The 60948-nt window shown below is 33.5% G+C and overlaps 4 protein-coding genes across 4 annotated transcripts; all 4 read left to right on the top strand.

Annotated features, from left to right (window-relative positions):
• Nucleotides 1-3694: 3694 nt before the first annotated feature.
• Nucleotides 3695-26567, top strand: LOC128230670 (acetylcholine receptor subunit beta-like). Its single transcript, XM_052943115.1, has 9 exons — nucleotides 3695-3727; nucleotides 5833-5990; nucleotides 6250-6294; nucleotides 6577-6686; nucleotides 7624-7789; nucleotides 8377-8387; nucleotides 8522-8772; nucleotides 25879-26032; nucleotides 26285-26567. Exons 1-9 carry the CDS (start codon nucleotides 3697-3699, stop codon nucleotides 26565-26567), a joined length of 1209 nt encoding a protein of 402 aa, XP_052799075.1. The 5' UTR covers nucleotides 3695-3696.
• A 7153-nt stretch (nucleotides 26568-33720) lies between these two features.
• LOC128230195 (acetylcholine receptor subunit beta-like) lies at nucleotides 33721-41973 on the top strand. Its single transcript, XM_052942259.1, has 9 exons — nucleotides 33721-34002; nucleotides 34721-34878; nucleotides 36251-36295; nucleotides 36585-36694; nucleotides 37124-37289; nucleotides 37626-37753; nucleotides 38078-38328; nucleotides 38585-38738; nucleotides 39105-41973. The coding sequence occupies exons 1-9, from the start codon at nucleotides 33972-33974 to the stop codon at nucleotides 39361-39363; spliced, it is 1302 nt and encodes a 433-aa protein (XP_052798219.1). The 5' UTR covers nucleotides 33721-33971; the 3' UTR covers nucleotides 39364-41973.
• Nucleotides 41974-44051: 2078 nt separating this feature from the next.
• On the top strand, nucleotides 44052-53125 carry LOC128232765 (neuronal acetylcholine receptor subunit beta-3-like). Its single transcript, XM_052946495.1, has 9 exons — nucleotides 44052-44448; nucleotides 45576-45727; nucleotides 47539-47583; nucleotides 48456-48565; nucleotides 49701-49863; nucleotides 50766-50893; nucleotides 51212-51462; nucleotides 51663-51816; nucleotides 52192-53125. The coding sequence occupies exons 1-9, from the start codon at nucleotides 44418-44420 to the stop codon at nucleotides 52460-52462; spliced, it is 1305 nt and encodes a 434-aa protein (XP_052802455.1). The 5' UTR covers nucleotides 44052-44417; the 3' UTR covers nucleotides 52463-53125.
• Nucleotides 53126-56509: 3384 nt separating this feature from the next.
• LOC128230671 (acetylcholine receptor subunit gamma-like) lies at nucleotides 56510-58137 on the top strand. Its single transcript, XM_052943116.1, has 4 exons — nucleotides 56510-56616; nucleotides 57152-57317; nucleotides 57698-57838; nucleotides 58123-58137. Exons 1-4 carry the CDS (start codon nucleotides 56555-56557, stop codon nucleotides 58135-58137), a joined length of 384 nt encoding a protein of 127 aa, XP_052799076.1. The 5' UTR covers nucleotides 56510-56554.
• The last annotated feature ends 2811 nt before the right edge of the window (nucleotides 58138-60948 follow it).

Here is a 60948-nt window from a genome sequence, read left to right on the forward strand (position 1 = left end):
CGTGATTTTAAACCAGAAAACGTGCGACATGTTTGCAGGACACCGGTGAATTAAGACATGAAAACAATAATAAAGTATTTTAATATATTGAAATGTAATATAAATGTCACTTACCTAAGGCACTTAAAACAATGAAATCGACGGAAGAAAGAGTTTGTTATCTGTACTAAATTTATAAACTGATGGCAAATTTACTACTAAGGGGGATAACTTGGATAACTTGGATTTTTAAATCAGTACATTTTGATGATTCAAGTTCAAGAGCTCGTTGCAAGAACTAACTGAGTCAGCATGTTTCTGTAGCTTTTTGCATATATATGATGTTCATTAACTGATTTGCACGAATTATTCACAGTATAAAATGCATCAACAAGGTTGACGATCTATTAATGACTATTTAAATGCACTTGTTTATAAGCAGTGAAGAATGGTCAATGCATGTTGAAAAACAGTCCATCAGCTCATTAAATGATTATCGACAGGATCAAAAAAGGTTGAACATTTTTAAAACAGAGCCAGATTCTTTAATTTATTTAAATTTATTTAATCGCTATCGATATATCTTGCATTAATCCCTTTGTTGGAACATTTCAATCGTGTTGTTATTACATTTAAATTGAGAAGAATGGTAGTTATACTGAATTTTAACTTTAAGGCCTTATAATCAGAACCTTCTTTTTAAAAACTACGTATGTTTTACAAGCAAAGTTTTTGAACTATACAAGCTATTAAAGCCAGTTAAAAGAATAATTAGCAAATTTATTTTATTGAACCGTAGTTTGAGAACAAATTCACATATTTCACTCAAGTTCAAGAAATGTTCAAGTTCTTGAATCCAGGTAAGGAAAAAAACAAGGTCTTAAATCCAGATCAGGAAATATTTAAGTGCTTGAATCCAGGTAAGGAAATATTTAATTTCTTGAATCCAGGTCAGGAAATATTCAGGTTTTTGAATCAAGATCAGGAAATATTCAAGTTCTTGAATCAAGGTCAGGAACTATACAAGTCCTTGAATCCAGATCAGGAAATATTCAAGCTCTTGAATCCAGATCAGCTCTTGAATCCATGCGGGAAATATACAAGTGCTCAAATCCAGGTTAGGAAATATTCAAGTGCTTGAATCCATGTCGGGAAATATTCAAGTGCTTGAATCCAGGTTAGGAAATATTCAAGTGCTTATATCCAGGTAAGGAAATATTCAAGTGCTTGAATCCAGGTCAGGAAATATACAAGTGCTTGAATCCAGGTTAGGAAATATTCAAGTGCTTGAATCCTGGTCAGGAAAAAATTGAAGTGCTTGAATCCAGGTAAGGAAATATTCAAGATCTTGAATCTAGGTAAGGAAATATTCAAATGCTGCGAATCCAGGTCAGGAAATATTCAAGTGCTTGAATCCAGGTCAGGAAATATTCAAGTGCTTGAATCCAGATAAGGAAATATTCTTAAAATTCAAGACCTGAGAGTATAGATCTAGAACAGTCCAAAAAGAGTTCTAGAACAGATGGTAAGTTCCCGAACTTTACTCGTAAGGGAACCTTATTGTGTATACAACTTTTTTTGAAATGAGATGGTCCATCAAAATAGATTACAATGTAAAGCGATTGACATGGTTGATAAACTCCATACAATAGTTTTGCGCAGGCTTTGTTTTAATACAAATTTACAAAATGTGGTAAAATTACTGGTTGCAGATACTTTTCTTGAAATGTTTCGTAATGTTTCTTCTAATCTATACAAATATTACATTTTCGGTAACGTTCTAGTGACGAAAACATCACGTTGCAACCAATTAGTAAATTCTATTATAATTGCCATTCGCCGCGTCCTTTTTTGTTGAACAAGTTAATCGAATTGGACGCCATTCAGCGATGTCCGATAGATACAAACAATTATTGTTTTATAATGATGAAAAAAAACAATAGTTCGGTAATTACAAAAGGGTTCGATGAGTACTAATATCATTGTAATACAATATCTCTTAATACCCTCTGGATTACAGACAAACATAAATAATTTGCAATGTCCATAATTGACATCGAAATAATGGTGAAACCAAGAAGCACTTTCCCATCAAACTATTTCATTAACTTGGACAAACAATACGCGGGGAAGCTCTCATTGACATTCTACATTAGTTCGTTATTTTATTGACAAGTGATGGCAATATCTATACAGCCCAATGGACCTTTTTTCGCTTAAATGAAAGAAATGTCGAGCAGTTAATGTTGGCCATTGTCAATACTCCAGATGCTATCTGAAAGAACTGGTAAAATATATATATATATATATATAAATTGTTCGTCGTTTTGTTGTTGTTGACAAGTAAACAAACACTAGTTTTTTTGTAAATTGAAAACACATCGATATCTATAATCCACCTGCTTTTTTTGTCCTATTCAACATTTGTAGGGTCACAATGGAAAATCGACGTCTTCTACGTCTTAACGATACCGTATGACTGCTGTATACCGCTAGAAGTAGGAACGGTTTGTTTTGGTTTGCAGACTATAAACTATATGTGACTCATATAAGAATATGATTGTGAATTTGTGGCAATGTACATCTAAATGAAACATATAAGACCGTGATTTTGGATATATAGCACTGTAAATCTAAATGACTTATTTAAGACCGTGAGTGTTAATTGACACTAAGCTCTTCGCGTTTTGGACTACCTATTTAACACACTCACTTCGAGAACTCATTTTCGACCAGATAAGTGAGGTTTAGTGATAAAAGTTGACCAGACACAAACATTGTTCAAAACAATGAAACTGAAAAAACCTGCTTAATATTACATTTTAGAAAACTGTTGTATATGGATCACAAAAATATACGATTTTTACTTCTTTTTCTTTGATTTTCGTTACAATATAAAACTGTGACTTGAAATCAAATGTTACACATATTTTTATGAAATTTTGTTCCGTATTTTACAGACCCATACGATCACTATATATAACAGTCACTGTTATCCGAGTGCTCCAAACCACTCACTGTTCGGTACACTAAATTGTCTTTAACGAACAAATTACTTTGGTATTAAAGTAAACAATACGTAAATCAGCTTAAAAGCAGACCATTTTTATATAATTTGTAGTTGATAAAATTCAATTTATTTTCTACAATGAATACAACGCACACTAAATATTTATATTAACGGGACCAAGTTTATGGGTTGTCATTCATTCACTGAGTTTGTGATTACTTTTATCTCTGCACAATTAATTTTGACAAAACTACCAATCGTCTTGAGTAAATTACCCCTGCTATTGAACATATAAATGTGGGAGTACTATAAAACGGTTGATGTAATTATCTATTAATACGTTTTTATTATCACCGATATGATTCATGCAGGATTTTATTAATTGCATGACTGACTATTCTGAAATATGACATTGAAAAGTAGAGCACAATGAACATTTTTACGAAAAAAACAACAAACCCCCCCATAAAAACCCTTTAGGATGCACTTGTCTGATAAATGAATTCGATCAAAAACGGGTTTATTTTGCTTGTAAGACAACAAGACAGAAGTCAGAATGTGCTTTAAAACAGACAAAATTATTCATTGACAGACATATCGTACAGAATTGTTCTGGTGTATGGCAGTCCACACTGTACTGGTGTTTTGATAACCGGGAAAAACGGCATTCCCTGAATGGATGCTATCGCATGAGTGTGTCTTTAAACATGGGCAAACCACGGATAAACGTCTGTATAGGTATGTGTCATATTATCAATTGTAATAAAAACAAACATAATTCATTATCTAAGTAATACGTTTGATTGCATTTTGTGAGTTACTCGTAATAAAACATTCATATAATAATTATTATAAAGATAATGCCTCATAAGAAAACAAAATCGTTATTAAATTGATATGTGTGCCAGAGGTTATAATTAATAATTATATTTGGCCTCAAGTTTTAAATTTCTAATTAAGACACGAAGTCAAAGAGCTTCCAAAATACAAAAGCGCAAAAATTTCAAAGTTTCATGTTTTGAAATATTTGGTCCCTAAGATTTGAAAAAAAAATAAAAAAAATCCCTTTCCATTCAAATCACAAATATATTGAAATAAAATGACTTAAATTATCTTTCTGGTTACAAATCGAAATATCCTTTTTGAATTTTAAAAGCAAACACAACACACAGATTCTTGACTGGATAGTGTCAAATCATATCTGATCATTGCGTTTTAATGGAAATGTTTTTTAATTAAATAACATTTAAATGTTACGCTCCTTTAATACTATTTGATAAGGTATCGAAACACCCATGCATTATACTAGCAAAATATTGAACACGTATATTTTATGCTTTCTAAATATATAAAGCCTTGTATTATGCTTGTAAATATTAAAAAATATATGTCTTATGCTAGCTAAATATTGTGCACGTATATTTTATGCTTTCTAAATATTGGACGCCTATGTATTATGCTTGTTTATAAGAAAACACTTATGTTTTACGCTTGTTAGATATTGAACTTTAAAATACATAAACATTAAACTTTACTGTTTGATAAAAAAATTGGGTCCTTCGAACACACTATTCCATTTTAACGATTCCTGAACATGCGTTCAAGAGAAAACTTACATATAAATTTACAATAGAGTCTTTATTGAAAATGTGTCTTTGATATACCATAGGACTTTAACAAATGGATGTGACACAATATATTCAAAATGTTTATATATACATAGAAGAATAGGGACGAAAGAAACGTTCAATTTTATTTGCAGAGAAAATGCTTGACAAAGCTATAATTACTTTTAACTGAATAAACTCTATACAAAAATCATGCTTTTAAATGATATACTCTACCTTAAATAAAGAAGACTTTGAACGAATCACTTTATTCTGCTATTGACTGACTAAAAATTCACAATTTTCTTCAGATTGTTTGTTTATACGTTGAAAATAAATAAAACACAGTCTTCACGGTGCTATCACAATCACATCATCACAGATCACATAAGGTACACATTTTATCAAAGTATGTAAACAAAACACACAAACACATAATTGAGCCAAGCAGGTTTTATTATAAAATTAAGCTAATTAGTTAAAGACTGAATTACACATCGTATATGGTAAAAATAAAAAGTATGTATAGGATGTCAACTATTTAGATTTATTATACATTCATAAATGAGAGATAGAAAACGATATGTATTGCCTGGTTGGTTTTTAAAGTCAGTACAATTGAGATAAATGTATATAAAATCAATTTCATGACAGATATTCTTCTTATAAAAGGTAACAATGGTTTCCTTTCAGTATTGAAGTTGGTTCATTTGAATTTAAAGTAAAGTTCATCACCTATATCGTTGAGGTTACATAGGCTAAATTTTCTATTTTGTCGGTCGAAACCAATCAATCTATATTATATATTTTTACGGGCGTACGGTTATTACAGAATATAAAATTTATAATAGAATGAACGTATATATCAGCTGGAGTACAATCAATATCTTGAAACGTATATTCTGTTTGTTAATTATGAAGTTGCAACAGTAAGCAGATTAGTTAACATTGCTACACCACGTCGGTAAAAAGACAATTGATTGAATCATGTTGGAGAGACATCTACATCAATGCAACGATGTTATTCACTATGCACATGGAAGTGATAAATATATAATGAAAATTATCGCTGTTTTGCCCCAAAGGCTCAGTCTGTTTTCTGCAATTGTTTGTAAATTTATTATTCAAATTTTAACACATGAGGGACACTGGACAGTGTCGGTAACGATATTTATGGAATGTCAACAAATGTTAATCGAAAACATACAAGAGTAACAAAAATGTTTTACATTCAAGTCTACCTACTGCTGCTCTGTCCTTTGGTCGTTGGCTATACGACAACCCATGCCGGAACCCTCGCCACGGCACTCAAGGCCGCCTCCAACGTTAATGCCCGTCCAACCGGAAGTACGACTGTCTATACGCAGCTCGGCATAATGAGCATCGATAACATGGTAAGTGTTACTACTACTACTACTACTACTACTACTACTACTACTACTACTACTACTACTACTACTACTACTACTACTACTACTAACTCTGCAATTAAGCAATTAAGCATTGAAAATGATGCTGTTGCAGTGGTCTTATGGTAATGGCGAACCGGGTTCGATTCCAGGTTGCTGCAGTCTACAATTTGTGTGCAAATTGTTCTAAGGACAAACAAAACAATCAGCAAAATCATTTAACATTGCTTTCATTTTCTTCCAGGATATTGTTACTCAGGAGTTCACAATGATTGGCTTTTTGTTAATGGTAAGACTGAATATTGTTAAAGTCATTAATTGATACTAAGATATAATAAGATTTAAATAAATACCTAAATAAGGAAATGGAAAATTACACTCGCTCTGACCGCTCTTCACTGTCTTAAAAAGAAAATGCGCCACATATTCACTTTTGTATGAAAATAGCATAATGTTCTTGAAAGCATCAATGAAATGCCGCTTTTATGATAACAACATGACTTATTTGAAAAGCCAATGAACCGACCGTTATACAAATGGTGTTGATACTATAACAACATAATGTTTCAAGAGTTGGGAAGACAGTCGGCTAATTTGGAACGCGAGCGATTACGGGGAAATCAAAGACGTCCATCTAAAAACATCTGAAATATGGGCTCCGCTTGTACTGCTAAATAACGGGTAAGACAAAGCTCATAAATTGCCATTTTTGTACCCAAACTTGAAAGTTAGGTTATCGTTGTAAATCTCCACTTACCTATTTAAAAAAATTCAAAAAATAAATAAATAAAAATAGAACTACTAAGGCTTCTAACAGCCGATAATTGTTGATCCTGAAAAAATAATCGTAGGTCTGTTTGAGTTTGAGGGATTCATGTCCAAAATTACAAAGTTGAATGGTACGTACTTCTTTCGTTGGAAATGTTTGAGCAAAAAGCAATATTTACAATATGTATCATAGCCTGAGTTAAAAAGATCTCAATTTTATATCAGGATTTATAATAAAATTCAAAACACATAAACAGTATGGATGATCCAGTACAAAAACAGATAAATGAAACAGTTTATTTATGGCCGTTGTCATCCTAACGAATAAATGCATGCATAAATTCCAAACTACAAAATGTACCTCCTGTTCACTACTCAATAGGATAATACTAAATGATGGTGAGAATTTGTCAAATGACGTTCACGATGTCCAACAGTGTATGTATAATTTGGTTCCGAAATATCGTTTGTAGAAATGGATAAATGTCTCATAAATCTTTGCCGATAAGACGATAAAAGAAACCGTTCTCAGGTCACGCGTCACTTGGTTGATATAGTGATGACAAAAAAGAATAACCAGGTCATTGTGATATGCATATATAATGTTGATCTCCTAAAAGAAACTGAATTTTTTCATACTTGTTTATTGAACAATGAATGGTGTTAAGCAACATTCCCTTCTCTCATAGCTTACCAATACTGCAGCATGCATTTGAATGATAATAAATTATTATGATTAGTTTATTTATTATGAGTGATCAGACAGAAGATTCAATCCGGATAATTATACACAAGTGCAAAACCATGTATTTTGCCCTTAAGTGGAATCACAAACAATATTTATTTACAGCGGTAGCTCTATAGAGATGATTAACGACAACAGCGACACAGCGAGTGCCACGTCTTACATCTCCAGCAACGGCAAAGTGGCCTGGCTGGCTCCAGTTGTCTTCAATTCGCAGTGCTCCGTTAACATCGCCTACTATCCATTTGACAGACAGTCGTGTTCTATGATTGTATGTAAATGGGACTTGAACTAACGTCATCTTAGTAGATACAATAGTTCAAGCTATACATTTTTTGTGTGACTAAAGACTGCATTTTACTTGTATCAACAATGACTTACATTCCATCAATATTGAGATAGCGCCGCCTTAAACAATAATCATTTTCTCCGCAAACTTGTTGGCCCTAATTCTATCAACCAACCAGCGCCAGGTATGGTATTTTTGTTCAAATTCAACAACGCATATATTAATATATTTTTGATATCTACGTGGATGTATGACGTCGATGAGCTGATGTTGTACACGTATGGATCTGAAATCAACTTTGATATGTACGAAGTGAATGGGGAATGGGAGGTCCTCTCGAGTTCGTCATCAAACACCACCAGGTAGTGTGTTAAAGCGTTCACTAACCTAGTACTCGAGTCATGAGTCGAGTTTCGTTCAGTCCCTTCGAAAAGAATATATATCCATCAATCAATCCATCCATATCTTTGAGATACAACAAAATCATTCCAAAACCGGTATCCGTTTTGAGTGAAATCACCTCCATCTCTCATCCCTACCAACATACCTTCCTGCATTCCTCTTTTTAGATCACCTTAATGTAATTAGAAGTCTAGATATATTATTATATTGTTAACGATGTTATGTTGAGTCTTTACATCGAAAACTTATCCGGAAGTTCTACAAACTCAATCTGCGAAAAATTTATTAACATAATGATTGCATATTTTACAGAACATTGTTAGGTCACGTGATGTCGGCCGTTCAGTTCGACATTACTCTTGAGAGAAAATATCAATTCTACCTCCTCAACTTGATCTTTCCTATCACCCTGCTTGCCCTCCTTGGTCCGTTTGTGTTCCTGTTACCAGTGAACAGTGGAGAAAAGAATGGGTTCACCCTGACCGTTCTGTTGTCCATGTCAGTGACAATGGCCTACATTTCCGATCATATTCCATCCAGTGCTCTCAACGTTTGTATCCTCAGTGAGTAAAAATTGTAAATGGTTTCACAACAATTTTGCAGTTTTGAAAAAAAAAACATTTGTCTTTTACCCATATCGTTCCAAAAACCAATACACATCTGCAAAGACGAGCAGTCTTACTTGTTTTCAAACTATGTAATTATATTATTCCACATCACTGATTCTATGTTTGCATAGTCTATAATCAATTAAATGAAATGTTATACTCCATCGGAAACGTCTCTCCGTTGTTATGTTGATGGTTTTCTTTTATTATTTATTCAAGGCGTATATGTGTTGACAGCGTTCATCATTAACGTAATAGAGACCCTGTTGACAGTGATAACGTGTCGAATCCACGACCACAATAGTAAAGGACTTTCGCCATCCGCTCGCTCCCAGACCATTATGCAACTGCTTGCCAAATTGACGCTATACATGTATGTAAGGCCATAATATGTATCATATGAGAGTTAAATATACTTTACTAACCAAAAGCGTTCTTGTTTAATAGCATATTGTACATGTATATTTATTTAATTGTCCATTTACTTCATAATCACTCTATGGACCTGATGAAAAATAGCAAAGAGGATATAATTAAATACAGCTCACCTGCACTGGCTATAAAAGCAAGTATAACAATTTCAAAACAAAACATTTGACAAAAATACAAAACTACTTATTCAATTCAGCAAAATAAAGCGTTCACAGTTTGATGTGGTGGCTGCGCTCTAATGACAAGTTTCTGTGTACCTGCAAATATCAAATGTGACCTATTGCTTATTTACATTTTTATATGTTTATTAGACGTGCAGATGATGAAAAGGGCGAAAAGAAAAACAAGAAATCAGAGGAGAAGCTAGACATCATTAGTGTAACAGACAAAGCAATGGGCAAACATCAAAAAGGAGAACGCACAGATTCACCAACAGCATGGGCAAGTGAACAAGGATTAGTGTGTAATTTTACATACGGAGAATATGCTTTTCTTCTGGATAGATTTAATTTTGTGTTCTTTCTAATTCTGACAATAATAATGACACTCGTGTTTATGACAATTCTTGCATCTGGCGCATGAATGGTGACGTCTTAAACGAAAAAGACAACATATGATAAAATTCCCAGAAAAAAAAGAAAATTGTCAAAAACTTGCATAAAAATGTATAGCTTTGTGTACATTGTATTGAATATTATTTACTGATGTATCACATGGCTTTCGAAACATGCGTCTTTCGCAGTTTAATTCGAAATTTACGGAGGTAGTTTACCTAAACTCCTAAAGTGTAAGAAAAGCGACATTTGGCTTCCCGAAAAAAAAACAGATATTGCAAGGAAGCTGATAACTACTGCGAAGACTGTGTAGACACAGAGCCCGATCAACATTGATCGATGGCAACTTTGAAAGAGGTTAACTCTTCTGAAAACGACAGTGAGTTGCGCAAACTCTTATTTATAGTTGGGTGTGTGGAACGATCACATGACTTGCACTTGCAAGGTGTTTGGAAAAAAAAACGCAATTCCGAGGTTATTCAAACTGCGAAACCATTATCGATATTTTTAAACGGGGAAATTCAGCTGATAGAACCACGTCATTAATGTGTTTTGTTAAATGATGTATTATTGGCCTCATACTAGCTCGCATTGATAAATTTAGGTTTGTTTTAAGGAAATACTGTAGCTGACGATTTGGGGACAATCTCGTGTCTAGCCCCTTAACAAAGTATTTTATGCGCATGCTATATATGTGTTTATGAATGTATGTGACATGTCCGTAAATCAAATTTATTCGTGTATACATTATATATTAATTGTAAACGGCAATTTGTTAATACCTAGAAGTTAGTGTGCATGCTATTTATGGATTTTAGATGGCAAACTATTAATACAAAGTAGTTGCGGTGCAAACAACATGAATTACATACACTTAACACGTCCAATCATTAATACACAATAATTCGTGTTTATGATATATGTGCCTGTTCTATGGCATTTTAGTAAAATAACGTTGTCTTATATCGACATTATGTTAGATAAATATATATTAATACATATATTATTCTTTAAATTTCATTCCGATGAATGCAATTGCTCCGAAACTCCTTTGATCTGAATAAAAAGACGTTTGAGAATGGTCAAATGAAGTTTTATTGCAGTAGAGATTATGCTATTCGATAAAAACAAGTGACTACATTGATATTGTCGCTTTTCAAACAGCTGAAATTTAACTGCGTTTAAGTATCATATTATTTTGTTTAAAGTTGTAGTAGGAGTATCGCGTAGATTTGTTTTTAAATAATGACAGTAAAATAATTGAATACTTGAATATTGAATACTTGAATATTGAATATTTAATTGGATTGAATATATTAACTGTTTCAGAAGTGCGCTCCTCTGTGTGAGAAAACTTTTGGTCAGTGCACAGAAACTCATGAAGTCATCCTGCCCTAACCTAATGTTTCCATACACCGATGCGCCGCAATCATAAAACATTCAATGCTTTACTGAAACCAATAAAGGAAAGAACGTGACATTTGAAAATTATGTAAATGAACGACATATAATAGTCTGTATTATTGTCAAGGGAAAGTAGGAGGAATAACATCTACTGTCAATGTTTTATTAATGTTCTTTCTAGAACAAGATCTAATGTTGTTTTTTCTGTAGTTTATACCAAGCTGTTAAAACAAGACTGAACAAGAGATAATGGACCAAAAGTATAATTTGTAAAAAATCGATGTCGTACAAATAAATCACGTTCCCTGTGGAATTAAACTTCGGTGTTTATTGAATGTTGTTTGTTATTCTACTAATAATTCCACCCCGATGTATTGTTTACTTGAACATTGTCCTATAGCCTTTTGATAAGTATAATTAGAAAATAATTATGAATGCATGGATAGTTTGGCATATATCAAAAGGCAACAAATGTAAAATACATTAATCTTATTGAGTTATTTGCAGTACAGAAATGAAATATTCAGTCAAGATAAAAGTATTTATTACATTGAAAGTTCTATAAGCATTGTAAACACATTGTTGTCGTAGAATGGTCGATCCTATTTTGTACATTTATTTAAAAACCAAGGTACTAAATAAGATTTTTTTGTCTTTACCGTTTTGTGGTTTTCTTTAAGTGTTGCCCTTGATTCATCCATCCTAAAGATTATTGTGTACATAACTTTAAAACGATAAAAAGGAAACATTTCGAAACTGCAACCGATTGAGTTCAACAATCAAAATAACATTAGGATTAAGTTGATTAAACAAGAATATTATGTATATTTGTTTTGTAACGTTTTATGCCTGGCCTGTTGGGCCTTGCTCCATGTGCTTTCAAATTAACACGCACATGTTTTGGCACCAACATGATTTTTCCTGTTAAGAAAACACATATATTATAATAGATATACTTTTTATTCCGAAATAGCAGAAAAAAAAGAAAAGAAAAAACAATAAAAAACTGGTTATTGTGGGAGGCGAATCAACGGTTGAACAGTCACGCAAAAAGTAGAAAATCGATTTCTTATTCTCTCGCTCACAGAAACTCATGCTATATATTTAAATCTTTATTGAAATAATTGGTAGCACCACGTGATAATGTCATTCAACAAATAACGTCACAGCCTTTCGTGACTTGCGTTAGTAACTAATTTCAAAATTGTGGACTTCAAAGACAATATTTGAGCCTATATCAACATTTAGTGAAGGTGTCCAGCCATTAGTATCTTAGTTTTAACCCTCCTTATGATTTGCACACTTAATTTCGTAATAAAAAGTGCATTTTACGAACCATGAACGAGTCCCTTTCAACAGGATCTGGTTTAAATAAATGGCTGTAGTTGCTATTGTATTAAACGGTTAGCGCAGTGGTTAGCGCACTCGTTTTTCACCTAGGCGACCATAGTTCGATTCAAGACAAGGGCGCATGTGAGTTTGGTTTGAGGTCACCAAGCCGGACAAGTGGGTTTTCTCCGGGTTCTCCGGTTTCCCCAACCACAAAAAGGAAGATCTCGCGTAAAATCGTGCCAACGAGAGGGATTGATATAATGTTGTTATAACTTGTTTCACAATCGTTGTAAAATAAAAATGTTTAAACTAAACTAAACGGTTAATATAAACGTTGCACACCATTCTTTTTGTAAACTGTGGAGATACCTCGTGCAACAAATGTAGCCCTAAATAGTACCAGGTTTGATGCAATTAGCAATACATTACTTCTGTCAACGTTCTTACAATGTGGTTCAATATGGTTGATCGACAAATTGATAGAAATTCTTTCACGAAGCTTAAAAGGCTAGCATTTTCAAACAGTCTTTTTAGCTTTATAAACGAGCATCAATTTGGAATGTAAAATGATTATTTGCACGGATATCGCGCGTACACGTGTAAAGTGAATAACTTTGGACATTAAAACACAGTGGAAAGTACTAACAGATGTCTCACACCAAAATTTGTGGGCCTAGTTTCCCCCAAACCATTAAGACGAATTATAAACTAAGACCCATTGATAGTGTTGTCTAATATTTATACTGTCTAATCGAATTATATTATGTTTCAGGAGCGTTTAAGATTATTGTTTGAAACCGGTTTTACAAAAGAACAATTATATTAAAAATAACAGATCTGCGACTTACATAGTTAAATATGTTTGTCTTTGTATCAACGCTTAAGGTCACTTTTTATTTATATTTGTATTGTGAATATCATTTATGCTAAACACTTGTCACTAGAACGAACAGCTTACTGAATGACTAACTCTCTGTAAACGTATATTTTGTTTCGTCGCCAACATCACTAATATGCCAAACGAGGTTTAAAAAGAAAAGGTGTTCTGAATTTCCCAACCATTAATTATCAATAAATACTTTTGAACAGTATGAGTTAAGGACAAAAAATGGTTATTTAGGACAGCAATTTTGTCTAAACAAACTCATTCAATACCATAAAAATATTTAAGGAATGAATTGCGGGTTTGATGTCATTATCGGGGTATGAACGCAATTGGCCTGATCAAGGTGTTTGGAGTCCGTTATCGAATGTCATGGGTTATCAGAATTATAGGAGTTTATAATTTGGTTCAAAATAATGTTCTTTTGTGTTTTTTTTATAGATTTCAATTTGTAATGAACTGTCAAGTAGATTTGAAGAGCAGCCATGCTGACCAATTGCCAATTCTTAGCAAATCTAAGCATGAAATAGAATGAGTATATACACTTTTAGCATGAAAAAAACATGTTTCAGCTCGAAATTTCCTGTAAATATATCATGCCACTGTATAAAAAAATACAACTCCCACCCACTTATAGTTAAATTCATTTGTCGTTTCGCTACAAATTGGAATCACACCATGGAGCTCCTGCTTGCAAGACAGGTGAGCTAACCGTATCAGATATATCACATCTTCTCTTCATTTTCGAGTAAGTACCGTGACAAACATACCTTCTGCGCTGAATTTCGTCAGCAAATTTCTAAAAGGGGTAATAAATTTGGACCTCTCGATTGAACATGATTCTCAGTTCCAACCACGCACCGGACACTAACCGAGCAACACGTTTGGCGCCAATATCACAGGCTCTGCAATGCATGCCGCAAGTCTAGAGGTCGGACCCTCGACCTTTTACTTAGAAGTCAGGTGCTCTACCAACTGAGCTAACCGTCCTAGATAACTATTATTTTCTCTGACCTGTGCGAATAAGTAGCGAAACAGAAAAGCTTTTGAAAGCACAAATTCAATCTAAACTCTCACTTTGATTAAACCTTTTAACCGACATGAGTGATTCGCGATTCGGTGTGTTCAAGGATTTTAAAATCAAGGATCCCGACGGACCAGAAAATAAATACAGTCCAAACTCGCTTTGTCGAAGTCTTTGGAAATTCGAATTTCCAAAGACTTCGACATAGCGAGTTTGGACTGTATTTTACTTCGAACATTTGATATAAACGGAATACAAAAAGTCCATAACTAAGTCCAGCACTGGAAAAATTCGACATAGCCAAAACATCGAGATCACAGAGAGAAAAAACGAGCTTTGACTGTGCCAACAAGATCATATTAGGGGTTTAATTGATAGGCTTGTCCTTGTCGTTTGTGACACAGCAATTGCTTGCAGCAGACAGTCAGTCATTGTAAATGCAACAAATTAAAGAAAATTAAAGAAAATTACATTAAGGTTCAATATGTTATGTATGTGGTGTTATACGTGTGTGTCCCTAGTATTTGTTAGAGTGTAGTTATTTCATTAAAGAAAGACGACGTTTCAATGATAACATTCATTTTAAAATAACAAAAAAACATTTTCATTTAAACGTATTATACAATTAAATCCAGATTGTATTATGTTTTTAAAGTTATCTTTACAATATTATGTACTCCTCTTTATTCCATGATGTTAATTATTATATTATGGTTAAATTTCACTTTTCAAAGCCTCTTTATGGGTATAATATGTTCACTGCAATGCTCATTTTGTCATGCATGTATGACATGAGTTTACTGAATAAACTTGATTTAAATCTGAATCTAGTTCATTGCCGTTCATTCTGACGTACCGATCTATGTATATTTATTGTATTGAAACCAATTACTTAAAAAGAAAACATGAAACCTCATTTTAATTGCCATTTACGTTTATTTTTACCGATATGTGTGACATTTATTATTATTAAGTTATTTGATCTTACCGAACGAACTCATTTTAACCAAGTTTTCAAAAGCGCTATAATTTGTAAAAGATTTTAACGAGCATTGTTACTACAATATCAGTGCCTATTATAGATATAATTCAAAGAGCGGGATACGTGAAAATATCTAAGCATTTGTCCAAATAATATGAAATTCAAGTTTCATAAAATTTACCATTAATAAGGCTATGATAATTGATCCGTGGAACAAATATTTTTCTACTACTGATTCAATAGTCACGTCCTTTTCTTATTTCATTTAATGATAAAGATTGATTGAGCAAGCGTCTGAATAACCTCTGTCCAAACAACAATCGTGCTATTAATCAATGGCAACAATTAGCGGTTCTACAATTACGATGAAGCCATTAGTGCACACAACGTCGTTGATACGAAAGGATTAGCCGCGACACAAGATGTATAAGCTGCTTGCAGTTTTCTTAATAGGTATGTCTAAATATCATTTATAATTACCATAAAATGTTTTAAATATTGACTACACATAATTGATTAAGAAATAACACAAGTTTTACAACTGTTTGTATTTAAGATCATATGTTTTATATTGTTTCCTTGATCAAATTAAAAAAAAATATATAAAGAGTGCAGTTTGTGTAATGATTTTATTTTCCTTCATATCAGATGGCATTGCGTAATCTTTATTTTTTATTTCCTTTTTATTGAGAGAAAAGACACATTTCATAAAAAAGCTGTTAAAGAAAAATAATATTTATTCAAGGAATTATCTCCCTTTTTGCGGTTACCGTTTTAAGCCGGATTTGCACCATTTTCCGAATAGTTCAAAACATGTATCATTGTTTTATTTGAATCGGCAGCAGAAATATCGATTGTCAAATTCGCAACAAGCAGTATCCGCGAAAAGAAACTTTGTATTTTTTTCCGTTTTAGTCTCACTCTTCATGGGAGTCGCGGAAACATATGACACAACAAATGCAAGTGCCCTGGAGACATTCTTGAAAACTAACTACCACAAAAACGTACGACCCAGCGAAACAACAGCGGTAGATCTTAGTGCTGGACTGTTACACATCACTTCATTGGTAACATTACTTTCAATAAAGTATTATTTTGATAAACAAATGTAGTGCAATTACTGTTTGCTTTTACATTCTTAGATTTTTTTTTATTCTTCATGCTTTTTGATGAGATATTAAGTTTTATCAGTGAAATAACAACAGTGATATTTTCACTGCAAACTAATGAGTGAATATTTTTAGAACTACTTTTAAAATCCACTGTAGTAACTTCCCCATTATCAAAACTAAACAAGTAACTTTTGAATTAGAATATGTGGCAAAAAAGAATAACAACTCTGATAAAGACAGAAGGTGGGGCTCCGTAAGCGGCGTAGACTGCGCTATGTTTTATTTAAAATGGTGAAGAAATAGTAAAGTTATATCTGTTTAAAGTTTTCATTCGAAGCAAAATATTGCCTTCCGACATAGCATTTACGACGCAATTTATCACGTGGTATACATACACTATTACACTGTTACATATGTGAATTTGTTTATATATAAATCAACATCGTCCCCCTAAGCATGACGAAAATTTGTTGTTGATGCGTGTTTGTTATCACTACACATATTCTTGTGGGGATCGGTACTTTAAATAAAACTAACTGTGCATGGTCATGTATATATACTTATATAAGTTGCATTAAGTTAATAACAACCTAAATGTAAAGCGAGGCTAAACACTGCATTACATCATTGGTTAAGCTTTTACAAGTAGAATGTACAAGAAAAGGACATGTTATACATGGAGAATGACTACTTTACAGCATTTCATAGTATAGCTGGAAAGTATTGTCTTTACGATATGGTCAGTTTGACCGGTTTGACCAATATGTGATTGAGTTTTGTTATGAAGGATAGAGTAATCCAATAGAAAGGATTAGCGGTATAGACCGTGATTTTGGAGAAGAAAATTGATTCAGTTCTAGCATGCACAGTAGTCGAGATACACCTGTTTTTTTTTAATTTACAATTTTGAATATATTGTTGTTGTTTTTAGTTATATTGATAGCATTTCAAGTTTTTAACATAGTGTTCTATGTCTTTGGCGTTTGCCCAGTGCCACTAAACCGGGTTTATGTTTAAACTTTTTGCTACTGAGCTTGTTTCTGTAGCTTTTTGCAAAAAATTTAATAAAAAATATAATTATTTGCGATTAGAAATTAGGTAATATTGAAATAATATTTATAAGAAATGTGTGAGAAGAAATGGGTACAGTTTTTCAGAGCATCTTGACACTCTATTGTTTTGGTGAATTTCTATCTCCGGATTTTACTCTGGCCCATGGTATTTTCGATTTGAATATTGCTTTCAATATATTATCAGTAATTTTACTAAACATGCTTTGTCATATCGTCAAGTAGCATGTTTCATAAGATATTTACTGTTTTGTATGCAACTGGTTAGTTCACCTAAATGATCGTCAACGAGTATTTTGACGATTTTGTTTTACCATGGCAAGGATACATGAGAAATGTCAAAATAATAAAAAAGTATCCCTTATAGCTCATTATTGTAGCTAGCAACTGGCAACTGGTATGCTTGCATATATATATATATATATATATATATATATATATATATATATATATATATATATATATATATATATATATATATATATATATATATATATATATATTTATTTATATGTTATATATTATGATATTTGACAAAAATGCGTGCTAAATAAAACGTCCCTATCATTTGTGCACGCTATCGGCCAAACAGATATATTTGTTGAGTCGTTGGTATAAGTCTACATATTTAAGTCAAGTCAAGTATAAACTGAGTAATGGAAAGACTGAATAAATTTAGTGGTGTGCCTTTTAATGATATCAACGATTACATGAATGAATACATGTTGATTATATTATAAACCTATGTGCATTTGTGAAAGTTTCAATCAATAAGGCGTTTATTACTTTAAAACTATATCCCTTTGCATATGCATGACATGTGCAACAGTGTGATTCAAATAAAAACAATCAAAGGTCGTTCATGGATGAAACAATTTCAAAAAACAACAACAGCAAATGTTAAGCATACTCGTGCATTTCAACGTACATTTTTAATTTATCAAATTACTTCAACTATAAATATTTCTGAAAATTGAATGGCATTTAATAGTCATATGTTTCTATTTTTTAGGGACATTTTATTTCGTTTTGGTCTTTTTCGGAAATGCCCTCAGACAGAGTATTACACCTTTATATATTGGCAATCTAAAATAGAGTCTTTCTTTTTTAAAGACATCGACAATACCAGAACCATCAGTTATATAATATTACTCACTAAATACGTGGTTATAAATGAAGACGATGTCATGTAGTGCTGATGAATCATCGTCAATATTATATCACTACCTTGTTGTTGATTCCGAAGCTCATACTTAAATGCCAAGAGGCAATATTACCACTGTCACTTTATAAAATGCCTTTTCCAATACAATTTAACTTTACCTTGAGATGTTGATGGTTTAATTATTAGTTTGACAGTTGACGATGTCTTTAGTTTTTTGCTTCTTAAACATATTGCTACTACCCTATGGGGTTGATACCCACAACAATTATAATGTCTGTAACTTTGTATTGCATTACCTCTATTATGCATTATTATAATGTACTATGTCATAAACGAATGTCATTACACATAGAACATACTGCAATACTAACAAAATGTATGTATAGCACGTGTTAACAATCAACTTAACTATCGATCTAATGAGTTTGCCATTCTATTTATATTTCTTTACAAATGTCATTAGTATCTGTTTTTTACATATTAACCTGTTCTCTGTTATGGCTAGATTGTGTCGTAGGACTAAGACTTTTTTATAAATTGGTTAAATGGAAACACAAATAGTATCATTAAACGTTCGAGGTTTAGGTAACATAGAGAAACGAAAACAAATATTCGAATGGACTATTAATAATAACTATGATATCATATTGTTGCAAGAAGTACATTGTTCCAAATTATCTAATTCAAAATGGAAACATGATTGGAAGGGACCCTGTTTTTTCAGTGGAAATAGTACAAACAGTAAAGGAGTTTCAATTCTTATAAATCCAAAAGCTAACATAGACATACACACATACACAGAAATTATAGAAGGTAGAATCATAGCCTTAGACATAATTTTAAATGAAAAGGAATACACCATAATAAATGTATATGGACCTAATAACGACGACCCGACCCCTTTTGAAAATTTACAAAAATTTCTGCTAGAGAATGATGAAAAAACCTTTATCATTGGTGGTGATTTCAATACTGTTCTACACTGTACACTAGACAAAAAAAACGGTAAGATGGACACTCACAAAAAATGCAGAAATACTTTAACAAATATTATAGATTCTTGCGAATTAACCGACATATGGCGTTCAACGCATCCCTCAAAAATGCAATATACCTGGCATTCGAGTAGTAAACCTCATATACACTGTCGACTTGATTACTTCTTAATATCAGATAATATGTTAAACTACATAAAGAATAGTTATATAAAACCAGGTTTTAGAACGGACCACTCCGTTGTTATTTTAACGATAGATCATTTAAAAAGTGAAAAAGGCCCAGGGTACTTTAAATTAAATAGCTCTCTTTTATTAGATATAGAATATCAAACAAAAATAAGAAATTGTATCCGTGAAACAATAAACTTAAATAATGAAGCAAATCCAAATACACTATGGGAAATAACAAAAGGTTCAATCAGAAATGAAACAATAAAATATGCATCACATAAGAAATCAATATTACAATCTAAAGAAAAAAAACTAATAAGCGATATAAGTTATATTGAATCAAAACTAGACAAAAGTTCATCTGACAATATCGACATCATCACGCAAGAAATGATACAAAAAAAGAAAGAACTAGACTATATTCGCAGTAATCAAATAAAAGGAAATATTTTAAGGGCAAAAGCTATACACATTGAAAATAATGAGAAAAACACAAAATATTTCGCAAACCTTGAGAAAAAACATGCAGAGAAAAAAACAGTGTATAAATTAAAGGTAAACAATGAAATAGTCACAGGCGTAACAAATACACTAAAAGAAGAAGTCAAATTTTATAAACAACTATATAAAAAAGACACAACCTTAGATGAGAATATCAGAGCCTTATTTCTTAACGATAATAATAACAAACTTTCCGAAACTAACAGCAACTCCTGCGAAGGCTTACTTACAATATATGAATGTGGTAATGCACTAAAAGACATGAAAAATAATAAAAGCCCCGGTTCGGATGGTCTCACAGCAGAATTCTATAAGATTTTTTGGAACGATATTCAGAAAGTTTTAATAGACTCTTTAAATTACTCCTTCAGAAATGGTCATTTAACACCACTTCAAAAACAAGGTATAATCTCTCTTATTCCAAAACGAGATAAAGACTTAGAAAACCTTTCAAACTGGAGACCAATCAGCTTATTAAACACTGATTATAAGATAGCAACGAAGGCAATTTCGAACAGAATAAAAAAAGTTTTACCTGAACTTATTGATAACGAACAAACGGGCTTTATCAAAGGCAGATATATTGGTGAAAACGTTCGTCTAATAGTTGAGGTCATGCAATACCTTGAAGAGAATAATATGCCCGGACTCCTGTTTTTCGCCGACTTTCAAAAAGCCTTTGACAGCGTCGACCACTCTTTTATATTAGACAGTTTGAAAACTTTAAATTTTGGCTCGGATATAATACAATGGACAAAACTCTTCTACAACGATATACAAAGCATAATAACGAACAATGGTCATTTGTCTGAAACATTCCAAATTGAAAAAGGGGTAAGACAAGGATGTCCACTCTCATCGATTTTATTTATTATCTGCTTACAAATACTGTCTAGCAATATAAAACAAGATACTAATATTAGGGGAATCAAAGTTATCAATACGGAAATCAAACAATCGCTTTTTGCTGATGATGCAACTTACTTTATTGATGGTTCTGAGAAATCTTTCGAATCCTTGATCAAATCATTAGAGTCCTTTTCTAAATGCTCTGGCCTAAACCTCAACATTAATAAATGTATAATCCTAAGAGTGGGAACGTTAAAGAATACTACAATTAAATTATGTCAATCTAAATCCTTTATATGGACTTCAGAATATGCGACAGCGTTAGGCATCACATTCTACAATAACAAGCAACAAACAATTGACACAAATATCAACAAAAAGCTAAACGAACTACATAAGACATTAAAACAATGGGAACATCGAAAACTAACTTTGTTGGGTAAAGTAACAGTTGTAAAAACGTATGCGCTACCAAAGATAATATATCCATTTACCGTGCTGGCGAATCCAAGCAAACGCGTTATTGAAAATGTTAAAAGGGCTATCTTCAAATTTATATGGGATGGGAAGCCAGACAAAATAAAAAGACAAATACTGTATCAAAATTACGAATATGGAGGATTAAAACTAACAAACATTGAACATTTTCTTGACTCAATAAAAGCGTTATGGGTTAAACGATACTTGGATGATAATAATAAAAGCCAATGGAAAATCTTCTTTAAAAATAAACTGAAAGCACATGGCAACCAACTAATATTTGAATGTGAAATGGATAAATATTTCATTGATAAAGTGTCAGGACAATGTGCATTTCTGAACAATGTGCTTGAAGCATGGAGCAAAATAAAACAAGTTTACGATCTAAATAAAATAAAAATAGCCAAAACAGTTATATGGAATAACAAAAACGTCCAAAACCTAGGAAACACACTTTTCTACAAACATTGGTATGAAAAGGGTATAAAACTTTTTGAACACGTTTTCGATTATAGAACCAATAATTTTTATGTTTTAAATGAAATTAAATATCTATACGGCATAGTAAACACCGATTTCATAAGATATCAGACCCTCATTAAATCTATTTCTGCAGAAACGAAACAACAGCTGATAAAAGATGGAATTAACCACATAAACGGCACGTCGCTTCGAGAAAAAATGGTAGAATCTAGGCAAAGAAATAATATCCTGTACTTAATATTGAACAAAGCAACAATTTCATCGCCAGCTTCAGAATTAAAATGGAATGAAGCCCTGGAAGAAAACATTGAGTGGAAAAAAATATACTGTAATATATACATATCTACAATAGATACTACGTTACGTAGCTTTTACTACAAATTTCTTCTAAGGACAATACCAACCAACAAACTGCTTTTTAAATTGAAACTTGTCGATTGTAGCTTATGTACATTCTGTAACTCGGGTATTGAATCTATTGAACATTTATACTGGGAATGTTACAAGACACAACAATTATGGAATAAATTAAACAACTTCATAGCTTCAACAACAATTAACATAATTATAGGTAAACGCGAAGCTTTATTGGGAACAGTGACAAAAAACAAATACAACAACATATGCAACTTTCTTATTATTCTTATGAAATTTTATATACATTCAACCAAGTATAATAAAAGAACACTATCCTTTGATGCATACTTGACGTATTTGAGATTAAGGATTAAAATAGAAGAACAAATTGCGTTGAACAATGACAAACTTGAAACCCACAACAAAAAATGGGAAGTACTTAAACATACAATATAATTTAACAATAAAAAGACACAATTAGCCATACAAAGAACTCTTAGACTTAAAAAAACAACAACAACATTAATGGAATCTAATACAGGGGACACCGATCGTATAAACATCATACGATCGGGTGTGTATGAAATGTGTATGTGTGCGTGCGTGTGTGCGCGTGTGGGAACGAGTGTTTGTGCGTGTGCATGTGTGAGAGCATTATTGTTTCTGAATATATGTATTTCCTATCAACATACATAGATATGTTGTATATGTTGAGAATTTAAAACTGTACTGATATATGTATCTATGTGAAAAATAAATGAGAAAAAAAAAATGTTTCTATTTTCAGGATATAGTATCCCAACAGATTGACTTAGCTGGGTACATCTTTTGTGTAAGTATAATTTCATCTATGACAGGTAACTCCCTGGTTTGAAATATTCCTGTGGATGAAGTATTTACATTGTTTTTGTTTCCTGCTTAAATACGATAATATGACTTACTTCGTGCTTAATATGTAGCCGAATAAACAACACATAAGAATCAACCGAGAATGCTTTAAAGACGTTTCCAGATTCAATTATGTAGTATTTATAATTTGCTGAAAATGTTCCAAAAACTTTGTTCTCCTCAAAATGTATCTTCTGTTTACTTCTGTTTTGATAATTTTAATGAGTAAACAACTGAATGATGATTACTTTCTGTTTTTATTTATAACTAGATCACAGTTTGATAAATTGAGGCTTTTGATAAATGTAATAAGAATTTTGGTTTGACAGTCTTGTGTCTCATGATTATATGCAGTGCAGGTATATTGAAATAGGCAAACTAACCACTATTTTAACCAGTCTTGTAAGTATTAACAACTTCATTGCATTTATGTTATAGGTAAGTCCTATTTGCTCTTTTCGGAGGAAGAATGACTCTAATGCAAGATCTCAAAAACGCATTAGTAGACGCCAAAAAACAATCTTCGTTTTAAAAAAAGCCGTTCATGTTTTTATAATCTCGCGAACCTGCTTTGCATGCTTTGTGTGTAAAGTTTAATTTTATTTTTTACCTTTTTTGGTCAACGTCGGCAAAAAGCGTAGGGTTAAAAGAGCACTTGACCATTTGTTATCCATATCGCGTAATACACCGGTTAAAGTTCAGTGATCGGTATCAAAAGAAGCATTATAATAATATGACTAGCAAAGTGTTACCCATTTTAGTCACGGGCAAACCAAGGGCTTCAGATGCATGCAAATTATAGCCTAAATTGCACCCGTGTAGCAGTAAGTAGTTCGAAAAGTTACTTTATAGAAACATACTAACATATTCTTAAATAAAACATAAATTATCAATATTTATAGGATTCCTCATTCCCTAATTGCAGGCGTGGGCTGATGACCGCTTTCAATGGACGGCCTCTGAGTATGGTGGTCTGACAGAGACACATCTGAAAACATCAGATGTATGGGTTCCACCTTTAGTACTGAACAACGCGTGAGTAAACTACTTTGGCCATTCGTCCACAGTGTGATACATGTTTTTTTAAGTTCTTAAGGTTCATTGAATATGATACTCATGAGTATTGCATGATCCTGGTAAAATAAATACCATTTGACCTGTTGGAAGGATGTGCGGACAGTGATTCCTACGATTCAACGTCTGGGTCAAAAGTTTTCCTTCTAGTATGTATGTATGTAAAACAAGTGATGCACTTCCATATATTTCGAGGACTATTGCTAAATGAAAAGGTGCACTTTTATCTTTATTCGAATTGCACCTCTGCATATTCCCTACCGTGAAATAGAGGCGCAGTTTCAAATATAGAGGTTAATTCATGTTTCGTTGAACGCCACTTTAGAATGAGTTCGGTTAGATGTTGTGTCTTTACACATCGGATTAAAATGTTCATGCGGATGAATAGAATTATTAGAAAGAGGCGTTCTACCATATATTGATTTCAAATGCATATATAATCGGCAGAAAAGCATATGTCTTGACACTAAAGGAACAAATCTAATCTGCTAACAGTCTGACATAGTGTATTTTCTGTCAAACTTAGTGCAATCAAACGTCTAAAATAGACATGAATTTTCTATGTATCAGTAAATGCTCTAGGGTTTTCAAAACCCCATTCATATGCTGATATTTAATGTTTAACTGAAGAAATATGCCAAACCCGTGTACCGAGTTTAACTATATTGTTATTCTGCTAGACAAACAATCGACTTGATGCGTTCTTGGTGTACAAGAGTTTTTAGGAGATTAAACGTTACTCTGGTTGCCTGCGATGCAACATATATTTTAGTTTTAATAGAAAGTTCCCGTTCTACTAAACAGACCGCCTAGAAAGGCAAAAAAACACTTTTGTTTGGATTATCCGACCCTAACTTCGAAATAGGAGTCAACCCTACCGTTTTTATAGTTCAATAGCTTAGTGTATGTTTTAATATTTATTTTAAAAATCTTTTAGACAGATATTTACCTTGTCGCCATTCCCCAATGATGATATAAACGTTCTTACAAAAAGACTAATAAACATAAAAAGCCTACCTACCTTCTTGTTTTTGAAATAAACGTAGTTCTATCAAAACCATTTCTTTTGGCCATACTAACATTTGTTAACAGTATCAAGTGGTTGATTAATAATTGTAAATATGATGGTCTTCCCTTAGAAAATACCACATCTTTAAACTTCGTTGCATTAATCGTCCGCTTTCGATAAGTGCAGTAACTTATATTAACATCAAGCGCATTTTGCATTCATATGAATATGGCGGCTTGGAAAGTATCTTTAGCGCCCAATAAGATATTTAGCAATATATATTTTCTGCTCAGGTGTATACCTGTTGATCGTCTTCATCATCTGCTCACTCGAGACGTTGTTAACAGTGTTGTCCTGCCAGATCCACTCATACCACGGCAAGGGATATGTTCCGGGGTCGAGATTGCAGAAACTCATATCAGCCGTGACAAAAATCTCCTGTTATGGGTATGTCTTCAAATTAGAATGAATTTATTATCTTTTGAGACGGTTACGCAGCCACTTATTAGTAATTTTTCAAAGTATTTCTGTCCCTTGTTTGGTATATTAACAGGGTGCTGGTTTTAGGCTACTGGACTTGCCCTGCAGTTGTCATTATTTTATTGCAGCTTTTTACTCATTTCTAAGAGCAAGCATTTTATATTGACAATGTCTTTATTTTTTCTGTTGTACATACTCAGTTACACTTTTTAATTTCAGACGCCCTCAAGTTGACGAAAACGAGGTGATATCAAACACAAAATTGCAAAATGAAATCCTGGCTGAAAGACAATATACAAAAGAAAACCTCATGGATAAGCAGAAGGCGTGGGAGGAGGACAATGGGAAACCTAAAGAAAACGAAGATAGTATCACATATACTTACGATGAATGTGCATTCATCTTCGACAGAGTGAATTTCGTCGTATTTCTCGTAGTGCAGATTATTTTAACAATGGCTTTCTTTATTGCTCTCCAAATAGGAGGCGCAAACCAGTTTTGAAATAGGAGAGTGCTTTTTCAATTGCTTTTACATGTTACCTCAGAGTAAGAGTAGATTACAAAAACGATTCTAAAACGTGATTTGAAATACATAATTGCCCTTTATTTGTCACATTATTTATATCAATTGAAACTACGATAGGTTGACAAACACAAACTATTTAACGAGCATTGTCAGAACTGTAACATGTTATCGACAAAACCGACGTGAGTGCTGACAAACATCATTATTTACATATGCATAATTGACATGAGCATAATTGTGAAACCAATGGAATGTTTAAGATACTATTTCCGGTCAAACTTTTGTGTCGACAAACGGTACTCGGAACGCACTCATTGACATACGATTATTTCTAAAAGTCCATATTGTTGTGTAAATTTGTCGTGTGTTTCTAGATTAATGTTCTGTCTCTGTTAAAATTGGCTCCGTTTTACGCTTAAGCCACAAATAGAAAAACTTGATATTTCCCAATGGTTTTAATGACATGATACTTTTATGTTGAATTTTGAATAGCCAATTCTTTTATTAGATTTTCGATTTTTAGGCAAATACGGAATTAGGCAACATTCCAATATAAGCCATTTACATGTACGTTTGTAAAATTTTTGAATTTGATTAGCTATACATTCTGACATCGTAAAAAATGTATGTTATGTTCCTTCTACGGTTCAATAATAAACCAAACACACATTTTTATAACATATTTTATTTAAAAAAAACCGTTTATTATTGGACAAAATAAAACACCATTTTCACCTATCTTTAAATAGAAATTGGGAATTCCAGGACTCAGAATTCATTGAGTTATGTTGACCTATCTATTTTTAAGGAAAATATACACTTACCCTAGCAACTTTGTTATTTAACATGAACAAACACAGCCTAACTAGCTTTGTTTTCATTATTCATATATTGTTTTACGAAAAATAACATAGCAAATTCAAGTTCATTTCTATACGTTGGTGCACCATGCCTTTACCTTTGATGCAAGCAAAAACGTCATCTTTGATTTGACTTTAAATATTTTGAGGTATAAGGTCACTAGCATTTTCCTTTCTGTATACAAAAATCACCTTTTGACATTGTTTAAATCGATTTAAAGACAGCTGAAACTTTAAAATTAAGCACAACCTTGAATAAATTCTGTGTTAACAAAGTTACATATCACTATGTAAAAACCATTGTCTGGATTATCTGCCCCTACCAGTACACAGGGTATTCGGACTTTTTACTAATGAAGTAAAGTTAACACGGTCATGGACAACCTGAAAATATTGAGGCACATAAAAAATGCAGAGTAGAGGCCTAAATGAGTTATGAAAAATATCAGATGTTAATATATTAGCATATCTAAAATACAGAATTAATATTAGATATACAATCTGTATCAGAGTTCTTAAACAGTGTTTCACCATCGTAAGGTAAAATATGTTTCAAAACACTATTTCAATGTTCATGATAGGCTTTTTGGTAATGATGATTATGAACTTTATAATAGTCATATATTGATACTCCACTTTGAAATAAATACCTAAATTTAAAAAAAGCATTTCTTCCCGCTCCGATCGGTCATCACGCTTTTGAAAAGCATAACATTTTTTTGAAAAACAACTGTGTTATAATACCAATGAATGAATGTATAATAACATGTTGTTTTGTTTCTTTTCACAAAAAGCAAATTCCACCATAGTACAGATTACGTTGCTTCGATTACAACATTATGTTTAAAGAGTTTGGGAGACAGTCGACTAATTTGAAACTCGAGCGATTACGGGGAAATCAAAGGCGTCCATCTAAAAACATCTGAAATATGGGCTCCGCTTGTCCTGCTAAATAATGGGTAAGGCAATTTTGGTACTCAAGCCTTTATACAAGATTATACAAGATTATCAATGTAAATTCACCCGTTACCGATAAAGAAAAAACTGGAAATCAGGAGTCCTGAGATCTGATAACATCTTATCCTGAAAAATAGCTGCTGGTCAGTATGAGTTTTCGGGGTTCATGTAAGGTAAGGGGCTAAACCCCATTTAAAAACTGATTCCAATGCCACTTATGTTCTATTTCTGATTCAATTGTCAGAGCAACAAACCTTTTAAACTGAAAAAAATAAACTAAAAGCTTTTAACCATGGTCTTCCGAAACTTTAACTATAGAACCAAATAAATGATGTTTCAATTCAACAAAATAATGAATGAAACATGACAATTTATCGCATGACGGTTCTTATTCAAGCGAATAAATGTATGCGTAAATTCCTAAAAAAATACTGTTTAAAAAGTGCAAAAAAGCACTGTCGGATAGCTCCTGTAATTTACTCATTTGGGGAATACACAGAATCACCTGTTTACTGTTCATGGAATGTTTACCGTCGTCTGATATTTACGTGTCTTTACAGGACATTATTGGGTCACGCCATGTCTGCCGTGCAGTTCGACACCACGCTTTAAGGATAATATCTCCACACATTATTTTCCCTATCACCCTGCTTGCCCTCATTGGTCCGTTTGTGTTCCTGTTACCGGTCTACAATGGAGAAAATAATCCTGACCGTAATGTTATTCTTGTCAATAACCATGTCCTACATATCCGACCATATTCTTTCAAGTGCGCTCAGCGTCTGCATACTTACAAAGGGTATCTGTTAGGATGATTTCACATACAATTTGTTTGAAACCATTTGAAAATAACTGATTATAAACCATTAAAATAAGTATGTATGGTCATTGTGGTCATCTAATGTAAAACGTGTTCCAAAATTATGTTCTATTCGTACATCGCCCAGTTCAAAAAATCACTACATGGTAACGGTGAAGAAGAAAACAATATGAAAAGTTCAGCACTTTTGAACTTGGCAATGTACGAATTGTAAAACTGCTTTAAACAACAACAACATTTTCACACTAAACTGATTACTATTTTAAGCAATATAAAAGTGTTCACAGCTTTATGTCGAAGCGGCTCTTTAACGACAATTGTCTGTGAACCTATATCATTTACATTCACATTTTTACATTAATTTCAGACGTGCAAATGATGTAAGGAGCCAAACCAAATACAAGATAGCTAGGGAGAAGCAAAACAGCATTGATGTAGCGGACCAGCTAATGGGAAAAAAACAAAATGAGGAAAGCACAGACTACCAAACAGCATGGACAAATGATGAAGTGCTAATGTGTTATTTTACATACGAAGAATGCGCTATTCTTCTGCATATATTTTATTTTGCGTTTTTCCTGATTCTGACTATTACCATGACACTCGTGTTAATGGAAAAGCTTGAAACTTGCCCATGAATGGTGACGCCATAATACAAAGTTACTCAAACCGAAGTTTTGAATGTGTTTATTTGACAAATCATTTAAACAAAGTAATTCGTGTGTTTGTTTCATATGCATTTAAACGACAAATCATAAATGAAAATGTGTTCGTGTGCATGCTACAAATATAACTTTAAATGATGTGAAATATATGGCAAATTACTCATACAAAGTTATTCGACATGTTCAATTTCTATGATATATCAGTGTAATGATGTTGTCAGAAATTGACATCATTTGTGACTAATGTGCCATACAAGGTTCTTATTTGTAGTCGCCATACCAGGTTCTTATTTGTAGTCGCCATACCAGGTATTTATTTGTAGTCGCCATACCAGGTTCTTATTTGTAGTCGCCATACCAGGTATTTATTTGTAGTCGCCATACCAGGTTCTTATTTGTAGTCGCCATACCAGGTTCTTATTTGTAGTCGCCATACCAGGTATTTATTTGTAGTCGCCATACCAGGTTCTTATTTGTAGTCGCCATACCAGGTATTTATTTGTAGTCGCCATACCAGGTATTTATTTGTAGTCGCCATACCAGGTATTTATTTGTAGTCGCCATACCAGGTTCTTATTTGTAGTCGCCATACCAGGTTCTTATTTGTAGTCGCCATACCAGGTATTTATTTGTAGTCGCCATACCAGGTATTTATTTGTAGTCGCCATATCAGGTTCTTATTTGTAGTCGCCATACCAGGTTCTAATTTGTAGTCGCCATACCAGGTTCTTATTTGTAGTCGCCACACCAGGTTCTTATTTGTAGTCGCCATACCAGGTTCTTATTTGTAGTCGCCATACCAGGTTCTTATTTGTAGTCGCCACACCAGGTTCTTATTTGTAGTCGCCATACCAGGCTCTTATTTGTAGTCGCCATACCAGGTTCTTATTTGTAGTCGCCATACCAGGCTCTTATTTGTAGTCGCCATACCAGGCTCTTATTTGTAGTCGCCATACCAGGTATTTATTTGTAGTCGCCATACCAGGTATTTATTTGTAGTCGCCATACCAGGTTCTTATTTGTAGTCGCCATACCAGGTTATTATTTGTAGTCGCCATACCAGGTTCTTATTTGTAGTCGCCATACCAGGTTTTTATTTGTAGTCTCCATACCAGGTTCTTATTTGTAGTCGCCATACCAGGTTCTTATTTGTAGTCGCCATACCAGGTTCTTATTTGTAGTCGCCATACCAGGTATTTATTTGTAGTCGCCATACCAGGTTCTTATTTGTAGTCGCCATACCAGGTATTTATTTGTAGTCGCCATACCAGGTTCTTATTTGTAGTCGCCATACCAGGTTCTTATTTGTAGTCGCCATACCAGGTTCTTATTTGTAGTCGCCATACCAGGTTCTTATTGGTAGTCGCCATACCAGGTTCTTATTTGTAGTCGCCATACCAGGTTCTTATTGGTAGTCGCCATACCAGGTTCTTATTTGTAGTCGCCATACCAGGTTCTTATTTGTAGTCGCCATACCAGGTTCTTATTTGTAGTCGCCATACCAGGTATTTATTTGTAGTCGCCATACCAGGTTCTCATTTGTAGTCGCCATACCAGGTATTCATTTGTAGTCGCCATACCAGGTTCTTATTTGTAGTCGCCATACCAGGTTCTTATTTGTAGTCGCCATACCAGGTTCTTATTTGTAGTCGCCATACCAGGTTCTTATTTGTAGTCGCCATACCAGGTTCTTATTTGTAGTCGCCATACCAGGTTCTTATTTGTAGTCGCCATACCAGGTATTTATTTGTAGTCGCCATACCAGGTTTTTATTTGTAGTCGCCATACCAGGTATTTATTTGTAGTCGCCATACCAGGTATTTATTTGTAGTCGCCATACCAGGTTCTTATTTGTAGTCGCCATACCAGGTTCTTATTTGTAGTCGCCATACCAGGTTCTTATTTGTAGTCGCCATACCAGGTTCTTATTTGTAGTCGCCATACCAGGTTCTTATTTGTAGTCGCCATACCAGGTTTTTATTTGTAGTCAGTGTAGAAAATTACATAATATTTTAGATTTTTAAGCGAAATGGATAAGTATGTTTTATTTGTAATTGACCATTCTCATAAGATGGAGCTTGGTAGTTTTCGGAAAATAAGTTTATGGCTAATATCAATTTGATTTTTGTATAAAAAATCTTGTAGTTTCAACTGATTACTTTTCATTGTTGCAAGCAATTGAACATAAACAATTAAATAAAAATGCAACATGCGTTTTGCTAAATGAAGCCTTTCTCATTTATGTATATGATACATTTTCACTTTCGATATTTAAAAGGAAACATTGGGAGTTTGGTAAGTGGTCACCAAGCAAGAAAAGCGTGTTTTCTCCGGGTACTCCGGTTCCCCCACAACACTAGACCACACTCTTGCGACACATCGTGAGTGACTTAGTATAAAATATCATAGTTTTCTTCACATTCGTTGTAAAATGTATATCGTGTAAACTAAAAACAGTGCATAAACATTGTTTTCCAAACAAGAAATGTTCTCTGAACAACCTTTTTCTATATGGATGAATCAATTATGTAAAAACAATTCTCAAAGAAACGTTTGATGTAATAAATAATTCAATCATAACTTAATATTTCATTTCTATGCTACAAATAAGTCCACTATATTGTTTTATTACATATGTTGGCCTTTGATATCTCACGATTACCTCGTCTATAATCATTTCTAAATATTGTCATAAATAGGCATTAGGGAATTCTATAAACAAAAGTATGGACTGGGGTGAACTATAAGTAAAATAATAAATGGCATACAGATAAGACCAAGTTAATGTACTTAATGGGAACGTGATTCATTAGGCATTGATCTTGGCGAAATCTAGTTTTAAACCATACTTTTTCCAATGATATCTAATAAATAGTAATTATTGTGTGTTGAATCCTTTATCGCCTGTGCCAGGGGTGAACTAAATGACCAAGCCACCTCCCCATGCTCCCACTCCTTTATGTTTATTACACTTGTTGAAATACACTTGATTTTGTACAAAGCAAAGTCGACCTTTCTTTTCGCTTACACGAGCAACCATCTCGGTGTCAAAAACTGTAACTAGAATCGATTTCTCTCAGATGTATTCTTGAAATGCATTTAAAGTACTTATGAAATGAGAAGTCAAGAAGTAGGTGGTAGAAGTCATATACATGTATATAATAAATATTGTCTAGAAATATAAATACATTTTCACCACCTGTTATGGTTAAGGTAATATTATGTAATAATAATACTTTGAAGTTACTAAATAATGCACTCTGTGTGTGTGTGTGTGTGTGTGTGTGTGTGTGCGCGCGCGTGTGCGCGTGTGCGCGCTTGTGTGCGCGCTTGTGTGCGTGTGTGCGTGTGTGCGTGTGTTTGATTTCGTGCATGTGCGCGTGTGCGTGTGTGCGTGTGTGTGCGTGTGATCGTGTGTGGGGTTTTTTGTTAAAAACAAAACAATAAAACAATAGCAACTCTTTGTAGTTAATAAAGCATACTCTGTATGTGTGTATGTGAGTGCGAGCGTGCGTGTGTGCGTGCGTGGCTGCGTTCGTGCGTGTATGTGTATTGTTGTGTTTCTAGTTAAATATATTTTAATTGGAATATTCACAATTATAAATCCAATTATTGTTAGTGACATTTTTGTTTTGTTTTTGGTTCTAATATGCACTTTGTATTCCTTACCGAATAAACTTTTTTAGAGAGTATAGTGTAGGTAAATGAACTTGAAAGCAGAACAGCAGTTTAATCTGTGAATTAAATAACCTTTACTTTTGTCGAATATTGGTCGGCGATCAAATTGCTTTTGTCCCTTTGCAGTTCAATAGCAAGCTCACTTAAGATTGATATTTACCGAAGCAAGTTAATGGGTTGTCATTCTTTCACTGAGTTCGTGATTACCTATATCTCTTGACAATTAAGTTTGACGAAAATACCAAACGTCTTTCTTAAATTACCATTTCTATAAGAGTACTATATTACATTTTATTCAGCTATCTCTGTACCAATTTATGACAACGTTATTATTCCGGTGTTCCGGAAATGGATGTAATCGCATGACAGTGTGTACAACACGTTTGAGATTTTTTTCAGTATGGGAGCACCATGGATAAACGTTTATTTAGGTATGTAATATATTACCAAATGAATTACAGAAAATAACAATTTTGAATATTAAAATAATAATCTCGAATGTGCGGTGTGATTAACTCAAAAGGAATGTTATTATCTCATAAAGTACGATACGATAAACTCATGATAAACCACTATGTTTTAAATGATTAATTTAAAGATAAAGCTTCATAAGAATTCAAAAACGCTATACATCATTGATATAAATGGTATGATTAAGAAGTATGTTTAGCTCTATGTTCCTTCTAGCTAAAACAGAGGACCTTCCACAACTGAAGGTGGGAGGGGAAGGCCAACTATTTAAACTATTTAAACATTTTAAAATTTTATTTTTCATTTAGTTTTAAGTTACAATCTTTAACAAACCAACCGCGCTATACAGTGATCAGTTTTCTAAACGTTCAACTTTTTCTTTACATCGTACGTATATAGCTTGAAAAGAAATTACACAAAGGATCGAATGGAAACTAGTTGAATAATTCGAACTAGACAACTAAAATAACAGGCTTTTTCACAACACAAATGGAAATGCTAAATATATAGCAAACAGAACAAATATTGTTACGCGTAAACTTTTCAGTTTTTAGGGTTACACATATGACACATAATTTAAAGATATATTAAGAGTAAAATCAGTTAAATTATCAACAAATGCCCATCGAAAACATACAACAGAAACGCAAATGGAAACAAGAATGTTTTACATTTAAGTCTACCTACTGCTGCTCTGTCCTTTGGTCGTTTGCTATACGACGACCCATGCCGGAAACCTCGCCACGGCACTCAAGGCCGCCTCCAACACTGATGTCCGTCCATCCGGAAGTACGGAGGTTTATATACAGCTTGGCATCATGAGCGTTGATAGCCTTGTAAGTGTCTTGCTTAGACAGTGTGTGTATACCACGTGATAAACTGCGTCATAAATGCTTCGTCGGAAGGAAATTTTGCTTCGAATGAATACTTTAAACAAAGAAAACTTCACTATTTCTTCACCATTTTAAATGAAACACAGCGCAGTTTTACGCGTCTTACGGAGCCCCGCCGTCGGTATTTCACCAGAGTTTAATTGAGAGTTTAGTTTCTTAAAACACCTATACAAACCTTTTCACAATACGGCCGTCTGACGGAGCACTGTCAAACCATTATTTTGATAACAGGATTGTCGAAGTGTCTGATGAAACTAATCACCTTATTAAACGAAGGCGGGGTTCTTTAGGCGGCATAGACTGCCCCTGTTTTATTTAAAATGGTGTAGTGAAAGAAAAGTTATATTTGTTTTAAGTAGTTATTTTAAGCAAAATGTTGCCTTCCGACGTAGCATATATGACGTTATTTATCACGTGGTATACACTGTTACAGTGTACTGTACAAAAGCAGTAGTCTCTTGCCTAAAGCGAACTATACAAAAGTTATAGTCTCTTGCCTACAGCGAACCATACAAAATTATTGTCTTTTGCTTACAGCGAACTATACAAAACTTATATTCTCTTGCTTACAGCGAACCATACAAAAGTTATAGTCTCTTGCCTAATCCGAACCATACAGTATTTATAGTCTCTTGCCTACAGCGAACCATACAAAAGTTATAGTCTCTTGCCTACAGCGAACCATACAAAAGTTATAGTCTCTTGCCTACAGCGAACCATACAAAAGTTATAGTCTCTTGCCTACAGCGAACCATACAAAAGTTATAGTATCTTGCCTACAGCGAACCATACAAAAGTTATAGTCTCTTGCCTACAGCGAACCATACAAAAGTTATAGTCTCTTGCCTACAGCGAACCATACAAAAGTTATAGTCTCTTGCCTACAGCGAACTATACAAAAGTTATAATCTCTTGCCTACAGCGAACTATACAAAAGTTATAATCTCTTGCCTACAGCGAACCATACAAAAGTTATAGTCTCTTGCCTACAGCGAACTATACAGAAGTTATAATCTCTTGCCTACAGCGAACTATACAAAAGTTATAGTCTCTTGCCTACAGCGAACTATACAAAAGTTATAGTCTCTTGCCTACAGCGAACCATACAAAAGTTATAATCTCTTGCCTACAGCGAACTATACAAAAGTTATAATCTCTTGCCTACAGCGAACTATACAAAACTACTACTACTACTACTACTACTACTACTACTACTACTACTACTACTACTACTACTACTACTACTACTACTACTACTACTGTTTATGAAAAATTGAAGAAAGCAAATCTATTTAAACCTGTCATTTTCTTTCAGGATATTGTTGTTCAGGAATTCACCATGATTGGCTTTTTGTTAATGGTAAGTCATTGTTATGCACAGTAATTTTATTGAACTTTGAAAGAAGCACCATAAGAAGCAAATAACATTCCTATTCGCTCTGTTCGCTTTTTCATATAAACCTTTTCGATATACTACAAAACTCTTTTGATTACAACATTTTAGGGACCATTAAAGAATAAAAAAATCAAAACCGAATGCGCCATGATACTTATGGCGTTTGTTGGATATGTATATTGTTGTTTTTTGAAGAAAAAAAATGCATCGCCAAACAAATGGCGTGTGTGCAATAACAAAATTATTTTTAAAGAGTTGGGAAGACAGTCGACTAACTTGGAGCTCGAGCGATTACGGTGGAATAGAAGGCATCCATCTGAAAAAATCTGAAATTTGGGCTCCGCTTGTTCTGTTAAATAATGGGTAAGGATTTCTCAATCTACGAAATAAATTAAACAGAACAATGTATTTTGTCGCCGTTTTAGACCAACGAACGGATGCATGCGTTGATTCCAAAATTTAAAAACTATCGAAAAATGCCTTACACTACTCAAGTCGATAATACACAGATTCAATTCTTTCTTAATGAAATGTTTACCGTGAATATGGATGGTTTACAACATTTCGATGTCGACACATCATAAAAGCATAGAACAATCCCTTCTTTGCCTCCCCATCCTGCAGTATTCCCTCGGCGCTTACGTATTCAGTTTTGCAAGTTATTTAGCGCTAAAGATCCTTATTTTGACTAAGATACTGTAATTACAAGAAGTTTAACCTGCGTATTTATATGGGAATGCAACACTATGTCCATTGCCTTAAAGTTAATCCATAAACGACATTTATTTACAGCGGTAGCTCTATAGAGATGATTAACGACAACAGCGACACAGCGAGTACCACGGCTTACATTTTCAGCGACGGGAATGTAGCTTGGCTTGCTCCCGTAGTCTTCAGAACCCACTGTTCCGTCAACATCGCCTACTACCCTTTTGACAAACAGTCATGTACTTTGATTGTATGTAACTGAAAACCTCACCTTCCTTTATATTAAGATGACAATAACTACCGCAAATACCTTCTTACGATTTTTGAAACTAGAAAACAAAATGTGTTAAAACTTCCCCGGATTTACTTATTGGGAAATTGTTTTTTGTTCGAATTTAAGTTGTATTATCGTTCTTTATTTTATAATAAAACGTGAAATAAAATCGATTTAAGTCATTATTGAAAAGAAAGAATGATAACCAATACCAAAACTTAACGTTTAGCTTTTCTCTTAAAGTGTGGAGCTTAAGACTTTTTCTAGCAAACTAGTTCGTCCTTTCATTTCGAAAACATTCATATATTTTAGATATCTACGTGGATGTATGGCGTCGATGAGCTGATGTTGTACACGGATGGATCGCAAATCAACTTCGATCTGTACGAAGAAAATGGGGAGTGGGCTGTTCTCTCGAGTTCGTCATCAAACACCACGAGGTAGTGTGAGATTTCATCAATAAGATATGCGAGACATAAAATTTTCGTTTTCTCCCTTCAAAAAATATCCATCCATCCAACCAACCACCCAACCATCATCCATCCATCCGTCCGTCCGTCCGTTCATCTTTCTTAAGCAGCGCAAAATCATCCCAAAAAAACGGTTCTTTTCTTCTATTTCAAAACACTGAATTGTCTCCAGAGATCCTGAAACTATATTGCGGACGAAGTACATGATTTGTTTACATCAAAAACTTATCAGATATATTAGAAATAAATAAGCCATTACGTTCTTGGTTTAATTATTATATATACCTATTACAGGACATTATTGGGTCACGCCATGTCTGCCGTGCAGTTCGACATCACGCTTCAAAGAAAGTATCAATTCTATCTTCTCAACATAATCTTCCCCATCACAATGCTTGCCGTTCTTGGTCCGTTTGTGTTTTTGTTACCCGTGGACAGTGGAGAAAAGAATGGGTTTACCCTGACCGTTATGTTGTCCATGTCAGTGACCATGGCATACATTTCCGATCATATTCCATCCAGTGCTCTCAACGTCTGCGTCCTCAGTAAGTACAGCAGCTGTAAGATTTTACACATGGGATTTCCCAGTCTTTTAAAAAGCATTTGTTTGTTTAGCCGATTTCGATCCAATTACACAAATATTCAATATAGTAATCATCCGCAGTTTCACTTTTTATCGACCTGATCACTTATTCCATATATTCATAATTTATTATTAATTACTTAAAATGACTTAAAGGCTTCAAAGGAAACGTCTCTCCGTGTTTATTTCATATTTTTATCCTTCATCATTCCCTCTAGGCGTCTATGTGCTGACAGTATTCATAATCAACGTATGTGAAACCCTGTTGACCGTGATTACGTGCCGAATCCACAATCATCATGGTAAAGGACTTTCGCCATCCGCTCGCTCCCAAACCATTATGGGACTTCTTGCCAAATTGACACGTTTCAAGTATGTTTGGCCATCATATATTATATTTGGAAGTTAAATACTGTTTTGGCCTAAATCGTTCTTTAAGTATGTCCTATTGTCGAATGCCTAATCAGGACATTTATTTGATGAAGAATAAAATGAAATTAGAAAAGTTAAACACTTAGGCCTATATGCTTCGTAGAATCTTTGTAGCTTATTATAGTAAATGTACCAAATATAAAACTTAACATTTGGAAAAAACAACTTTTTACACCAAACTAATAATGATGTTCAGCAAAATGTTGACAGCTTGGTTCCATGGCTGCTCTCTAATGAAAAGTTTCCGGTGATTTGTTAATATTGATTGTGCTCTAATTTTTATATACAACTTTATGTTAAAATCAGATCTGCAGATCATGAAAGGGGCCAAAAGAAACTCAACAAGCTTAACAGCATTTTTGTAGCTGACAAGCAAAAGGGCCAACATCAACAAGGAGACCAAGCCGATTCCCCAACAGCATGGGCAAGTGAGGAACGACTAGTGCATGATTTTACATACGAAGAATATGCTATTCTACTTGACAGATTTAATTTTATGTTCTTCCTTATTCTGACAGGAATCATGACACTTGTGTTCATGGTAATTCTTGCAGCTGGCGCTTGAAGAGTGACACGACTTCGTTTATTCTCTATATTTGAATTTTATACGACAACAGCCAATTATGAAAACAATAGTTCGTGTGCATGTTATACAAACTAAGAAATAATTATGTTATATGACAAATCATTAATACAAATGATTCGTTAATCACCCTTAAATTTATGCTTTGGAGGGCACAAATACCGAACACTTGAAAAGCGCAAATACATGGTCATACAATTATAATTAATAAGTATGCTATATTAAATAAACACTTAACTGCAAAGTTAATTATTGTTTCCAATGTTTTTTCAAAACATGCAATTCAAATGTAAAGCGTGATTTCTATTTATAAATACCTTGAATGTAGGTCAACATAACTGCAAAACCTAAAGATGCGCGCGCGCCCTCTGACGTCATTCCCCCCATGTACTACAATTTGATCTTCAAGGTAGAAACATTAAATGGCAGTTTTTTTTAGAAAAATACTTAACAAAACAAGTCGAAACTTCGCAAGGGTAGTCAAGGCTAGCCTCTGTATTGATCTTGATCATGGAATAATCGATCACGGTAAATAAACGCGTGTTTTAGCCGGTGTTCGGGATTTGTGCCCTGTATGGAAATGTACCGTCAACCAGTACAGTCAACAAAAAATAATAATCAATGAAAAAAAAATCTTTCTTTTAAAAATAATTAAAAGAACGAAATGGAGTAGTGTATTCTTAGAGGAAATAATATGTTTTACTTTGTAATAGTTTTGCTTCTATCAATTTGATTTTGTTCTGAAATTTGTTGCAGTTCTTCATGCTGAATATCATATATATTTTCACTTTTGATATTATTTTTGATAAACAAACAAAAACAGTTCGTAACCTCTGTTTACCAAACAACCAATATCCTCTTAATATCTTTTTTTCCAAAAGCTACTTAAGGATTATTCAATGATAATAATAAAAAGTGAAACAGTGCCGAGAGAACTTTTGGATGTAATAAACAATTTAATGATGACTAAATGTTTTATTTCTGTACTACAAATAAGTCCATCTTATCTAGTTATTTTACAATTACTAGACTTTTAACTCGCAAAAAGTTAAATGCATGCATCACCAATCATTTTCTACATATCCTCATCAATAGGCTTTAAACAGTCTATAAACATACAACAACATCTAGAGCAAAAGATAGTTGAATAAGAAATGGCAGTTAACACCCAATGTTTGCATTCGGAACTCCTCGGCCATTTTTTCAAAAAACAGCCTCGTATGTATTCCGGTACATCTGTTGAAGGAGTCCGTATTTTTTTGAATAAAAGCATTAATTAAATGTAGTGTTTAAGAGTTGTATTCATTGCTCTCAGTTTAAATTGATTGCCAATGAAGTGTATTATTGCAAACATAATTACGATTCCCAAGAGTTAAGTCATAAATTTTAACTACTAAATAAGATTACTACGCGATCTATTTGCAGCGGACTTAAACGTACCACTTTTTAAGTATGTAAACCGTCCATATACATCCGAGGTTGTTTTTGAAAAAATGGCCGAGGAGCTCCGAATGCCAATGTTTGCACTCAATGGGAACATAATTCATCGCTAGTCGTACAACATCGATTCTTTCTGGGTCTAATATTGAGTAAAAAACATTCCGTCTGACAGTATACTATTTTAACTTAGTTAGCTTTTTGTATGAAACACTAATGTAGTATCCTACTCTGTTTTGTAATACCCCATAATATTTGTACACTTGTTATCTAATAGGCCTTGATCAGTGTGCATTTAACCAGGATCTTAATTAAATTTAAGCTAGCGCTTGTCCCTGTATTTCTCATTACAACTATATTTCTAAGCAGTTTATCAACGCTGTATGCCATTTTGTTTGCTCTTTGCAACTTATGAATCTAGTAGCAAAAAGAACCTCCCACTGGGACTTATGATGTCAATAGCCTCGATCAACGTCGCCCTGAATTACTCTTGTCAATGTTCACATTGCAATGCTTCTGAAAGTTCGTCATGTCTGATCAAAAAGCGATTATCGAAATAAGGTTGATGAAGACTAAATAACAGTTGTATCACTTATTTCGAAAAACTGAACTTTCAACGAACTCACTCACATTTTCCAATCTACTGTTTTATTTATTGGTGTCAATTTTGGAAAATAGCTTCAATCTATTTGTCTTGTAGAGTTAGTAGGTTTCAAAGTCGAAACAAATTCGGAATCATTTAAGTTTAGAAATGAAAACTAATTAAAAGACATAGTGAACTATTTTCCTATTACCAAATGGGTAGCAGTGTTTATTGAAATATCAAAACCAAATTATTGCATTAACTACCATGGCATGAACAGTGACGTACCGTGGGACCGAACAATACAACGGAAACTTCAGAAAAAAAAACGGATTGCGCACATACAACGTCCTGTTTTATATTTTACTTAAAATGAAATTTATAAAATTGATATAAATGTGTTTGTTTTTGTTGGGAACATCGCCCTATCTCAAGCTAGAAATAAGTCAACCGGAAATGCACTTAGGTAAAAAAGAGACAGTTGTTGCACACTACATTTTCTTTGTTTTAGTTGTTTGTGAGTAAAGACAGAAATATATACCTTATATGCAAATAAAAAGAAGATAAACGTAGGTGTGTTTTTCTTATTACCTATCCTTATTAAAGTCATGTATTAAGTACTAGTTTTTAACATTGTTGGTTCAGGTCACTTGAGTAGGGAGAAAGGGGTAATTAAGGACATATTGTTTTACACAATCATTCAATGTTATAACCATATGAATACTATTTACAGTCCGTACACTATTCATGATACCAAATGTTATGGTTAGTGAGTTTCAAAAAAGTTTATAATTTAATACCAATGTATGTACTTTTGTAGGGCAAAATTCCACATTATTGTAATTTTGTTTCTATTGAAATTTGTAATTCACTGCGAAGCTGCTTGGAAATGCAGCCAAGCTTACCAAACGCCAATTCTAAGCATTAAATAGAATAAGTATAGACTGATTAGAGTTTTTTAATTTATTTTAGGTCGAATTTGTGAAAACATCTATGAAAGAATATCAATCAATACAGAAGCCGTTTTAATCTGGTACCTAAACTACATATATATAAACGTTCTAAAGTTACTGAAGTTGTGATAAGAAATTTGTTTGAACGTGCGTTTTGCCAATGATGCTGAACGTGTTGTTTGCGAATGATGCTGGACGTGCGTTTGCCAATGATGCTGGACGTGCGTTTGCCAATGATGCTGGACGTGTTGTTTGCCAATGATGCTTGACGTGCGTTTGCCAATGATGCTGGACGTGTTGTTTGCCAATGATGCTTGACGTGCGTTTGCCAATGATGCTGGACGTATTGTTTGCCAATGATGCTGGACGTGCGTTTGCCAATGATGCTGAACGTGTGGTTTGCCAATGATGCTGGACGTGCGTTTGCCAATGATGCTGAACGTGTGGTTTGCTATTGATGCTGGACGTGCGTTTGCCAATGATGCTGAACGTGTGGTTTGCTATTGATGCTGGACGTGCGTTTGCCAATGATGCTTGACGTGTTGTTTGCCAATGATGCTTGACGTGTTGTTTGCCAATGATGCTGAACGTGCGTTTGCAAATGATGCTGAACGGTTGTTTGCCAATGATGCTGGACGTGCGTTTGCCAATGATGCTTGACGTGTTGTTTGCCAATGATGCTTGACGTGTTGCTTGCCAGTGATGCTGAACGTGTTGTTTGCCAATGATGCTGGACGTGTTGTTTGCGAATGATGCTGGACGTGCGTTTGCCAATGAGACTGGACGTGTTGTTTGCCAATGATGCTGGACGTGTTGTTTGCCAGTGATGCTGAACGTGCATTTGCCAATGATCCTGAACGTGTTGTTTGCCAATGATGCTGGACGTGTTGTTTGCCAATGATGCTTGACGTGTTGTTTGCCAATGATGCTGAACGTGTTGTTTGCCAATGATGCTTGACGTGTTGTTTGCCAGTGATGCTGAACGTGTTGTTTGCCAATGATGCTGGACGTGTTGTTTGCCAATGATGCTGGACGTGTTGTTTGCCAATGATGCTGGACGTGTTGTTTGCCAATGATGCTGAACGTGCGTTTGCCAATGATGCTGGACGTGCGTTTGCCAATGATGCTGGACGTGTTGTTTGCCAATGATGCTTGACGTGCGTTTGCCAATGATGCTGGACGTGTTGTTTGCCAATGATGCTGGACGTGCGTTTGCCAATGATGCTTGACGTGTTGTTTGCCAATGATGCTTGACGTGCGTTTGCCAATGATGCTGGACGTGTTGTTTGCCAATGATGCTGGACCTGCATTCGTATAAAAACAAATGCTTGGAGTCAGCGTTCAGCCATTATCAATAAAACAACTGAAAGACAAATACTTATTTTAATCGTATCGTTTTGTATTCTATGGTCGGCTGAGTGTTCGAAATAATGACGTAATACTTGTGTTAATACTTTAGTACTTTATTTTGATAGTCATTAATTTACTTGTTAACTTGTCTTTAACTGCCTGAAACTTAATTTACAAAGAATGCGTAAAATGTTATCTTTATTCTCATGTCTATTTATTTTACGGACCTGTAAATATATTAGTGATATCAATCTAAAGCAATTGATCATTCGCTTTCAAACGTTTTCAAAAGCAATAGAAATTGTACAAGGTTTTAATGAGCCTTGTAAAATGATTTACCAATACTCGTTTTTAGAATTCAAATAATAGAATGTGTGTCATTTCTTCATCTAAGCTATTGTCCAAATAATATAAAGTGGTAATAGAGTATGAACTCATCAAACAAACGTCTTACAGTTTCTAAACAGTGAGGATTTTTCATCAGTGGAACCCATGCATTTCTAGAAACGTCTATTCATAAACTCACATTCATCTCTTGTTTCATTTAATGATAAAAATTGATTGAACACGCACGGGGATAGCCGACTGTCCAAACAGCATTAATGGAAGTATTAATGACATGCATTAGCCGTTCTATAATTAAGTTTAAATTATTAGCGAACCAGTTCAAATATTAACTGATTCTGTTAGCACTGGATTAATCTAAACACGAGATGGATAATTTGTTGGCAGGCTTCTTATTAGGTATGTTGTATATTAAAATACATTAATAAAATGTATGTGATTTATTGAGCATCTGTCCGTTGAGAACTCGAAATTAATTTGTAGATCCATGGGTGAGGGGCAAGTATGGTGTTAAGTAGCTTCATGCCACCTGTGTTCAAAATCCGGCTAGCTTATATTGCAAAATTTCATGTCCAATATTGATCGCACTTAATAAAATATAGTTTCACTTCATTGCAGTAAAAATTTGTAAAACTCCAGATTACACAAATAATACCCAAAACAAAAATAGTGAGCTAAATCATGTTACAATGGACTTTAAATAGGTCCAAAACCTGGAGCATGTTTTGCTGACACTTTCTTTTAGGCGATAAACCCAACATTCATGATAAAGTTACATATCTCCTTCCACGTTCTCTATCTAAATGACTGTAAGACAATGAGCCTGGTGCCTCTAAACAAACATATTGTGAAACATAAATTGCAGGTGTCAAAATCTTTAAGTTATTTCACTTCTTTTTAAAATTTAAAGTTTGTATTCATGTTAAGAATACTTGGTTAATTAATCATAAGAGTACGTAACTTAAGAGTATAAATATTAATTTTAATGATTGGCAATTCCACAAAGACAGTGACCGAGGTGCTCTCTTACTCCCAAATAAGATTTACCACAATTATTTTTATTTTTATTTTAATATTCCAAAAAGGATAAATAATTGTCCAAAACGAAACGATAACGAGTTTAATTTAAAAGAAATGAGCTTATAACACGGTATTTCTGCCTAATGGGACCAAAGTAGACCCCAGTTAATCTTTTAGCATTCACCAATCATTTAATATTTTTGTGCTTTCTGTTATTAAATACACGGTTACTCTCATGTTATCAGTAGTTAATATTTTCCATAAATGCATTTTTAGTAAGTAGTTAAAGGTTGTTTATCAATCAAAATTGATGTTTGTTATACATGTGTATGTATTGTTTTTGAATAAGAGTGTCACTTTAATCAATAGAATATCGTGGCCATTCAATACAATTATTTTATTTGTTTACTGAAATTGATCAAGACTATATATTATCAAAAATGACATTTATAATAACGCTTTTTTAGGTAACAGATGTCATATGATTTAAACATTTTTATCTCTAGTTTCAGTATTAATAACAGTCTCACAAACGTATGACACATCAAATGCAAGTGCTCTGGAGACATTCTTAAAAAGTAGCTACCACAAAAATGTTCGACCCAGTGAAACAACAAAAGTCGATCTTGGTGCTGGACTGTTCCACATCACTTCGTTGGTAATATTGTGTTCTATAAATCATTATTTTTGAATAGACAGTTGTATAGATCTATGAAATAAAAACAAACGCTTCATTAGGCATTATATTAATTTCTATAACGTCATGCTACCGATACGCTGATACCATTAACGGAACCATTGTTCTGTGTATAAAACATTTTTTTCTGCACGTAACAATGTTACTGATAGTGTCTGTCTGTCCGTGCATAATACATATCTCGACATTATTGTTTTGTCTGCACGTAACAATTGTACTGATAGTGTCAGTATGTCATAGACTCTGTCATGTATACACCGAGACTGATAGTGTCAGTATGTCATAGACTCTGTCATGTATACACCGAGAGACCTGAAAAGTGAACTACGTGCACTTCGAAAATTACTTCTTTTAAAACGAATAATATTCTATTAGAGAATCCATTAAGCTGTATTGAAAAGAAATCCACTGAACATTTTTTCGTTTATCAAAACTAATTTTTGAAGTGCATGCAAATGTTTCTTTTGAATCAAACTTTGTTGATAATGTCAAATTGACTATTACTTTAATTTGGCTAGACAAGATTCTTTAAGCATCATTCATTGCATAATTAATATCCACAGTACTAATACTAGTTACTATTGATATAATTGCAACGAACTTTTACAGTTTCATATAGTGTTTGGAATCGGACGGAAAAATTACTATTGATAATCGGTTTATGAAACCGACCAAATGATCGATTATTAAACGATTTATTTATCTTTTGTCATCATATTTAAGGCATACAGATACAGTATTATGCCCCAGTGTTCCCTTACAATATTGCTTGTTCATTTCATTGTATTAATTACATTATCTATTCAGAGCGTACCTTTCTTAAAGTGTTTACAAGTTACTATTACAGAACATGAAATCACAGGCTCAATTTTTTGTCTACAATTAGTATTGTGTAAAATAAACACAGAGAAAGATATCAATTTGTTTTAAAAATCAGTCAATAACAAGTACAACAAGCAGTTGAATATTCTGTATGTTTAACAATAACGTTTTTTCAAGAATTTTTTTTTTACATGGTAAGGAGTAAACGGAAACATGATTTAAAAATCACTTTTATGCAACAACCAAGAGAAGTTGAGAACCAATCCTTTAGCAGTTTAAGTACAAAGAAAATTTGTAAAAAGGTACTGTAGTGACTTACTGGCTTGATAAAAATATGACTAGATAACTTAACATTGTAACACCTTAACACCTTAACATTTCAACATTAACTGGCATTATCCAGAGAAAGTAATTTAGTCGGTAACGTCCTTTGTTTCTATAATCGATTGTTCAAATTTCACTATCGATTGTCGCCGACATAGGCCTTTTCGATCAATTTTCGATAGTAATCGACATCGGCACAACCCTAGGATCATATTAAGAAAAGAAAAAAATACTTATCTAAATATGTTTTATCTTGAAGTTACTATCACTATTCTTTGGCTAGACTTGATTGTTTAGTACAAGTTATGCAGTGAGGACGTTTTTAGAACAATTATCCACAGTACCGTAAACTTGTTACTTTTTTATATAAATTTATCACTTTAGAAGTTTCGTAAACAAGGTGTATACCAATCTATTTTTTTCTTATTTTGAAGCTGATATAAAATAGAATCATTCCAATACGAACACAACGACTTTTTGTGACACCAAGAGTACCTTCGATTTTTAATTAGAAGCACTTAAAATAAATAAGATAACAATAAAAATATTAAGTTTTTGTTTAAAGATCACTTCAAGTAATAATTCGAATTGAATGGTATTGAAATGCGTATTTCTTCTATTTCCAGGACATAGTATCTCAACAAATGTTCCTAGCTGGTTACATATACTGCGTGAGTATGATAACACCGAAGAACGATCCCTTTAAAAAGTGTTTACACATCAGCCCATGGAAATTTGCCGAACGCTACTGATATACGTGTTGACCAATGTTTAACTGCTACGTCATAAATGTATTTTTAGATTTAAGTCTGAAAAATCTGGCCGACATCGAGAACACATGTTACATGTGTGAATGACATCACATTGGTTCGGGTAGGTTCGGACATAATGAAAATAAATGTATCATCTTTATACATGGTTACAATGGTAATAAGCTACAAACTAAAGGAAAACGGTTCGTGCGCCTGGCAATGGGAACACCTGTACAAACATATATTATGAAAATTATTTAAACTCAATTGCAAATTTTACTAGTTTGTTAAAGTGGTGCTTTTCAAACGCTCTATTATGTTGTCGAATTTAGGATGTATAAAATTCAATTGAACAGATGCCAAAACTATTCACGAATGTAATTGGCGACAGTTTCAAGTTCATCTACTAGATAATGCAGCCCTCTGCTATAATTTATTTACAAAATATACTCGATTGTTTGACTGACAACGATTGATTGTTTGACAACCTTTGACTGTTCAATTGGGCCATGGCAACAGAACTGAGCATATGCAAATTATAAATTAGATAAAGCTTTGCTCTTTAAAACAGTTTACTCATCTTTAAGACGTTTTGCCCATAATTTGTATTTTTCAATGTAATCACATAAAGCCATGTTTGCATCAACAATACAAGTCATTAAAAACGATGAAGGCGACATATGTTTTTTAGATGTGCGGAAAACGCGGAGAAGTGACAAAATATCCCTTAACATATACACTGCCAAAAGGGCACTGTTTCGATTGACCAATTTGTTTCCAATCCATTACAGAGTTGGACTGATGATCGCCTTAAATGGACGGCTTCTGATTATGGTGGCCTGTCGGTGACACAAATGAAGATGTCGGACGTATGGGTTCCACCTTTAGTACTTAACAACGCGTGAGTAAAAACCCTGGTCATGCGCCCATTGTGTGATACTTTGTTTCCTTGTCCTAACTGATCATTGAATAACATACAAGAGAATAGTTTATGATTCTTGGAATTTGTATAGTGAGGAGTAGTTGACGGTATTTCTCTTGTCAATGCATGGTGTCACATGACAGTGCAGATCAAACTTTTTAGGACGTGTTATGACGTACCGTTTGTTTCATTAATAGCCTTTAACTGGAATAAGTTATTATGGATAAATCAGACAAGTACCTCTGAAGATATAAACCTCATCTAATTTAGAGATACACCCCTTTGCTTGAAGGTGCATGTTTAAATAAAGAGAAATACCTTAATAAAATAGTGGCTAAGGTATTTTCATAGTTGTGGGCCTATTGCATAACAACAATTGTCTGTAACGCTTTATATTTGTGCACTTTTAGTTCATGAATATGAACACCTCTATGTTTAAAGGTTTTGAAAAGAAAACAAATCGGTAGATTGTTGTGCCTTCAGATTCAGAGTCGAAATTGTATGTTGCAGAACTCAAAAGAAATAGGTATTTTACAATAAAATGTTTTGGCATTGGTTGTCCGGTTAGCGCAGTGGTTAGCGCTCTCACTCTTACCTAGCCGACCCGGATTCGATTCCCGGTTTGGGCGCATGTGAGTTTGGTATGTGGTTACCAAGCCGGACAAGTGGGTTTTCTCCGGGATCTCCGGTTTCTCCCACAACACAAGACCACACTCTCGCGTAAAATCGTACCAACGTGACTGATTATAATAATGTTGTAATAACTAGTTTCACAATCGTTGTAAGATAAATAAGTTTAAACTAAATGAAAACATTCTTCATTGCTCAGCAATCTGAAAGAATGTGTTTTCAAATTAAGTGTAATACACTTTCAAAACAAAACAATTAATTTACCATGGCCCGTTAGTAAACGCTTTAGAATTTGGACATGTTTATAAAAGCCACATAAAAGAAATATTTCATGATGTTCAATCTGAATCAAATTAATTAACAGAGGCAATCATATAGCAAAACATTTGTGAAAACTAATTAAAACCAACATCAAACTATTAGATATCTATTTATGACCACTGAGTTTATTTAACACAAATTATAACAGCTATTAGAATTACAGAGCTAATGGCATAGAACTCATTAGCGACTATGATGGTATGGCTGGATCCTATGTGACTGTGAGTGCAGGGATAGTCTTGTGGGTAACAGCGGCAAATATTGTGTCCCAGTGTACCGTCGACATCACGTATTACCCCTTTGACCAGCAACGATGCTTCATGATAGTAAGTGGGGGTATTCAACTCAAAATAAGGATCAATTAGTCCGAGTTTTATGCATGTTTATCCCATTTAATGCTTATTTTTGGAAAATATTTTTAAGATATTTCTTTTGCATTACTTAATCAGTCAATATTACCTGTTGTATGATAAACAATAACATTTTACATTGCTTTCCTTGAATATTCTGTCAACGAGCATTTAACAGTATAAACAACATTAAACAGTATTAACAACACCAATCAGTTAGTATTGGCAGCATTAAACAGTATAAACAGCATTAAACAGTATAAACAACATTAAACAGTATTAACAACACCAATCAGTTAGTATTGGCAGCATTAAACAGTATAAACAGCATTAAACAGTATTGACAGCATCAAACAGTTAGTATTAACATCATTTAACAGTATTAACACCATGACACTGTATTAACAGCATTAAATAGTTTTAACAACATTAAACGGTATTTGTAACATTTAACAGTTAGAATTGGCAGCATTAAACAGTATTGACGGCATAAAACAGTATTTACAGCATCAAACAGTTAGTATCAACATCATTTAACAGTATTAACACCATGACACTGTATTAACAACATTAAACAGTTTTTTTTAACAAAAAAGGTATTTGTAACATTAAACAGTTAGTATTGGCAGCATTAAACAGTATTGACCGCATAAAACAGTCAGTATTGACAGCATTAAACAGTAGTAAAGCATTACTCAGTATTAACATCATTAAACAGTATTAACACTTATACACATTGTGTATGACGATGAAGGTGCAATGAAAAATATAATCTACAACATAGCTAATTTGACCTAGAATGATATCAATTCACTTCTTGGCAAAGAAAAATAACCTATTCACTTTCTATTTTCTTATTTTTAATCGTTTTCTTCTAGTTCACGAGTTGGTCCTATTCTGCAGCCGAGGTATCTCTGTTTACGACTTCAACATCTTTGCTACTTGACCTTTACGAAGAAAATGGTGAATGGGACCTAGTTACTGCAGGGCTTGAAAATTACACAAGGTACATACGTTACATACATTGAAACACCCACATGCATTATTTACATGTATTAATGTTCTCACATAAACGTTTTGCATTCATTCTTTATTCGTTATTTTGCCACAAAATGTATAAAGAGGTGAACTGGATATAAATAATTACATAATCTAATTAAGCCACATTAATAAACAAAACAAATCAAACATTAATGTATATGCAAAAACAATTTTAGCCTCATATAATTTGTGTACAAGTAAACTAACCTGTTTGTGCAACTTTAGCAAACCGTACAGGTATTCCCAAAAAAACCTTACACAATTGTTAAACTTTTATTTACAGAACTGTTGGTGAAACCCCTCTTCCGGGTGTAAGGTTTTCGCTACTGTTGCGCCGGAAGTATTCATACTATATGATGAACATGATACTTCCTGTCATTATTCTAGCAGTTGTCGGTGCTTTCGTGTTTGTACTTCCGATTGAAAGTGGAGAGAAGATTGGATTCGCTCTAACCATCTTGCTCTCTATGTCCGTTGTTATGACAACTGTTTCAGACAATATTCCCCCAATCTCGACACAGACATGCCAACTTAGTAAGTCATTGTTAGTTTAAACTGTGTAAATATATGCAGTTATAATGAATCAAGTTATTAGGTCTCTCTTTGGCGCGAGAGTATGTTCTTTTGTTGTGGGGAAAACCGGAGAACCCAGGAAAGCGAGTTGTTGAGTACTTGAAGTTTATTTATCAGTCAGTATAATATGTTTGGCATAATATTCGATATTTCTAATCTAGGTGTATACACTTTGGTCGTCTTCATCATCTGTTCCGTCGAGACGTTGTGTACAGTGTTGTCCTGTCAAGTTCACTCCTATCACGCCAAGGGATACATCCCGGGGTCCAGATTGCAGAAACTCATCTTAACCGTGGCAAAAATCTCCTGTTATGGGTAAGTTAACTAGCTAACTAGTAAATTAGACTTGCTTGAAAATGATATTGTTTTATTAAACAAAATATAACAAACCCTTTGTCTGGTTATTTTTACGTGAATGTTATTTTTATACCATGATATGTATATTGACTTTTTTGTTTTGATAAATGTTCTGCTGTCAATTACAAATATAATTCATTTAATTATCAAGTGTAACTTGTAGTTAATCATTATACGTAGAATACATGTATTCGTGTCTTGTGTATTATTTTCAGAAAAAGATATACAAAGTAGGAACGATATAATAAAATGATTTAAGAAATTCAAATGCAACATGATTAAATTGTATGCTGAGTCCCTTTATTGCTACATTTCACACGTGTCTCCTTTCAGACGCCCTCGAAGTGGCGCAGATGACACAAGATCTAACACAAAATCTCTCTCTGAAAAGAAATATACAAAAGAAGATCTCGGCGAAAAGAAGAAGGCTTGGGAAGGTAACGATGGCAATTATGACGTCAAAGGAGAAAATATTGCATATACTTACGAGGAATGCGCATTCATCTTCGACAGAGTGAACTTCTTCGTATTTCTAATAGTTCAGACAGCTACAACCACGGCATTCTTCATTGCTCTCCAAATGGGAGGTGCAAACCAATTTTGAAAATGCTCTCCAATTGGCGGATTATTCAGTCTTTGTCAGCTAAAATATCGGGTGACCATTGTAGCAGTCTTGTAATGACAAAGATTCAAGTGTTGTTGGGAAACTTTTTTTGAGATTTTCATTCCGAACGCGCTGAGCTTGTTTAACTTTAATATTTGTGAAAATGTACAAACAAATAATTATATACGCCATTTCAAAATGCAGTGAGCTGTGCATGCTAACTAACCAAATTGATGATAGCCATTGTCAGTTGTTGAAGTTAACATTTGTCACTGTTATCGCATCATTCCATTTTGTAACTTTTCATGTTATAGGTTTGATATACATTCTGTTCATTTGAACAATTGAAATAATGGTATGATATGATAAAATCATGTTACTTTTATCTTATAATAAGTTTTGTAGCAAAATGCTGTAATCGAAAATATGTTGTTCATAAATGTACGTATATTTATTATACGTAAAAACAACATATTTATATATAAAACGCCACATATTCGAAATGTAGTTCAATATATTCCAAAGAAGTTGATCTTTAACATGTCTTAGCTTCTGATCAAATTTTAACGGCAGCGTGACATAAATAGTTGGACAAACATACAGACTAGTAAAGCCCCCAGTAGACATGTGTTCCAGTGAACTCGTTTTTAACTGACCATTCCGGTGCGGTATACATTGATTTATCGTATGTTCTGCTTATGGTGCTTGTTTTTGTGTATGTGGTGTTTATACATTTGTCTCATTATTTGTTCTTGTTCTTGTTGTCATTTGGGCATCTTGCCTTGTGCCCCTTTACAGGGTTTATGTTTGAATGTTTGGCTATTCGTCTTGTCCCTGTAGTTTTCATAGTATTATAGTACAAGGTGCAATTAAGCTTCCTTCTCAATTTTATCGTGATTGTTTTGTTCTGTACATTTACAACTATTTTTCAAGTAAAATTACCATTGTAAATTCTCTGACTAAGCTAAAACGTTATATATCTTGAAAAAAATAATGAAAAAAGGTGGTTTCAAGTAAAGTCTTAAATATTCGTATTAAAAAACTTATTTCACATAGTTTTGAACACAGCTGGGCGTATCCATGTAGTTACTTTTATAAACTTAACGCTCATACCATAGAAGCTCAGTATAGTGACCAATGTTCACTTAAACCTGCCAAACTATGTCAGTGTCCACCATTCAGTGGTATCCTTCAAACCGAATTACATTCTGTTAAACCCAGGTCGGTTGTTTTATCTGCATCTGAAAGCCGTGTTTCAGGAAGTTACGAAGCAAAGATCATTATGTTCCGTTTACGTCAGGTTCCTGTTGTTTGTCGATGATGATATTGACAGTTCAATGTCCACAACTAAATACTTATTTCTAAATGGCTGTTGACTTATCATAATAACTTTTAAAATAAAGTGTTAACTGCTATCTTCCTATGTTAAAAGCAAGATGGTTTTAATTCGCTCCAAACCAGTTTTATAAGGCAAAGGTATCTAAGCTATTTTAAATTTTACATTAAGTATTTTTATAAGTCTTTGATTGAAAATCAACTATACACTCATAATCACACTTTACTAAATGGTTCAATTCACAATTGCAACGTTATGTTACAGTTAAGGAAACATGCCGGCTGTTTCGAGTTCAATGTTTCCCTGTATCAACATATAATTTGGCTTAATACATCAGTTTGGACCGTGATTGTTTCATGAGCGAATAAAGAGAAAACCAAAAAAAAAATATTCAGGTGAAAAAATCCATCACTTATTAGTCCGGATTGGAGACCAAAATTTTTACCAATAAGTAATATAAATGACGTCCATTTGTACGATCGATATCCCGCAAGTAATAAATATCATGAGAGTGTGCGTATTTGAACTATTAAAAACGGAGTGTCATCGAAGGAGCAAGGATGGTGGCTGCACTCTATTTCGGTAATATTTTTCTTTATTTCTTTCTTTTCTTTCTTTCTTTCTTTCTTTCTTTCTTTCTTTCTTTCTTTCTTTCTTTCTTTCTTTCTTTCTTTCTTTCTTTCTTTCTTTCGTTCTTTCGTTCTTTCGTTCTTTCGTTCTTTCTTTCTTTCGTTCTTTCGTTCTTTCTTTCGTTCTTTCGTTCTTTCTTTCGTTCTTTCTTTCGCCTTTCTTTCGTTCATTTATTAATTCCTTTGTTTGTTTATTTATTTATTTTTTATCCTGAAATAATTTTAATACCAATGTGTGTTTTATGATTTTGTGATTTTCATGATTACAAATCTGAATAAGTTATACATTCTACAAATTTGCATTTCAGGCTTAGCGTTACTTCTAGCTTGTTCAACGACACCAACTCTTTCCTTTGACCTTGTTAATGCCAGTGCTCTTGAAACTGACTGACTTATTGACAGGGTACAAGAAAACTATCGGCCCCTCAGTCTTACAGAGGTCGATATTTTGATGGGAGTTCTGCATATTGTGTCTTTGGTAAGGATTAATTCAATAAATATAATGAAATTCCAATCATTCTGTCCTAAATGAGGCATGTTTAAATATTTTCTTATTTAACTTTAAAGCACAATATAGTTCTTTCTGTTATGAAAAGCATGTCAATCTTTAAAAACCTAACGTATTTCAATTTTGAACTTATTGATTTCTTAATAATTATGTAAGTTATGCATGTGTTCTTCGAAATTCTTTCAAATTGAGATGAAATACTGCTATTTCAGGACATTGTTGCACAACAAATTCATTTGGTAGGATATATCTACTGTGTAAGTTTCTGCATTTTTGTGATAGATTCACTTCTGAAGTCTTATTATGATGCATTCTCATTCATGGTCTGAAAAGGCAAGGCAATATTTATTTCATGTTTCAGCTCTTATTACAAAAAATACAGCAATTTTGCGTAAACAAATCACCTACAAAAAACATACAAATCTGATTTTAAATGTTTTTGTGTGTATTGCAAATGAAACATTTAGATAAGATGGCAATTATTGGCATTATATTGTTTAAAACGCATATATATTATGTGAGTTGTCGCCAAGCCGGACAAGTAACCTACTTGTCTCCGGATTCTCCAGTTTTTCCAACAACACATGACCACTCTCTCGCGCAACATCTTTTTTTAATGAACGTTGTTAAATAATTACAATCTAAACTAATTAATTGATACTTGTTTAAAACAACATCCTATACAGACCGAATACGTCTGATATTCGTCTTGATCTGTTACGGCGAGGGCGATACATGTCGATGTAACCCGTTGTGACCCGAATTGTATCACATGGCTTATACCTTAAAGTGACACTCTTATTCAAAATCAATACATACACATGTATAACAAACATTCATTTTGACTGATAAACCTTTAACTACTTTCTAAATAATGCATTTATGGAAAATATTACTTACTGATAACAATATTGTAACCGTGTATTTAATAGCAGAAAGCGCAAAAATATTAAATGATTGGTGAATGCTAAAAGATTTACTGTGATCTACTATAATCTCATAAGGTTACCAGATACCATGTTTGATGCTCATTTCTTTCTAATTATACTCGGTATCCTTTAAAAGAACCGTTGTTTTCGACATTTAGTCATCCTTTTTGGAATATTAAAACAATATTATTAATTGTGGTAAATCTTATTTGGGCGTAATAGTGCATCTTAAATGAAGAGTACCTCAGATTCGGATTTCATGAGGATCAAGCCGACTGAAATCAAAATAGACTAAATTCCACGAGAGTCGAATACGACATTCTGGATCAAAACACAGTACTAATAACCCTTTAATTATATACATTCCTGTTAAAACCACTCTAAAGACGCATGCATTTATAATTAGTGTCATTTTTAATGACCTACTATTTTGTTTTATGACTGCATTTTAGCATCGCACTATGATACTTTTATGTTTAACATCAGAAGAGTGGAATAAGGCCGTGTTTCACTGGAATGGAATATGATCTACCGTATTTTGTATGAGATTTATATTGCTTGTGGATTTAAGATGGGTATATGATAAAGCTGCAAACCATCAGCAAATACAGACATGTACATGTACTGTTCCCTATGTTTCATACATGGACTGATCCTAGACTTTCCTGGAACGCAACGGATTACAGCGACATGTATGATACTCCGATGTCCGTAAAGGACGTTTGGATGCCGCCTATAGTGCTTAGCAACGCGTATGTTGAAGAATGCCGTATCGTTCTTTAGTCAAATTACTTATATTGACGGTATCTATATCTAATATCATCAATATATGTTTTTCACTTCATTTTTTTTTTTATAAAATACGATTTAAATACTCAGAGCATATTTTACCAAACAGAGCGTGCATTGCTGACACGCAATAATTCCTATGCAACTTGAAGTTTTTGGTTTATTTTGTTATTTGTCATTGCTAGGAAACCAAGTTCTTTTCAACAACGGTAAACAACGAAAAAAATGTCGATTCGGTATACAAGAAACAGTTTCGATTTTTTTTTCAATGTTTTATTCGACTTGTTGAATCAATTTTAACTCCTCATCGTTAAAACCCAACAATAAATCCACTCCAAAACACTATTCATAGATGAATGGAATATAACAGAATAGGTCACACTGGATGTTCGACAACGATGGCTGTTGCCTCGCTTTACCGGCCGTCCCCAACAACCTTTTAAAATCCTTGTTTGATTGTTAAGGGTTAATGTACATCTATAACAATTCTCACTTCAGAGCAGATGGAATAAGCTTGTTGAATACGCAAGACGGGATGGACGGCTCGTACCTGTACGCTTATAATACGGGAACTATAGAGTGGTACACATCGACCAACTTTGTTGCACAGTGTCAAATCAACGTTGAGTACTACCCGTTTGATACACAGAACTGTGAAATATTTGTGAGTTTGATAGCTTTTCTAAACTGCGTCGTATTAACAACTGACATAGTTAAGAGCACATTGGTATGTTTACATTTTAATTTTACTATTATTGATAAATGTTGTGACAAGTGTGAGGTTTAGTCAATATTCGTCAACTCATTTACTACCTGAATGATCTCGTGTTTTTTTTTTGTCCGTGTTTAGGCGGTAACCATAACAATAGTTATTAACATTTTATTAATAAAGATATTTAAAGGTTCTTATTATTTGTAATTGTTGAAATTTGATTTGAAGGAATTTTAATGAGTGGGATTAAAAGTTGGCTGACATTTTAATATCTACGTTGCACAAAGGATATCATATAACTGCTGATAACTTCTTGTCCTTTACAATTCTAGATAAGTCCGAGGACAATATACGCCAACGACCTCAATCTGTTCTCTAAATCTCAAACGGTCGAAACTGTTTTATTCGAAGAAAATGGAGAGTGGGACTTGGTTTTCACCAGTGTGCAGAATTACACGTGGTATATTATTGAGGTGAATCTTAACACTATTACCAAAACCCTTCCTTAATGTATTGCTATTGCAAAAAAAACTATTCTCAAGAAATTAATTGATGCACTTAAGGGATTTCTTTGATTTTGGTCATTTTCAAAATCTATATAATAATGCATGCATCTTTGTTTAAGTTTGTAGTGTATGAATTGATGGAACTCTTTTGATGTTGCTACCAATAAAAATACACAAATTGACTGAGCTCAAATACATTGATAATAAAATCATAAAAGAATGCTAAGCGAATTTTGACTTTTACATTTCAGAACAGATGGCAGTGATACTCTCCCAGGAGTCATGTTTAACCTTCGTCTTAAAAGAAAAGTTTCCTAGTACCTGATCAACATGATACTTCCGGTCATTCTTGCCATAGTAGGCAATTTTGTATTTGTACTTCCGGTTGAAAGCGGTGAGAAGAATGGATTTGCATTGACCATTCTATTATCAATGTCGGTCATCATGACAATTGTGTCGGACGCAATTTCGCCGATTTCGCCCCAAACATGCCAGCTGAGTAAGTACTGTTTTCATAACATTCGAATTGCATTGTTTTCATTTTTAATGTTGGGGGGGGGGGGGATGAGGGCTTACTTAGGACATGTCTTGGTGAAATGGTTTGAAATGTTTCGCGAGTTGAGGGAACTTCGTGAGACATATTTTGTAAACTTAGATTTTGTAAGACGTTAGTTTTAAGAAATCCGAACCAAAAATAAGCTTGTTCACTGAAATCCCAAATGGTTGAAGTTTTGATATATTAACGTTGGATAAGAGTGACGTTTGTGGACTTAAACTGGTTTAAACCCCCAGTAAATTTACATTTTACTGGCCGTTCCAAGGCGGAACCTAACAATCCTAGATAAATATGCCTAGTTTTATATATATAGTATGCATGCACTGTGCTCTTTGATGAGTTTTGTGTTGTTCTTCCATGTTTCTTGTTTGTGATTATTTTGTTTTTATGATTTATGTCTTTGGCGTTGACCCAGTGCAATTAAACCGAGTTTATATTAAAACTTTCTGCTACTGAGCTTATTTCTGTAGTTTTTCGCATAAATATTAATGCAACGGATTCCTTAAACAATTCATCCTACTGTGCTCCGGATTTGTTTTGAAAAAAAGAAATTCAACTTAACGAATGGTTTATTACTCCACCAAAGCGGGTAAAGTGATCGTATATATATTGTATAATTATATAATATTTAAAAGAAACATACACACATCAAGATTTAAACCATAAATAACAAGTATTTTCATCCCACATGACAAAAAAAACGCAATAAATTTTCAAATCCAATGTTAAGCTCAAAAACTACGTTTTTGTATCGCGCACACAAACATTTATTACTCGTATCCATACTCTGAAGTCATTTGTATAGCTTGTAACATATATAATATAAATAATATAAAGTTTACATACAATTAAGAGCAATTCATCAATATTGGATGCTAGCTAAAAATATCTTTGACGACAGCATCTAAGAGTCCAAAGGTAGTTGGTTTGATCCTCACCAGTGAAACGTTTTCTTGGCCATTCAAATGAACACATGTTCTGGTTTTTGTCGAGAAAACGACATCAAGAATGATTCATATCAGCTGCATCGAGTTAAAATAAATAAGTATGAATCACGAATGCAAACAATTGGCGAAATTGATATTCGAATATTCAGTTTTTGTTTTCGATCGAATAATCGAGTATAAAATAACCTAAATGAATCTTTTAGAAGTTGTAGTAAACGATTACTATATGCTTAGGTAAAAGCCAGGGTCTTTTTACTATTTTTGTCTTAGGTGGTACCTGGCTAATCCCACAACCGACGGACCCTGTTTTGCCCAAATTAGCCACTGAATTTCATTATTACAGATGACAATATAAGCCTAAACTAACTCGATGGCCGTTTCAATACAAGTAATAGTCAATTTAAGTCGTAAATTTAAATGATCTTAGTGTCATAGTTTCATTACATGTATTTTGCTACATTATTGAAGTGAAATAACACTAGTGTTTCTTATTTACAGGCGTGTATCTTCTCGTGATCATCATCGTATGCTCCTTTGAGACCATACTGACAGTAACGAGTTGCCAGATTCACACCTATGATGCTAAAGGATACCAACCAGGACCAAAAGCACAGAAAATTACAACGTTTCTTGCAAATATTTCGCTATACCGGTATGTCTGTTTACGCAACCTTATTCATCTGCGGATACCCAAGATTGATTTATGTTCTGAAACTCCATTCATCAGAATAAAAATGGGTCGCACGCAGTCATCCGACGATTAACCTCTGTAAGCTAACCGCTTACATTTTTGTCGTCACTTTGGGTCTTGAATTTTCAACTGCAATTCTCGTCACGGTTAGTAAATAGCGAATAGGATTTGTCTTAATTGCTTAACATAATTAAGTACAGCAATTTTGCGTATTTATTATAATATTCTTTTTTTCACCAATGTTTGTATCAGGAGGACCAGCGACCACCCTGTCAATATAGTTTCGCCCAAACACGACAACGTGAATCAAGACATGGAAAAAACAGAAATAACAGAGGCGTGAAAGAGAATGTCCCAGACAAAGGCTGCCCATACAACGACGTAGAAGTTGCGTTTTTAATGGACAGAGTCCTGTTTGGGTTCTTCCTTAGCATGCAGATATTGTTCACACTTGGCTTTTGTATAAATCTCCAAGCCCAGGGAGATACAAGCGGGGGTGGTGTGCAATCACATTAGTCTGTTGTATACTACCTAAATCACGTTGTGATAATTGTTTGATACTCATTGAATTAAAAAAATCAAATATTTTATTGGTGAAACGATTCTCTGGCACGTGTGCTTAATTTCCTGTAAAATTCTTCTGTATACCATGTTTATCTATAGTATTTATGGGGTCTTTAAAAAGCGTATTCTCCTTTTCCAGGCATGGTAATCTAGCAGAACAAATAAATGTAAGAGATTGGTTTGACAAAAAGAGAAATAAAATGGATAAAAAAATCAGAACAGTTCGACAAAAGTTTGAAAAGCGAAACAAGTACATTTAGAATTAGATTACAGAACTTACCCTTTGGTATAAATGTACTCTTTTGAATTGCTGAATCTT

Source organism: Mya arenaria, chromosome 4, assembly GCF_026914265.1.
Source record: "Mya arenaria isolate MELC-2E11 chromosome 4, ASM2691426v1".
In the NCBI taxonomy this organism is placed as follows: domain Eukaryota; kingdom Metazoa; phylum Mollusca; class Bivalvia; order Myida; family Myidae; genus Mya; species Mya arenaria.

What these genes read in the sequence shown, in the direction of transcription:
- LOC128230670 (XM_052943115.1), top strand. Translation starts at nt 3,697, where the DNA reads ATGGGCAAACCACGGATAAACGTCTGTATAG. An exon ending in ACGGATAAACGTCTGTATAG is followed by an intron (nt 3,728 to 5,832) that starts GTATGTGTCATA and finishes TTTACATTCAAG; the next exon opens with TCTACCTACTGCTGCTCTGT. An exon ending in ACAAAAATCTCCTGTTATGG is followed by an intron (nt 26,033 to 26,284) that starts GTATGTCTTCAA and finishes TTTTAATTTCAG; the next exon opens with ACGCCCTCAAGTTGACGAAA.
- LOC128230195 (XM_052942259.1), top strand. Translation starts at nt 33,972, where the DNA reads ATGGGAGCACCATGGATAAACGTTTATTTAG. An exon ending in CTTGTTCTGTTAAATAATGG is followed by an intron (nt 36,695 to 37,123) that starts GTAAGGATTTCT and finishes ATTTATTTACAG; the next exon opens with CGGTAGCTCTATAGAGATGA. An exon ending in GCCAAATTGACACGTTTCAA is followed by an intron (nt 38,739 to 39,104) that starts GTATGTTTGGCC and finishes TGTTAAAATCAG; the next exon opens with ATCTGCAGATCATGAAAGGG.
- LOC128232765 (XM_052946495.1), top strand. Translation starts at nt 44,418, where the DNA reads ATGGATAATTTGTTGGCAGGCTTCTTATTAG. An exon ending in GTTGGCAGGCTTCTTATTAG is followed by an intron (nt 44,449 to 45,575) that starts GTATGTTGTATA and finishes TTTTATCTCTAG; the next exon opens with TTTCAGTATTAATAACAGTC. An exon ending in TGTTCCACATCACTTCGTTG is followed by an intron (nt 45,728 to 47,538) that starts GTAATATTGTGT and finishes TTCTATTTCCAG; the next exon opens with GACATAGTATCTCAACAAAT.
- LOC128230671 (XM_052943116.1), top strand. Translation starts at nt 56,555, where the DNA reads ATGTATGATACTCCGATGTCCGTAAAGGACGTTTGGATGCCGCCTATA. An exon ending in CCTATAGTGCTTAGCAACGC is followed by an intron (nt 56,617 to 57,151) that starts GTATGTTGAAGA and finishes TTCTCACTTCAG; the next exon opens with AGCAGATGGAATAAGCTTGT. An exon ending in CACAGAACTGTGAAATATTT is followed by an intron (nt 57,318 to 57,697) that starts GTGAGTTTGATA and finishes TTACAATTCTAG; the next exon opens with ATAAGTCCGAGGACAATATA.